Below are 69,080 nucleotides of genomic sequence, written 5' to 3'. Positions count from 1 at the left end.
GGCATATAGTCTGCTCTTAAATGCCACTGCTAAGGGGGGAAGATGGCACTCAGTGGCTCACCTGCTCAGGTATGCTCTCGCCAGTCTCCCCATCCACGGGAGCCGGCGGCTGGTCCTCCTCCAGGTTGAGACCGTTCCTCCAGCTCTCCGGGCGCTCTTCGCCACCGTCCTTTTCGTCCTCGTTGCGCTTCTCTGCCTCGCTCTCCTTCTGCCGGCTGCTGTAGTTGAACACCTCCCGCCCTGCGCCAAGGTCAATGTCCTGCCTCCACAGGATGTCGATCAGGTCAATGTCCTGTGAATGTATGCATCAATGAATCAACCTCACCCATACCTGAATCCGTTCCTGGGTTCATCTAACAGATTGCTTAGTAGGTCGTCATAACAAAGGACAGTCTGTCCTTGACTGAAAGAAACATAAGACATGCATGCATTGCTCATGTGATCAGTGACACAAACACAGCTTGCCAAAGATTCTGTCCTTTCTACATCATGCCATGATCAGCCTACCAGATTATGTTCCATGGAATTAGGAAGCACACCGAGACATGAGGGAAAATACATATCTCTCCACCTTAACATCCCACCAAGTGACAAGATAATATATCCAAAATGACATGCCGTACAGGAAAGGCATTTTAAGTGGCCATGCTTCCTGAAATCTGACCCTATGACCTTGGCACTGCTTACTCCAAACGCACGCACACACACACAAAAATAAATAAAACATTCAATCAGTGAAACATACAACTGCACAGGGTGTGGTGTGCTGTGCTGTACCTCCTTGGTAAGGTCATCGTTGTTGTTGTCCCGCTCGCCTGGTTGCTCCTGGCTGTCCTCCGGGGCCACCGCTCCCAGGCTGTTCTCTCCGCCTTGGCTGTAGGTGGACTCAGACGTTCCGCTGCCCCCCCTCATGGTGGAGGCCTCGGGGCTGTTCACATCCTCCAGGCCCCCACCATTGTCCAGGGTGATGCTGGGGCTCGACTGGCCTGCAGCCGACACCACTGTCTCCGGATCACGGTGCACCAGCCAGGCACTGACCTCGGTGCTGGGCACCTGCAGGTGATCCAGGGAGCGCACCTGGTTCAGCAGCCGGCGCGTGGCGAAGAAGTGGTCCAGGTCCACACTTTTGGGATGGATGCCATAGCCGTCCAGTGTGTTGCGGAGGTTGTGGAACTGCGTCTGGGTGTAGGCCGAGGTGGGGCCCAGGATGATCTCGCGCAGTGGGGGCAGCTGATTGTTCAGGTAGGAGTCCACGTCCACCCGCACCCCAATGAGACTCAGTAGGATGGTGAACTGAATCAGGCCCTCTGTGAAGTACTTTTTCAGGTAAAGCATTTCTTAGCAAAGCACCAAAAAAATGAAAGTAAAAATAAAACGAACAAAAAAAAACCCAAGAGTCACACCCACAGGCCTGCTATGGTTGCTCTTTCACTTCAGTCAAAATGAAAAATCAAAGATAGCATTCAAACATGAGCGACAAAAGAATGCAAACAAATCAAAGGATTTCCCTTAGGCTATTTGAACTTCTTTTAGAGAGCCAATGAGACAGTATTGTATACTCTTGACAGTATTTCTTTGTTATTTTCAGTGCACTCTTTCAAACAAAATCAAAAGAGTGGTCATATTCCAAAGCTTGTTGGTAGTCCTCTGTCCAATGACCTCTTCCAAGCCTGCACAATGAAACACAAAGGAAATATTGACTGAACTGATCAGAAACTCTTAAGACACTCAATTAACTCAGTAAAGCAACAACCTAACAATTGTGATTACTTATGGTGAATTGAGAAGATGACAAAAATAATAGCAATCAAACATTGGCAATACCTCCTTAATATCTAAACTCCATCTATTAGCCACATATACCCATTTAATTACTGCATAAAGCCTGGATTCGTTAGCTGTCAGCTGCATATACCGGTTTATGATGTAAAAGGGATTATAGAGCACTTTCTTCTTGATTTGTAGAACTAACTGGTCTGATGACGGAATATCTTATACTGTCTCGGAAAGCAAATGATCATTAAAAACTGAGGCTGATATAGCATGCTTAACCAGTCATACGATTTCTCCCACCCATCTCTGCTGAGTCCCATCCCGTCCAAAATCTGCCCGTGGTCTACGGTGGGTAATCTTCTCGCAGTTTTCAAAATAAACACTTCCCTGCAGAAAATGCTTTCATGTCTAAATTGAATATGTTACTGACACACTTTTCTGACCTATAACCACTATTTTATCTCACCATTCTAGCACCACAAAGCACGAACACTTGCCAAACAACCAGGAAGTATTGATCCCGCACACTTCCGCTATCGGCATCCAACATCCTCAATAGCAACAAGTGGTGTAACCGTGACTGACAGGCTAAGCAGCCATCCACAATACAGGGATAGAATTAATCTACCGGCTTGTTATACATTCCATCCAATAGGAAAATACGAGGGGCGGAACGTTGCGCGTTAAACATCGCCTTTGCACAGACAATAAACGAAGTTTAAATAGCAAATGCAGCTAAATGTTTCTTCGTTGTTTACGTTTCAAACCAGATTTTACTCCTAGTGAAGAAGGATGTGAGCTGAGACAACATCAATCCACAGATCTATACCACAGAATCAGCGGCCACGCTAGCTATCTACCTAGCAGACTAACCGGCCGAATGTGCTAGCTATCGCTAGCATGCTTGCTGCTTTAAAGTCTATTTTCACACTATCGTATGAATAATTACCACTGAATTAATAACCTTGGTGTATCTTATCACCTGCAAAACAAATTCTGAAATCCAACAGATGTTTCTTTTGTTGTCCACGTTATCCTCGACGTTATTTGTCGTATTTTCGCTTTGAATGGCCCAACATGACTTGCAAAATTTCCACCCAACTAGCTAGCTAGCTACTATCGCTAGTTTATTAGAGAGGAGCCCGTTGTACAGTGCGCATGCGTAGAAATTTCTAGGGCGCGAGTTGGGTGAGGTCATTGAGTGGGGGGAAATCCCTCTTGCAAACTCAACCTATGCACCACTAATAAGTAACAAATTGTCAACATTAATATGACCCACAACAAACTCAATCTTCTATGGAACAAATAACCAAGTGTGCCAGTGTGCTAGAACTGCTTCCATGATCTGTGATCATTTCACGTATAATCATAGGCTAGTCATTTCAAAACATGTTCAATTTAAAAGGAAGGCCATACAGAAGAAATTGTTTTAAAATAATATAGGCCTAGGTCTGAACATGTTCAGCCTAAAGACCTGTTGTCAGTATAATAGCAAAATAATTTCATAAAGATTTCTGAGCAACACAAATGTCATACCACAGGCCCATGCCTCTCTCCAATGATGATAACTGAGTGTCTTATAGGCTTCTCCCAAATGAACAAGGTAATGTCCCAGCTGTGGGATATCTTTTCAAATTATGTAATTTCAAGCTGCAGAAAGCAAAATATACAGGTTACATTCAAATATAAAATGTATGTCACATAATAATGCCTCAGATCACATTGACCTGTTGACATGTTGACTCATTGTGTCATTACTTTTACTTAAAAAAAAAAAATCTTTCTCTGTTTGTTTTGTTTTGTTTTGTTTTTCTTTTCTTTTATTTATTACTACTTGCATGGGCATTAAAAAGCCTTTGCTCCCTGACGTGCAGAGTGCTGTGAAGTACAAGGCCGCCACCACCACCACCACTAGATGGCAGAAGGGCATCATATTATCTGAAAGTAATGGCTTATAAAAATCTAATGGAGTGTCAGATATCTATGTACCCTACATAAATGTCATAATCAGTGTTGGTAGATGGTTTTAAGTGTTGTGATTGGCCATTGAATCTTTATGCCACTGTGTAGGTGTCTTTTGCTCTGTAGTAATTTTGCATCATTAAAATAAAGCTGACAAGTAGGCCCATATGGAGAGTTTCAATGCTTCAGTGTCATGCCTCTGAATGATACCTGTGGTGTTTTTGCCATCCTACAAGATAATAACATCACGATTATATGAGACCTACTGAGATACATACACAAACACACACACACACACAAACACACACACACACACACATATATATATATATATACATATATACAAACAACAACAAAAAACTGTGGTCAGTTTGAGAAACCCTTTACATATGTATATCAAGCATATCTTATTATCACAATAGGGAAACCCTTGGTTCTCAAAAAGAAGGGATAGTGTAGGGGAACAAGAAAATCTAATTTGTGTATAACTGCGACTTGAACAATAAAAACAAATACGAGATTCTCCTATCTGAGCTTCTGTGAGCCTGCATTTTCGGAGAATAGCTCCCTCTTCTCAGAAAAAGAAAAAATACCAGGAAATCACCCCTCACAACGTAATTGATTATCAGCTCTGGGACACATGCATGAAGAACATGGATTACTTTATGACATAAAAGTTACAGCTAATCACTTTGAATCCATTCAGTGTGATCAAGTAGGCTAATAAGAAAAGTTTCAGCTTTCAGGACACCTCACATCCTTGTGGCTGGTTTTAGAGGGAAAGTTATGATTTCCATTGGTGTTTGGCTAACCATTACTTGTAGTTGAAAGCACCCACGACCTTGGACGTGATGGGGTCATCATTCACTCAAGCTACTGCATCTCCTGGGTGAATGAGAATGCTATGATAATTATTTAAAATGTCCATCTACTGCTTGCAAAAAGGTCAACATTAAGGGCACTTCCCCCTGTGCAAACGTGCCATCCCAAGTGCATTAATTCACAACAGTATGCATAGGGTATACCAATTAAGATAAAAGGATAACATATGGAGGAAACAATCAAATGAAAATAATGCAATCCAAATTTCACTGTTAAACTTAGTTCATGGACCACCTGCCAATTCTGCATTCCGGCTTTAAAATATGTGTGGATGAGTTTGTAATGAACATTAAGTCATATGAACAGCTCGAGGTATCACGTTGCTAAATTACATCTTGTTTATAAATCAAACATGTTGGTGGTTCGTCTTAGCAGTAAATGATAAATGCAAAATAATCTTAAATACACTTTCTGTTTGGACAAAAGTAAGGAATAAATATGTGGTCATGTCAAATAATAAATCACGTTTAGGTTTGGGTGGAATTTTTTATCCTTAAATTTCAACCCGAGGCAACACACTCGCTCATCCCGTTGATTGCCTTCCTCCCAATGCATGTTACAGCTTTAAATCTGATCGACACAGACTTGTGCCACGTTACGCTACGGTGCATTTTGTTCAAAATCCGTCCGCTTTAATTTCTCGGTATGGGGACTAAAGAACTGTCTTCCCTAAGAGCGCTGAAGTACTTTTAGAGGAACAACGACCAATATACTTAGATATCTTCTACTGATCACAGTTTCCCTATAACATAAAAACCCGGTGGATTTGATGAAGAAGCATAGCTAATTCTGCAGAAACGCCGTTTCCATCCGTGCAAATAGAATAATGGGAGAGAAATGAGAAGGAAAACAAAAGCGAAGCGAATTCTTGATTACGAAAATGAAGAAGACGAGGAAGAGGACCAAAAATTGGATGCCATATGTGTAAGATAATTCAAATGACCAAGTCTTAACTGTCTGTCGTAGAAATATTTCTGTCATTCGTGTCTTATTATAGAAAGTGTGTTTGGTCACTAAACGGTAATTGATATAACACCAACTAACTGTCCAACAGAAACGAAGAAGACAAATGTATCCTGCCAAAGAGAAAGCAGAGGAAAATTCATCATCCACTGCGTGGCACAATAAGTTCAACATTGGGGTATGGGCTTTTTCTTAACCATGCAATATTTGTATCGTAATTGTTGATGTGAACCCCTGTGTAGCAGCAATTACTCCGAGATGATCACATAGCCTCCATGAGTGTTTGGTAAGCCCACCATAGCCTACTGTAAGGGGGACTCAGACAGGGACTCCAAGCGACACAATGTGCGCTTGCATTTTGGCGGATTGAGACAGGGCAGCCATGCCTCACCAGAAATGGAGAACAATGGGGCAAAGTATGATATACTTTGTATAGCATGTATAATTCAAACGCGATCAATGCTGGCCCGTTCTGCATTGAGTACGTTGAGTACTCAAGGAATGATTGCATGTCACTGGATTTGCCTGTCATTTAAAAGTTTCTTTCAAATTAGTTTTAAAGTAATCTCTTTCTTTTATAACGAGTAAATAACACTTGCATAATAACTGTCAATTTCAACCCGTGATGTTAGTAAAAATAGCAAAACACATTAGAAATGTCCTATATTTAAAAAAAAAAACCTTTTGACACTTACACTATTATGTTTTCATGGTGCATTTTCTTTATAGTGGTGTAACCATTACCATAATGAAATAATCAGTTGTTTACTGTCAATTTAGGCCTCTGACTTTGAAGGGCCCCCATCCAGTCACTTTGCGGACAGCAGTTCCTCTCCAGAGGTAAGTGGCGCTTCCTGCTGCACCTGCTGTGCAGGTGTGTCTGTAGCAATCTGCTGAATCAGGCTGTGAGTATTTTAACATGTACTCATGGATGTGCACTTCTGACATCCCAGGAAGCTGATTACTTACAGTCCTACTCAAAGATGGAGCTCATTGCCATGGTGCTGTGCATGCAGAGGGAGATGGAGAACTTGAAGGAACAAATTCGGTGCCTTACAGGTAGACCAGTTATTTCCAAGTTACATGTTCACCATTTCAGACTTGCCTAGTTGGCTCATATGTCCACTGTCATTTACCCACCCTAATTTACAAACAGCTTTCATGAATTTGAAAATGAACAATTTTTTTTCCCCCCTTTCTCTAATAAACTAAACAGCTTGTGGGAAGCTTGCCAGACATCTTGAGGCCCTGATTGAGAAGACTCAGATGTGGGCAAATAGGGACAGCAAGACCTCTGTCCCAGTAGTCCCCAGCATTGCTAGTGTCCCAGTACAGATAGATACCACTGTCCCAGCCCTGCTGACTGCCCCAGCTGTCCTGAATGGACAATGGCCGAAGCAGGAGAGCCCTCCCCAGAAACCACAGGATGCCTCACATAGGAACCGACTCTTCACAGAGGTATCATTACTCATTGCATAGTTCGTTTTCCAGTGATCAACAGTTCAATGCAGTTGAAAGAGCTCTTCATAGAAGCGTCTGTTTAGTGATTCAGTGCTCTATCCCTTAAGGTTACAATAGTATATTTTTACTAATTAACATATTAAAAAGCTTATCCTTTCTCTAATATATACAAATAACACTGGTTGGCGCTCTTAGTTTATCACCCCCGAGTTGTTGGAGAGGTGCAACACTGGCACCACGGCACAGAAGCTGACCAACGACCTGCTGCGGGGGCTTTACGAGAGGGACTGCCTGGCCTCTCACTCCATCTCCGGGGTGGTGTACAACAAGAGAGGTCAGCCCAAGCCTGCGCTGCCCACTGAGGAGGTGCAGGCCATTTTGAGTAAGTACTACACACAGTCTTCTATATATCTGTCTTTATTTCATTATTTTCAGTCAAAATCTACTTACACTGATTAAACTCATGTAAATATTTTGCATTTGAGGAAATAGTCACTACAAACAAACTTCCGAAGTACATGCAATTGTGCATGTTGTTTTTGAGTTCCGAATGCTTCAATCAGTATGTACTTTGAGAACCGTTGGAAGGAAGAAGTCAGTTTGTGGCTCTCAGAAGTTAGTGATTTCCCACGATTTTGTTTTGCTCCCTACACAGGAACTGTTCAGTATTTCTTTCCCGGGAAGACAGATGCAGAGATCAAGGGCTACATCCGGCAGAAGCTGCAAAATGAGGCTAAGCGTCTGAGGAAGAAGCCCTGTTCATCAGACCACCAGGACTCAGGGGTCAGGGGTCAGGGGTCAGGGGTCCCAGTCTGACTGCTCTTAGAGCAACTCAGGGGTCCCAGTCTGACTGCTCTTAGAGCAAGCAGTGTTAGCATGAGTGTTACTGGACAGAGGCCTAGCGTTGATTGATAAATGGTTTTAGTGTCCTGTGTTCCTAGGTGGTAGCCTGAAGAAATTTTGATGTGCCTACACTCTCCTTAATAAAGTCACAGTCACAGTCACCTTAAGCTGTCGTTTGACTGGGCACGACTGTGATGTTATTGACGTCAGAGCAGTGGTCCTGTGCAGTTAAAAAGTCTTCATTTTGCATTCACCTTGGCCTCTGGTTGGAGAAAGCCCAGCCACCAATAGACGTAGAGTTGAATGTTGTGTCTGTAAAACATTTCATTTTTGATAATACTTTCTATTTAAGAGATTAATAGACATGTAATAAATGTACTGTTGTAATAAAAATAAATAAATGTAATAACAAGACTGTTGTGTGAAAGCCACATTAGAGCTCATGACAGTCACACATACATTGTATTTTCAATGTATTCCTAATTTGGCAGTGTACTCTGATGTACTCATGATCTCAGAACTAGCTTTATGTTTGTAGTCCTTTTATAATTAAATAATGTCAAAAACTCAGACTCTGTCTCAGTCTCGACTTCATTGCTGCTGTAACACTAGCTTTCCATACAGTTAAAATAACACAAGGGGGAAATATCACGACTCGCTAAATAACTCAAGTGTTTTCCTCAGGACATGTATTTGTGTACTTGTGCGAGGGGGAATGAATGGTAGAGCTACAGCAGGGTAGAGCTTGACTGGAGGACAGAAAGGAGTGGCTTGCGGCACAGGGGGACGTGGTGGGGGAAGCAATGCAGACTGCATGCCCTAATCAATGGCTGGGCCACACAGGCGGAGTGACAGCAGCAGGGGTACACGGCCAGTTGTCTTGGCAACCCCAGCCTTCTGGGCCGTCGCAGCCTGGGTCTCACCCTGGCGAGCGCAAGCGAACATCTGCCCACTGCAGGGATGAAGGGAATTGTGGGAGATGGATTGGGGAGGGGGATAGGATGGGATGGGGTTGAATAATTACGTGTGTCGCCCAATGAGCGGGAGAGAATTTGTTTATAATCACCCGTTCCTACGGATGATTTGACAAATGTCTGGACCTCACTTGCATCATCCCGCTCTCTTTCTCTCCTTTTCTCCCTGAAATGGTTTCTGTCACAGAGAGCTGGGCCTGCCTGGTCTGATGGATGACTGGATGAATGGATGGAGATAGAAAAATGAGAAATGGTAGAGGGTGAAAAAAATAAAAGGGATGGGTGTGACAGGCAGCATAAATTAGGCCCCCCCAACTGTGCTGGGAGAGGAGCAAGACGTAATTAACAAATCTGTGCAGGTTGAATGTCACCCAGCGCATCCAAAGCTCACCCTTTCTTCTGTCAGCAAAAGATGTTTATGACGACAACATGATAGGTGGGTTTCACAGAAAGGGGCAGAGCTTTGAAAGGTTCTGTCAAACCAAGACACTGACAGTAATGAATTAAATCAGTCGTACAGGCCTATTTAAATCTTAAACCAGGTGTGGTTTTCAAAATTATGACCTGAAAAGACTCAAAATGTGGTCTTTGGGGACAGTTTTTTGAGCATACCATGAAAGCTGTCTGTCTGAGTTGCATTGTTGTCTGTGTGTTTGTATGCGAATGCAGAGTCGTGCTGCGGTAGGCTACATTAGCTCTTCAATCTTGTGAGCGTAATGTGTTTCTGACGTGTGATTATGGCGCCAGCCCCCGGGGCTAGCCAGGGAGGACACCATATGATGGAGTGGCAAGGGCTGATTGGAGATTGTTTTCTGTACCAAAGCACCAAAGGGAGATTGAAGGAGAGGAGTCTGTAGCACTGGCACAGAAACTAAGGAGAAGAAATTTCTTGGGACTTCAACGGTTCCACTTGATATGGATACAACGTAATGTAAATACCACTTGAGGTCAACTAAACTAAACTTCTTTAATGCTGTTGGGTCGTACAGTTTAATTTGTACATTTTGAAAAAAAGAGAAAGAATTAGTCACAAATCAGGGAGGAGAAATTTGTTAATTAAGCATGGGGATTTATATGGGGACTAGACAAGTAACAATGAATTTAGGGCCCAGCGTGTGTGAGTGTGTCTTATTACCCAACGAATAGGTTACACTGAAGTTTAATGCCAAAAGACATGACAAGAAAAAGTTTTAGAATTCAATAGACAGGATTAGAAAAATTGTTTTACTCACGATTATCAGTTACAGTCTGGTCATAGTGTAATGCTGTGTATTTTTGTAGAACTATACATAATCATCACCATCCATTCAGCCTACAATAGCAGATATTGACCACAAATCGCATGTCTTGCGCAAAAAGAATCCCGAGTACAACATGGGTTACATGGCATGAAGTGTTCTTGGAATATCTACTCAGTAATGACCATTCAGTGTTTGATAAGAATTACATCAGAGTATGACCTTGTGCATAATTCCAATTAATACATACAGTTAAGGCTCTGTGTGAGTGTGTCTGTGTGTGTGCGTGTGAGTGTGTCTGTGTGTGTGTCTGTCTGTGAGAGTGTGTGTGTGTGTGTGTGCGCGCGTGTAAGCAAGTGGCGAGTGCACAGCTCTGTCTGTGAGGAGTCATTGCTCAGCGTCATGACACGCCAGGAGGCATTGGTGTGCCCGGCTCCTCGTTGGCCACGGTGAGACCACGCGACGCCGGTAATGAGGCGTGTCATTCTAGTCCTGCGCCCTGATGGGGAGTCATGGTTTGGAATCGGAACACAAGCCGAGGGGCTGAGAGCAGGGCAGCACCATCCCCACAATCCAACCAGGCCGGCTAGCAGTTAGCAGTAGGTCATTTCCATTCTGATTCATCGGGGAGGGGGGGGGGGGGGGGGGGGGGTGAGATGATAAGACACCTGTGTGGTTGGCTAAAACTTGGTAATGTCTCTGCTAAATAATAATGATTTCAACAATGTTTTAAAGGAGCCATGCGTAGGTACTCTTAAGTCTTAATGAACATTCAAATGGGGTTTAATAATGTGAATCACTTAAACTTGCCAGATGTACCCAATCATAGCACTGCTTCATCCTCCAGAAATTGCTTACAATATACTTTCTGACATATTTACATATATGCTATTTTCTAAATATTTTTATATTTTCAATCATGTGTCTCAGGCTCTCTCCCTCTCTGTCTCCCTCCTCTCGTTCTTTTGGCTCGCAACTCATTTTAAAGAAGAGACCATTGCACAAGTCTTCAAATAAAATATTTATTCATATGAAATAACACCATCTCTGCTTAAATATGGACACCCATCAGGTTAACTGGTCTGTTGTTGTAGCGCTTTGAGATGTCTACTTCAATCTGCAGGGGCGCAAAAACAAACAAAACACACACATTCAGACACACATGCACACAAAAGCACACAACGTTACACCAGAAAAAGAACAGAATTATTGGCATGACACACCAGGTCACATGCCTGCCATTAACCCTCAGAGATAAAGGAGCATAATGGCATATTCAGAACTCACTATGCTTATGTTGATTCATGTTTAAAATAGAAATACAAACATGCTCCAAAAATAATAATGAAAAAGAGACTATAAATGGATGTTGTCCTGCCAACACAACTTGCACTTGTATGTTTGTTGCATGTTTGTTCAGTACCATTGTTTTTTGACAGAAATACTTAATAAAGCCCCTTCTTCAGGTAAAATCTTACATGGATCAATCAAATAATTCAATGCTATGCTGGTAGAATGGAACAGAATGTCGCTGTTGAGAGCTTTTGAGCAAAAACTTTAACCGGTTGTAGGACAACAGTACGTGTCTGGCTTTGACCCTGCACTAATTACTAAATACTGAAGCTTAAGTCACAGAGGTGGTAGGGGTTTGTCACCTGTTTGCGAAGCTCCTGGATGCGTGTTGCCAGCAGGTCGACACGGGGCTCGAGCTTGGCCTGCTCCTCCAGGGCCTCCTGCCTCTTCTCCGCCAGGTTGGTTCTCTTGAGCAGCAGAATTTCCGCCTGCTTTAGCTTCTGACGCAACATCTCAGACACACGCTCCACATACCTGAGACACACCCCAATGCCCATACATCACACACACACACACACACACACACAAGTACAAAGAGGTTTATATGAAAGATTGTCAAGAAGATCACTTGATTTGTAACAAAATAGATTAATCAATGGACATTTTACACGTTTTTGGAGAGTATGCCATATAATCTTGTGCCAACTGCACCAAGTGAGTGAGATGATTATATGATACTGTTTAATATGTCAATTATATATAAACATAAAATACTGCACACTACTGCTACTGTATGACAAGTAACTTCATGACCAGTAACTTCAATCAACTGAAAGCTTCTGTGACATGGATGTGACGTGGTCGTACCGCGGCGAAGCCTGGATCATGAAGAGGTGCTGCATGCGCAGCGACGTCAGACGCTCCAGCAGGTGGCGTACTTCCACCAGCATGGCCGTCACGCGCCCCGACGTCTGAGCCTGGATGACGGTGGGCGCCAGCTGAAACTGGCTCATGGAGACCACGTCACCCTCCACACTCATTTCACTCAGCCGCTGACACAGGAACAGCTCCACCTACGCAGGCCCCACGCAGACAGCATTACATACACGCATGTAGATCAATGCAGACGCTTGTTTAAATTGTGTAAGTGTGCAGATGTTACCAGTGCACTCAAACACACCCATGGACTCAAACACACCCAGGGAAAGCCCAAATACACAATATGTTAAAACTGTATGTGCAAGCACAAGCAACGCTACGAGGGCACGGTCTTACATACAAGTGTGCATGGAATCGGACACACACAGAGAATGTCCAAATACACACAACATACACACCCTCAGAGTACAGAGAATCTACGCACAAAATCAGTCTAAACACAGACCCATATACTATATATATATATTTATATATGTATATATATTACTATGTATGGACTATATATTACATGTACTATGTATATAAACTTCACACAATGATTCAACAGTTCCATTAACTGAGCTGTGTGACGATCTGATCACCGGGCGCGTGTTTAAAACCTTCTATTCATGAGGAAATGGAAATCGGGCACAGGACAGCAGTACGTGCGGACAGAATTAGGCGGATGCAGTGAATCTGTTTCCTGCGGCTCCTGTATGTAATGTGGTTATCCTCGGCTACATTTCATGTCAATAAGACCTTTGAAATTTGAACTCTTCAACTGAATGAAAATCAATGTGGCAAAATCAGATATCATATTGCAGCATGATTTTGAAAGCCCCTGGGTACTGCAATATGGCTCAGCTCTCCACAAACCACTGGCTCGACAAAGTTGGGCAGTCATTTTAGTTTGGTCTCAAGTTACCTTCTGGACACTTCATGGTCAGGATCAATGTGAATGCCATATGTGCACTGCAACCCCACTGTGGCCTGCACTGCACGTATGACAAATCTGCTGTGACCTGGTCATACGTGTCTTTCAGGCCCTTCGTGAAATGTTCCATATGCACTGGACGAGGACTGGAGGACTCAGTGTGTTCTGTACCTCCATCAGCTCATCGATGAACTGGCTGCGTGTGTGGGGGGTCTCCAGTACAGTCAGCGCGTCTTCACCTCTCGCCACACCCTCTGGACCTGGGAACACGACACGACACAGAGAGAGAGAGAGAGAGACACAGACAGACAGACAGACAGACAGACAGACAAGTCAAAATATGTCTTGCTGATGGCAACAATCCAGGTTCAGAAAAGAAAAAAGCCCTCCCCAGTAAGCTATGCCAACCAACTTGATCTGATCCTTTGGTCAACTCTACACACACGTTGGAATGTTCTTTTTAGCACACTTAAGCAATCTCACACTCATTTGTAATGAACCGACTCAAATGCTGCACGTAACCCTGATCTCCAGTCTAGCTCAACACGTCAAGGAAGCAGCAGGAGAAGGGAAACAATGACACCTTGTGGATGTAGATGGAACCACTAGCAGAGTTATTTCAGATGAGAGGAGACGTGTAATGAAACAAAAATTAAATAAAGTAAAGTGAAAATTAAATTAGTAGGGCTATTACTGCCCAAATCTTCATAGCTTAAGTATGTGATATATCAGCGTCAGTACTTACAGTCTGTTCCTGCGTCGACAACTTCAATTTCTAGTGGAACAGTGGCGCCTTCTCCCCAGTCAATCCCATCCGCAGCAGATTCCTATAGGGAGGATGACAAAATCAAACCTAAATTTAATTAAAACAGTTTCCACATCACCATGGATTGTCTGCCTTTTTTTTCCAAGTGACAAGCTGCCATGACTGTGGCACCTTCCCAGGCTGCATTGCTCTGGAACAGAGCTGGCATATCTAGACCAGCTCAGGGCTGGAATGAGTTACAAAGGTGTAACGTTAGCATAATCACAGTCCGTAGGGAAGGTCCCTTCATGCAAATGAAATCATGCCATTGGAGATCAAGAAGTCACATTAGATGGTGTTTATTAAATAGTTATCTTCTAATCTACTTTTACTACATTTAACTGAATCCCGAAACTGATTTTACAGTTTGACCTCTGTGACCTCTGATTTGACCTCTGAGGCTGACACAGCCAATACTGGGTGTAGTGTAAGGCACTGACCAGGAGAGGATGTACCTTCAGCGTGTTCTCTTACCTCTGCACCAGGCTCCAGACTGATGCCCCAGTCCACACCGTCCTCCACAGCGATCCCAAAGTTCACCTCTGCAGAGTCTGTCCCTGCGCCTAGGTCACCCCAGTCAATCTGAGGCAAGACGATGGAGAACATTTCACAATGTGAACCCGCACGCATGCGCACACACACACACACACACACACACACACACACACACACACACACCCCAACAAACACACACACACACACACACACACACACACACACACATATGTTCTTGACACATACAGTGGGGAAAATAAGTATTTGAACCCCTGCCGATTTCGCAAGTTTGACCACTTGCAAAGAAATGTGTGATCTATAATTGTAATAGTAGGTGTATTTTAACAGTGAGAAACAGAATATCAACAAAAAAAATCCAGAAAACTGCATTTTATAACATTTATGACTTAATTTGCATTTGATGCAGAAAATAAGTATTTGAACCCCTAGCAAAACATGACTTAGTACTTGGTGGAATAACCCTTGTTGGCAAGCACAGACGTCAGACTTTTCTTGTAGTTGGTCACCAGGTTTACACACATCTCAGGAGGGATTTTGGTCCACTCCTCTTTGCAGATCCTCTCCAAATCCTTAAGGTTGCGTTTTCAATGGGAGGGAATGAGGGAATGAGGTTCAAGCCCAATATTCCACGTTACATGGCCCCATCCATAGTCCCCTCGATGCAGTGGAGTCGTCCTGTACCCTTGGCAGAGAAACAGCCCCAAAGCATAATGTTTCCACCTCCATGCTTGACGGTGGGGATGGTGTCATATTCAGCATTCTTCCCCCTCCAAACGCGGCAAGTCGAGTTGATGCCAAAGAGCTTGATTTTGGTCTCATCTGACCACATCCTTTCTCCCAATCCTCCTTAGAATCATTTAAGTGTTCATTGGCAAACTTCAGACGGCCCTGTACATGTGCTTCCTTGAGCAGGGGGACCTTGCGAGTGCTGCAGTACTTCAAACCATTACGGCGTAGTGTGTTGCCAATGGTTTTCTTGGTGACTGTGGTCCCAGCTGCCTTGAGATCATTCACAAGCTCCCCCTGTGTAGTTCTGGGGTTATTCTGCACCTTTCGGATGATCACCGATACCGCACGAGGGGATATCTTGCATGGAGCCCCAGACCTAGATTGACAGTTGTTTGGTGTTGCTTTCATTAACGAATAATCGCACCAATAGTTGTCTGCTTCTCACCAAGCTGCTTGCTGATGGTTTTGTAACCCATTCCAGCCTTGTGCAGGTCTACAATCTTATCTCTGACGTCCTTGGTCAACTCTTTGGTCTTGCCCATGGTGGTGAGGTTGAAGGTGTGAAGTATGATTCTTTGGACAGGTTTCTTTTATACACGTCACCAGTTAAGATCAGGTGTACCTTGTTAGGCCTAATGAGGACTAATCTGTGTGCTTCTTGGGCACATAACTGGTCATTGGGAGCCAGAATTCTTGCTGTTTGCTTGGGGGTTCAAATACTTATTTTCTGCATCAAATACAAATAAAGTCATAAATGTTATAAAATGCAGTTTTCTGGATTGGTTTGTTAATATTCTATTTCTCACTGTTAAAATACACCTATCATTACAATTATAGATCACAAATTTCTTTGCAAGTGGCCAAACTTGCGAAATCGGCAGGGGTTCAAATACTTATATTTTCCCCACTGTAAGTATGTCCGTATTCCCACAATACGCAAGTATGTGCATTTTTCTGATTTTCCTAACAGGTTTTCCTCAGCCATTTTGAGAGGTCCATCCCCAAGCTCACCACTTCCTCTGTGACGGTGTCAGGTGGAGCCTCCTCCATCACGGGCCTCTCGATGACGGTCGGCTCCTTTCCGGTCCTCCACTCGTAAATCGTCGCGTTGCCCTTCTGCTGAATACACTGTAGCATGGGCAGAATTGGCTCATTCCTGTGACAGCACAGAGAGAATCAATCACACACACACACACACACACACACACACACACACACACACACACACACACACAAACAAACACACACACACACAGAGAGTTTATTCAAGATTTGCAACACAGCCTGGTGCATTTTTTCAATAACAGCTTCTTGAAAGAGGCTGTAAGCAGGGAAAGACAAATGAATGTGTCAAAGACAAACTGTCCAAATCATTACTTCACTGCTATAGATACGACTTTCCCCAGGCAGGTGACTTTCAGCTACCTTCAGAACCTGCGCTGGGAGAATGGACCGGAGTGTGCCCTTCACTCAATGCTGGGACTCACCAGTCTGAGACAAACTCTGCGAATGCCGAGTACAGCTGGATGAGCTCGCCCAGACCAGCGGCGTCTTTACCGATCTCCTCCAGCGTTGTGGGCAAATCCGACACCAGAGCCTGGAGCTCCCTTCCCACGTTATCGCCCTAAATGACATACAGACCCAGAGCCAATCTGTGAGTGTGTGGGGGAAGGATGCATGAGGAGGCATGAGTGTGTGTACTGGTGATCATTTTCATTAGGAACCATTTCAACCGCCAACAAATGCCATATGAATCAAGTCATTTGAGTTCGGACATGTCATCAGAATTTTTCTAAATCTTTAAAAGTTCATATGAATTATGACATATGACTCAAAGGAAGAACTATTGTGTAAATATATCATACCAAATAAACACGGTACGAGCATATCTACACTTGCAAACTTGCAAACCGCGGTGTGTTCTCACCATGATGCCGTACTGCTTACAGGAAGTATAGTACTGCTCCCTCATGGCGGTGGCGGAGTTCTGGCACTCCACCTCGCGGCGGCTGAGCTCTTGCTGTAGCTGTTGGGCTTTGGCCACCTGCTTCCTCAAAGCTGGGCCCTCATAGCTCACACTGCGGACCAGCACGCTAGACGCCTCCGCTAACACAGGAAAGAAAAGATGCTAGTCAAGGTCTGGGATGAAAGACATCAATTTTACAGAATCCACACACCTCCACACTACATATAATTTTACACTTGTTGCCAGACATTCCCTCCTCCATTGCCCTTTAAATATCCTTTGATTATATTAAAAAGGCAGTTTACACCACACAGGGAGATAGCTGTAGGTTAGACTTACATGAAGGCAAGAAAGCAATCTCAAGACATGAGACACTACAAATCATAATCTACAACAGACGCACAGGTAGCAAAAAAGCCTTTTAGATAAGCAGTCATGTCAGTCAGTCATCTACAGGGATATCGGTATTATTATAATTACTATTATTATTATAGTAATAATCAATGGTTTTACTCTACTATAATAATACGTTTTATGAATTTAATTGCATTCATTTTCTTATTGTTGTTTTTACTCTATTTTTAAGTTTTTTGTAAGTCGCAAAAGCGTCCGCTACATACCATAACTATACCTATATATCAATATATCTATAGAAATATTCGAACAGCTTACCGAGGTAAACATTGTCTCTCTCATACAAAGACACGATTTCTTGCCAGTCCTGGTGGAAATGACAAAGAAGATTTGAGTGACAAAAGAGCAATGCAGCACACCTCACAAGGGCACCAGGAGTCTGGCATGACTGCTCTCACCTTCATCCTCTGAGATGAATATCTGCCGAAAATGTTCTTGGAGGATGCCTCAGTTCCTCTCAAAATGTCCACTATCCTTAGGCAGTTAAAGTAGTGGATGTCTGCAATGAAATAACACATTTAAGTTCAGTAGCAGTTAAGAGGTTTACTCCATACACTTTATTTACTCCATCAGCATCCATTCCCACAAACGGAGGAGCACTCACGGGATCCTGACAGGAGCTGTTTAATCTCCTCGTTCTCGGGCATATCTTGAATGGATGCATTTATCTTCTCGCGGATCTCTAACATGGCACTTTGCCACTTCAGTGTGCAGTGTCTCCGGTCAACCACCCAGTCTGCAAAAAAACAAAGTTGGAAACAACAGTTACAAGGATGCCATATACAGCACTCAAGTAAGCCTCAATCTGAGCTAAATGTAGGCTATCACAGACATATAAAAGTCTATGGGCGTGCATTCATTATGTCAACCAATTGTAACACCCAAGCGTATAATCTTATTGATGGAGTAAATTCCTTCTCTTATTCAAATTAATAGTACAGAAATGATAGTAGAAATGGCCATACCAAGAAGTTTACTGGTTTGGATGTCGATAGGCAGAGCCTGTATATTTTTCTGGAAAATAAACCCAACAAAACAAAACACACACATAACTGATTTGTTAATACACATTGCCGACACATAAACACACTGCCGACACATAAACTCAAGCAATTTGTGCATTAATTATACAGTTCACTGCTCACATTATGCTACTTTTGTTGTACCTGACCGTGCCATTACATCATGTTCATTATGTGCATAACATGTGCATAACATGTGCAATGTAGTTCAATGTGCTTCACAATCCCAACGAACAAACAATTAAGTACTCAAAGTCTGTCATTTATTCAGACACCACTGCTGGTCGCCTTGCAGCCAGCTGTCAAATATATGGATCTCAGCTAACAGATAGCTTGCAAAGAGGAGGCTTGTACCGTTAGCTAACGTTTCCTCGTAAGCTAAATATGCAAGATAATTTAAAGTTAAAAATGAATCCTCATAGCTTTTCAGTTCACCCACCTCCATCGTGTCTCCAATGGCATACAACTATTTGAACTTCAAAACATTAACCTGACAGCATCTCAAATTATAACAACGTTAGCCTGTATGGTTACAGTGAGCTTCCATGCCAGACTGTGATGTTTACAGGAAACTGCCACGTAACATTAGATTTGGCCTATCACAGAACGAGGTTCGCGGAAGTCGAAGGAACCAATTGTAAAACGCTATATTGCAGCAAAGGATTTCCCTCTCCTTGCGTGACCGATCTTTACTCCTGCCAGCAGATGGAATCCGTGCTTCGAGAAGCTGCGGTTCAATTGCAGAGGAGCAGCAGGTGCTACACCATTATTCAGAATAAAAGTAGGCTCACTTATTTTAGGTGAACACTTGCTACTAACTAAACGGTATTTTGAAAGACGAACAATGTCTGTAAGTGCAACAAAAAAACACTCCGCTTTTCAAAGTGTTTTCATAGCTCCCTATTCATATAGGATTTATGTGTTTGCTTGAAGTGTAGCACCTCATCACTGGTGTCTGGTTGTTGATTCGTCATATGGCTCAGGTTTGAAACACCTCAATGGCATTCAGTGAAACTTTCCCACCCTGCACCTCAGGGTGGTCCTTGGTACAAACAAGAGATTACAATCAGACTTTTGCTGGATAGAACACACAGTAGGAGAAATGGTTACTTATGGAGGAGTCTCAATGAGAAGAAAAAAAAAACACCAACGCAGACAATCTACTTTAATACCACACACAGTAGAAAGGCTAATAAAGTCAGATGCTTTGTAAGATGCCTTAACATGGCTTTTTCTGTTACCAGTGAAGCACTGTGGGCACTGGACGCTCAGTCAGTGCCCAAGTATGATCATTTCCTGGATTAATTTCAGCTTTGTACGGACCTAATGAGCTTAACACGGTCAAGAATTCAACCAAATTCTTTGAAGTTTGACAACCATTGAGATGCTTTTCTCTCCCCTTCTGTGACTGTCCGTACACTGGGGTAGTCACTGATTCTCCAGTCTACACAGACTGCTTTTATTGCTCTCCTAAGAAATATCACATATCCAAATATAGTGTGTTTTCTGAATGTGTGATGTTTGCTACAGTGTGATGCTATCTCTCACAGTGTAAGCCATCTTTCTATCACTATGATTGTGAGTCATCAAAATATATAACACTCAGGACCGTACAAGTGATCCCTCTCAGGAACAGGGAGACCCTTACACATCAGGCAAGTTTGCTGGAAAGCTGTTTAAATAGAGCTTATTTATTACACTGACGGCCCTTTTCTTCCACCTTCTACAGCAATCAGAATTTTAATCTTAAAACGCTTAAGCTTTAAGACTTGGGTGGAAAAACAAAAGCTGGAACAGTTAAGGGGAGCCACAACTATGGCTCCTTTCCCATTCGTTTGAATGTATTCAAATGGACCGGTATCGGAGCCAGGGATGGAACCACAATCTCTGATTCCCCTCATAAATGCAAAATCTTGAGGTCAGTTCTTCCTGTTGACCTTTCAAAGGCATGGGGTTGGTCATGGCTGTCTTGCAAGGATCATATATTTGAAAAAAAAAAAAAAAAGATGGAAATCTACTTAATTACAGGATAGTGTTCCACAACAGTTCAACTTTGTCCTGGAAAAGTTGTTTTGTATCTTTCCAGGCAGCAATAACTTAATACTGTATTAAACCTTTATGATTCTGTCAAATGTGCATTCTGGCAAATGTGAAATATTGCATTTAATACAGTTTTGTATCATGGCATACCCATGTTGGATGAGACTGGTTGTGGAGTTTACCAATAGTACATTGTTTACATCAAATGACTTACAGCTCTGAACCTAATGCCTAAAGGAGACAGTGCCAGCTGTGTTTGTATTACAGTAGTGTGAGCTGCCATGGCATTTGTACCCCTTTGTTTGAACAAACCAACCTCCACCCCACCCCACCCCCTTCCCTTACTTTTAATTTGGCCACATCACAAGAGAGCCACAGAGAAAACCACTACAATGGAAAGCATGAGTCTTTCACTTGTGCACTTACCTCAAGCACAAAGGGTTTTGGTACAGAGCAGGACGATGTAGAACTGAATGGTCAGACAGCACACTCTCTCGGGTTAGGATTTACTCTCTTTTTATTTCATAATATTGGGAAATCCCATGTTACACAGAGAAATTCACTGCTGACATTGACCTACATAGAATGTACAATTTATGTAAACAATACAAATTTAGAACTTAACACATGTTGATTAGTCCTGAGTTATAGAGGTTATGTCTCTGCCTCACTATATAAATGTAAAGTAAACACTACACAGCTGTAGGACTGGGCCGTCTGGGAATGAAAGATCTCGCCCTCCCCTACTGATCACATGGCTCTGCCATTTACTCAGGTTGCAAGGGGCTGGCCCTCACACTCGCCTCGGACTGAAACTGTGTGCTTGTGTGACATTGTGTCTGGGTTGTGTGTGTGTGTGTGTGTGTAAGAGGAGAGAGAGGGAGAGAGCGAGAGGGAGAGAGAGAGAGAGAAAGAGAGAGAGAGAGATGCACCTGTGCCCTTGCACCTTCCCTTTCAGGAGCCATACTGAAGGAGAGGTTTAGACAGACTATCAAGAACAGTCGGAGAGAACAGAGAAAGAACTCACTGAAATTACAGAGCAACATGATTTTCATAAGAGAGCACATGTTACATTGTACCATCGCCTGACACCTGACATTGCTGGGACACTGTTGCGTCTGAAGTGACTGGCTTTCAAGAGGACAGAGGAACCACCAGCCCTTCATTATTTAGGTGAGAACTTTGCTTAAACCGTACGGTGACGCTGGCTCTAATAGCTCTGCGGGGATTCCCACTGCCTGTCAGGGTATTTGGCGTACATTGAATGGCCTACCTCATGCAGAGTTTGCATAAAAGGATGGCTGATGAAATAGCTCTGAAAGCCACGCTTAAATCTTAGCTCAAAATTCAAAAGTAGCCCATTGGTTTCTCATATGCTTTCACTAGAGAAAATGCAATGGGATGCAATCAGTCCGATAAATTCAACAGAGTGCAAAATCTTCGCATGTTTTTTCCTGACTAACTATGCTTTTTTTATTTGCTAGATTGTACTTGTATGGCATGTTCAATAATGAACTTTGCGCTATTGAAAATGCACTAAAATGTGAGCAGTGTGATATCTCAGTCTAAGGTTCCTTGTTATGGTAGGTTTCTGTATGAGGTGATCGTCTGTTATCCCTTATTGGTAGACAGAAAGACATGGTTGGCCGTCATTCCCAGGGTATGAAAGTAATGAGAGTGAGAGTTTAGGCACGCAGTACTTTTTTACTCGACAGTTCCTGGAATGATTATGACAGCTTACCTGCCCAGGGCCAAGCACCAAATACATCTACAATCACTAGATCAGGTGGCTGTGAATTACAACAATAACTTTATCACCAATCCCAGACTAGGAAGATTTGTGGAAAACCCGGTTTCAAGGGGCCCCATCCAAGACACCCCCCACCTCCATCTTTGTCAGCGGCTTACATTTTTATTGCGAGACCAGGATGCCCTTGAGGCCACCTTCCGTCGCCTTGGTCAAACATTGTATCACCAAGAGCCTTTTGAAATTGGTTAGTGATTGCTTGTTCTTTCATGTGCCTTTGCTCACCCGCACAAAACAGAACAAAGTAACTTATTAAGCACTGGCAGGAAGGGGTTTCGCCAGGCTCTTAAGTTTGCTGAGATTTTGAAATGGAAACAAACATTACAATTCTAAGATGTTAGAGGCTTTGATGTGTCACTTGCACTTGTGCAACCTGCATCTGGGTAGACATTTCAAAGGATGTGCCACGTATGCCAGTGTCTGGATTACTTTGTCAAAAAACATATTCTAATTAATCGCTATAAGGACTGTTTCTGTTCAGTGTTTCAGGATTGTATGTGATTTTATGTTCAGCCTAGTTATGAGTCAAGAGTCAACAGACAGATCAAGTCAGAAAGGGGATAGAATGATCTCTGTTAAGCCAGACGAGGACATAACCTTTTCTAGTGAGGAACACAAAACCTGATCTCTTGTAACTTCTAACACCACCAGAACTTGGTCCAATTAAGCAAAGGTGTTGCTCCAGTCTGGTCATTATGTAAGTGCAGAGTAGTGGTAGTAGGTGTCATGTGGTGGTATTACGCGATTGTATAATCTTGAAGTAGTGAACTTCAACAGCAATCTGTATATGCTAAGCCTTCTGAAAACCAAAGATGCACTTCATATCCCTCGCTTCCATAAGCAAAAAAGTGAATGATCCCCATGGATCGTTACACAGAATTCACCACAGAAGCTATAAATACACTTCAGGAAAAGGAGAATGTGTTCTAAGGGTGTGCTTCTTCCACCCTATCTCTTTGATTTGTGTGATGCCTATAAAAGATGCACGCCTTAAACAGTTTTCTCATATATCTTTTACCCCACCCTGAAAGATTAGAACAGGCAGTGGCTATTGAAGAAACAGATAGTGTGCGAACATAAGCATCCTAAATGAGCAAATGTTCTCTTGGGAGAGGTTGCCAGGTGACAGGACACACCCCGAGCCTCTGACAGTGAGGGAAGGGCAAAACAATTGCAAAAGTGTGTTTGTGTGTGTGTGTGTGTGTGTGTGTGTGTGTGTGTGTGTGTGTGTGTGTGTGTGTGTGTGTGTGTGTTAGTGTGTGTGTGCCTGTTGCCTGGTGTTTGCCAAAGCTAATGGTTCAAATGTAGATAATATGTATGCATTGGAACTATAGTGACAAAAGCTACTGCTCATCCTTTTGTCCAGCAAGGCACTGGCTCTTTCAGAGTCAATAAAGGCACTGGCTCTTTCAGAGTCAATAAAGTTGTGAAACATGAAATGATGAATTGTTCATCCACTTGTTTTATGCTATCTATAGCTCATATTGGCTCCCAGTGAACTGACAGAGGATACACTGGTGATTTTCATGAATTTTTCAGTGAAGGCTTGGGGTTAGGTGTCCTCCTCTATTTCCTTTTTCAGTTGCTTAGATCAAGAGAGTGACAGAGATAGCTCTGGTTGGACTTCTGTCTGTACATAGAGGCTGTGACTCCCACAGTAATCCCCCAAAGAAGCATGGAGGCTTCTGAGTTCAAGAAACTGGGGGAAAGTTGTGCATTGAGTCATTTTTCAGTCTTCTTGACAGTATCTGATTGAGCGTGCCGATTGTCACTTAACTCCATATCAACAATGACAGCACAGCTGTGCAAAAAAGCTTACGATAAAAGAGACCCACAAATTTGATATTTCTCTGCACGTTTTCAGTACAAGGAACACGTATTGCACATAATGTACTGTATCTGACCTCTGTAGCAGTTCAGTGACTAATTCTGACCATAACCATGTGAGTTGAGTCAGCTTACTCATATAATCTTTAATAATGTGCTGTAAGCAATGTTAGCATAACCACCAGACTACTGTGTAGTGTACGCTGATACTGTCTTTTAAAATCACTACACATATCCTACAAAATTCTGAAGAGAATTTCTCCTTAGTAAGGGATTGACACAAGCACACCTGGGCTCCAATTTATACATCTGCATTGACAACTTTATGACATGTTTTGTTTTGATCTGTACCCTCACTACCACCACAGGTCTCTGCTTTCAGTTCCTGTTCGTTGTCATGGCCGACCCATCCTGGTGGAAACTGACCTTCCTGCGCAAGAAAAAGTCTGAGGCTAAAGTCCTGTATGAGATCCCGGCCGAGTTTACCTGCAACACGGACAACAAGGATGTCCCATGTTCTGACCCCACGGACAGCCAGTTCAATGCCAGGCTGGAGAAGATCGTGGACAAGTCTGCCACCAAGGGCCGCCATGTCAAGGTCTCCCACTCCGGCAGGTTTAAGGAGAAGAAGAAGATCCGTGCCACGCTGGCCGAAAACCCCAACCTCTTCCCCGAACACAACAACATGGCCGACGAGAACCACGTGACAACCACAGACTAACTCACTCCAAAAAAAACACAGACTAATGTTGACATAAACACTCAAACATTTATGAAATTTTTGTATGCAGATGTATAAGTGTGTGCTGTTATGTGTAGATATACAGAATGATTCACAGGACTAAAGCTTTATTCACGCACTTAAATTAATGAGAAATGATATGTGACTGCTCCTCACTTATACTGGAAGACACTGGGATGTCCTTTTGTACTGTGTACAGTAAGTCTGTAACACAGGGGAGGTGTTCATTTACATACTCACTCACAAAGGCTTTTTGATTAGTATCCTATTTCTTGATAGCATGGGACCTTTCCTGATCTTTCCATCAGCTGGGGATTTCTGCAAGACAATTGCATAGTGTTGATCATGTGTATAGTTCTCCACATGTATGGTGGGTGAGTACTGTTGTCACGCATTACATGATTACGACTGTTTGTGCTCTTGCCTAGCCCAGTCAAAGAAATGAAGTACAGTTGATGGGATGCTGATTGCAGTGCTTGTTAATGCTTCAGTGAATGACATGATGATGTTGGGGCTTGTTTAGGTAGCCTCCTCTCCACTCCAGTTTTATCTAACTGAGATTACTCTTATCTCAGTTTCAGGGATAGCCGCATCATTTTACTCTGACAATCAGGGAGTGGTTGGGAGGGAACTGGCTATCGCAGGTGGATATATTTATGATCACTGGAGTGAGATTAAGAGGGTACCCCTCTTGCTGTTTGTCTGGAAGTCTAGCATCATTTGTTCGAACCTCTGAAAGAACCTTTAAAGAAGACTTTTCATAAAATCATCTACAAGTGATGTGTGTCACACACATACATTTTGGGGAACTTCTTCATTACTTATTTACAGTGAGAGTGCAACAGATCTGCCATGGTTCCAGTAAGTAGTGGTAGTGTAACTCAAGTAACCACCAGGTGAAAATGTAACTGGAGAAAAGTTCATGAGGTTCACCAGTCAGCTCTGATGCTTTTTGGCACAACACTGCCATCTCCTGGACAGAAATGAAAACAACATCTCAGTAATTCAAGCATGTCTTTATTGTAGACCTGTATACTTCTCTCGTTCTCTTTAACTATATTGCAGTAGCACGCTTGGTGCATCCTGACAGAACTAGAAGCATCCCAGATTCACAAATGCACATTTTGACATGTAAACATCACCACTGGAATCACGGCGCACAGTCAAGTTTTGTCTAAATACTGCACAAATTAAGATTTAGGGAAACTTGGCACGTCATAGCACTTAAACATGTAAGAATGTATTCATCGCTATCAGGAAAGTGAATTACACACCTATGAAACAACACAACACAATCAGAAACACAGGAAGTTTGGATAGACTTTCTTCTTCAAGCATTCTTCAGTACATACATGTGGACATGAGGTCAAAGGCTTGTAACTCTAAAAAGCCATTTCCTGTTACAGTATGAGACTCAGCCTCATACAGGTTTAAAGGCAGAGGAGCTTGTGCTTTAAGACTGGCTTCTGAGTGCTGACGGGGCTCGGAGGGAAAGTAATGACATCCGCTCGTACCAATCACATGTATATGAGGCAGAATAACTAACTCTTCAGAGCCTATCCTGACATTAGGCCAGACATGAGACCAACATTACTGAGGGAGAGGTTTGGCCTCAGTCCTCCATTTGTAAAAACCATCTGTCCTAACTGCATGCACATTTTCCATAATAACATGGAGTCATGTGAGGACAGAACATCTCGTGACCAGACAGCAACTCAGAATATAAAATGGCTTTGAGGCAGATTTGAAATGTCCATGTATTGTCCCTTTCACATAATTAATGAGAAACATTTTGATTTATGGTTAACAGTGTGACAAAAGTCAATGTTTTTCTATAGCTGGTGGGAGGCCTGTCCTGCCGATCATGGCGCCAGCCTCTGATAGACCCATCCTCCCTCAGCCAGGTGCTGCATGTCCCCCGGTCCTGTCTCTCCCTCTTTCGGCCGTGTGAAGACTATACGGTCGTGGAGCCTGTTGGTCTGGCCTTGCCAAAACTCAACAGTGTGAGGCTTTACTATGTAGCCCCCCCTAGAGGAAGAGAGGGGGAAAAGCATCAAGCACACTCTGGACTGGCGTAATAGACATGGGTACATCCTGTGAACTTTGACCCCCACACTCCAAGCACAGGATGTCGTAACTGATCTTTTCGGTGTGATTTACATGGATAAAGACAAAAAGGTCTTTCCACACAAGAAGGGTCACAACAGGAACACTCACCAGTAGTCAGGCATTGGGACATCAGTGGCCTTATACCTCTCTTCTAATTCAGCATTTTTCTGTCTCAGGTACTGCAAAGGAGAATACATCTACTTTAAAAAAAATGGCTAGAATGTTGATATATAAGTGTTGACATAAAAGAAGTGAGAATCAAGGGTATATAAGTTTGAAGGCTCATCTGATTTCTTGCCAAAGCAAGAAAAGACAAAACCTTCCAGCTCAATTGCATCTTTAGTACAATATTTAGACATTTATCTGACAAGCGATGTCTTACCTGTCTGTCTGGAATCATGGTGCTTTGCCGGCTCACCACAGCACCGATTTGGCTGCTCTTGGGACGAGAGTGGAAGTAATCACAGGAGCTCTGGTAAGGGATCCGCTCCACAGTTCCCTCAATGCGAACCTAAGGAGAAACACCACCACGCCAGTGTAGGGTGGGCAGAAAGGATCAGGATACAGCTTGGTAGCACGTGGGCATGCCTTATTTGTCATGTTACACTGGTGCAGACATTCCACAAAGTTCACTGAAGCTGTAATCAATCCAGCAACGTACTTGTACACTATATGTGCCAAGTTTTTCAAATGGCCATAAGAGAATACTTCAGAAATATACATTGTTCTTACCTGCCTGTTTAAGGGCTCCCAGTAAAACACCAGGCAAGCATGTGGGTTGCTCTCCTGAAGACACAAGCACACCACAGTGTCATTTAAGGTGTACAATACACTCACTCTCACAGGATCATTTCAGACCAAAGAGCCTGTTTAGTTCAAGTCATTACAGATGCAGGCTTTTGTGGTGGGGGCAACGTTCAGATGGCACTCACCAGCTCTTCGCCTTTGCGGCTCTCGTAATTGGTGAAGAAGCGAAAGCCCTCATGATTGAAGCCTTTCAGCAGCACCATGCGTGCAGATGGGCGTCCGTCTCTGAGGAGGCAAACAGCCACAGGTGAAACGGCTGCATGGAAAGCTTCACTTTCACTGAATGGCCCCTGTGGTAATCTTGTGTTGTGGACAAGACAAAGGTGATGGTTGCTGGACTCTCACTTGCTAGCAGTTGCAATGCACATAGCATTAGCTTCTCCAACTTCTGGGCATTTTGTGGCTTGATCAAACCAGTTCCCAAATTGTTTAATAGGGTCCAGGGAAGTCAGCTGGTCCTCTTCAAAACACTATAAGGTAGGGGTTAACAGGAAAGAAAAATCTACATATTAAATACCAAAAATACACCTTCCATGTATTACTTCAATGGAAGATCACCGGCCGCACAGTTTATTTTGGTATTTGCAGTAATAGCCAGCTACATCTGTTGTATCCTCCGAATATTTGCTTATTTGACTGCGTTAGACAGTGCATTGTTCAAGTCATCATAGCTAGGTCAAACATGCTAGATATGTAACATGATTTCTAACGCTACAGTTTGTCATAACTTCATGTGTGACACTTACAAACTGAAGGGCACATTCTACTCAGAAAAAGACAGTAATATGACAAGACAGTTAAAGGTTAAGTGAGGTGAGATTGGGCTAGTTTCACGACGTTATCATACCTGATCGTCCGCTTTATATTTCTTTCTCATATCACTCAAATCCATGGCAGTGAGCGGTGCAGTGTCTGTCGGTTTCGAGCAAAAAGATAACGAATTTAGCCTACTTTTGCAAGGTGTCAGGAAGGCATAGGGTTTACAATATCCTCCTACTATTTTTCCAATGTTCCTCAATGCAATGTCAGTCAGTACACTTATCATGATTGTACAACAGCACCAAATGTTGGAGAACGTCATCACGTTTTGTTCATTACGTCGACTGTTACGAAAATGCAATCGAATACTCCCCTTGAGTTTGGTAACATCTACCCCTAGACCTTCAAATGAGAAAATATAAATTATAACTGTATTACTTATATAAACGTATTAAATGGGAAACAACTTTTACAACTGGGTACCGTAGCAAAATTTTAAGATTTTTCTAAAAACTATTAATTTAATAACACAGACGGTTTGCTTGATTAAGTGCGTCATATCCGGTAGTTGTTTCAAAATGGCAGCGACCTTGTGCGGCAAACTGTTCTCCAGGCCGGGTAATTACAGTGTCGGCGTATTAATATGCATACGTTTTAAAGTTTTAACAGTTATATCTGTTGAAATTGTAAAATTTTGGTTGTTTGGTCAGAATATATTTTCAGTAACGACAATACAGATTTGTTTACCTGGGCAGTTGGCTACTTTCAAATTGTCTCTGCAGATGGCTAACAGCAAATCTAGCTTACGTTAGCTAACTCCAACGTTATATTTACATTTATTCGTTTTGCAGACGCTTTTCTCCAAAGCAGTGTTGCAGCACTAATAAACTATGGAAACTGTATAGGTTGATTTCTTTATACATGTGTGTATTGAATCAAACTGCTATTTAACCAGGTATGCAGTTGCGCTGGAAACGCATGCCGTATTTACATAGCTAGCATAATATGGTTGTGTTGTGGTGGTGATGTTCTTCCTCTGCGCGGATTGTATAATGGCATATTTACTTCGTAACATCATCTGCAGAGTTACTTTGTGTAATGTTCTGTATGTACAGTGGTGCTGAAGTATCCTTTACATTTGCTTGGTAAATGGAGAATATATATGCCAACCTTCCCTTCTGTCTGTTTTCAGTAGGCTTCTCTGAGAAGATTCTTTTTTTTTCTGTGTTATGTTAATAGCTGAATATTGAGGTCAGAATAGCCTTTTTTGGAATTAAATTAAAGCCCTACCTCTACCCCTCTCATTCCTCAGTATGGCTGCCCCTGACTCAGAGTGTCCGTCATGGGTCCAAGGCTGTCACTCGTCACAGGAAGCCAGTGCACATCCTCAAGCAGAAGCTGCTAGCCGTGACCCAATACATTCCCCCAAAGCCCGGGCCTCCTGTGGGCTCTGTGGCCCCCCGTCCCGAAAGGAATGTGGAGGTTAGTCGGGGGTGATTGAATGAGGAAAGTTGAAAGTTCAAATCAGAATGAAACACAAATGAGACCTTGAGACTTCATTACAACTTAACTTGCCCAAATTGAGTGCATTGAACAGAATGTATGCACAAAGTTCTATTGCTCTTTTTTTTTTTTTTAAAGCTGAGTTTACTTTGTTTTCCTTTTGTGAACAGGAGAGTGGTTTGATGAGGATTTTAAAGAGAGACCTGGAGGCTGTGTTCAAGGAGAACAAGATGATTGCTGTGGCCCAAAACAATTCCTCCAACTCAGAGGATATGCTGATCCTGAGGCACCGGCTAAACAAGCACAACATTAGTGTCAAGTTCTTTCCTAATCAGGTAAAAACAGAGTTAGCTCTTTTCCACCTCATTTGGTATATTTTCTGAATTCCTGAAAGAATACAGTCAATAATCAATATTGTAATGTTTTGACATGGGTTAAGAGGCCCATTGCATTGTATCTTATATAGTTCTTAGTGGAGGTAAGGGCCCAAACATGAGAGATCGCTTGGAAACCTTTGGCCTTGTATAAAACAGACTAGCATGATTGTGCTATATAGACAAGCCAAATAGTTTTAAACTGTTTGTCTTTGGCATGTTGTCTATGCAGGTCACAAGGGCTTTCTTATCTGGAAGTCCATACAGAAACATGGAGCCTCTGTTCACGGGACCAACTGTCATGCTTGTCAGCAAAGAGCCCAAAGCGAGACAGATGCTTGTTTCATTGCGAGGCAGCCCTCAGATAACACTCCTGGGTAAGGACATACGTTATGCGTGCTTTATGTGTAATCAAAAGGGAGAAATCATTACATTTTACATTGCTAGCTTTGGGTATTCATTTACATACCTCACAAAAAGGCATAGCTCTGATTGACTACTGATGTAATCCTGGTGAGCCTGCCAAGCTGGTCTTGGCACTGAACAAAGAACAATCAGTGAAATTCAAAGTGCTGTTTTTTGTCCTGTTTTTGGAGTGTACCAGAACAATCAACATTGGTTTTCCTTTCACTACCTTTGACCTTTATTATGATGTATTTGGCATTACGATTTCTGTTCGACTGGATGGATCTGTGATTGAGCCAAGCCACGCTTGTTCCGGAGTCAGTGTCTAACTCTACAATCTTTCAGTCTTGTCCATACCTCACCACCTTTGCTTTGGTCATTGTACAGGTAAATCAGTTGGAAAATAGTATGAATTGTGCTGTTTCTGGAAAGATCTCATCTCCATGTATCTCCTTCCTTAGGAGCCTGCATAGAGAACGCGCTGCTGTCCCGTCAGGGCATCCTGGACTACTCCAAACTGCCCACCATGATCACCACGCAGGGCGAGCTGGTCGGCAGCCTGACCCTGATGTCCTCCCAGACGGTGTCCATGCTGAGCCGGCACCCGGCCCACCTCAGCGCCCTGCTGCAGCAGTACGTCAAACAGCAGAGCCCCGAGGGCGAGGGCGGCGCTGACCAGGACCCCACTCAGACAGAAGGGGCGGCATGAGAGGTTCACATCTCTCCCCTGTCTGCCCGTGTGCAGAGACTGCCCATGTGCAGATCAGACTGAGAGTGAGTAAAAGGGGGAGAAGAGAGAGAGAGGGAAGTGGAAATGGTTTGCAGACTGTTTGGAACCATTCCATTTCACTTCCTCTAGCCACCTGGTCTGGCTCACTCAACTTGGACTGAACCATTGTACCATAAGAACTGTGTGGTGTCACCTGTTAAAGATGTAATTTAAAACAAATATCTAAGTTCATACAAATTGTTGTGTGTCTTTATTCTCGTTAGTCTTACCTACCTCCTCACAACATGCTGTTCCAAATGTAATGTTTAAGTATTGGCTAGGAATTATACCATGCTCCACTACATAATAATATTATCTCAAATAATCTGGATCTAGTAGGATGCCAATATGTAGCAAGTGATGAGGCCAACCGGAAATATTTACTGGGATGCATTGCGTCAGCAGCAGTTTTGCCAATAGAATCCCTGTGCCATATGATTTTCATCTTGTAAAAGTCAGGCATGTACCAGCACAGCCAAAATAAACACTAGTGGTCTCACGGTTCCAGATTAGCAGTAATCCGCGGATTACACCACACTAATCTGGGTCAGTTAGTCTATTACTGCGGCTATTCTGAGTCGGAGTGGTGTTCTTCATTTTCATGTTCTTCACCTTTGGGAGGAAAACAACATAAATTACCTGGTAAATTTAAGGTAGCTTAAAACCTTTTTTAGGCAGTATAATTCATTTGTCGAGGAAGTGCACTGGCTGCAGACATTCTACTTGAGATTGTCACACATCTCAAATGACGACAGCACTGTTTCTGGCCAAAAAATGGTGTTTGCTTGTTCAACTTGTGTTCATCAGAATCTTGTGAAGCCTTCTCTGTGAAACTACTGCCTGTGACCATCGTTGACCTGAGGTATATATAAGCTTACCAATGGCACCTCCTCTCTCGTCTGGCAAGAGACGTTCTGTGTGCGCCTGTAATTCCAGTAAGTCACTAATGCGGATAATGACCAAGCCGCACTGTCCAAAGCACTTGTGATGGATTTGGGGGTTGATCACTAGCTGCGAGAGGACAGCGTTTGGTTTTTCTCAGACATAGAGATATGTTTTCTATACTTCTGTACACCTTGTGAACTCAAATACAGCAAATGGGGGAAGGCTACATGGCCTTTGAGAGAGAAATTGTCTTTCAGCTCTTTTGGAGGACACAGCAGTTTGAGGTAAGGATGAATGCTAATGTTGTACAGCTAAATAGAGGTTTGACTCTTAGGTTATTCTGATTTAAATGTTTGCTTTCATATCTGTGGCATATTGCTATTGGAACAGTTTGGAGAAGTTGTTAAGTGTCAATATTTAAGTTGTTGTAATTAAGGTGTTAAGCATTCTATTCATACTACAGCAAGCTGGTGTAGGTGTGAAAAGTTGGCATGATGGAATGAAATGGTTGCTGTTCACACTGACAGATTCTTTCATGATTTGCGTATTAATCTTCTGTATTCCTAGTAATTCCTTCAGAGATTAGTTGATGGCATCTTTGACAGTATCTCTGGGAGGATATTCATGTAACATTAGATATTGCTTTTAGTTTGATGTATTGTAGTGTTTTTTGTCATTTAGCCATCGACTGGCCTTTGGTTTATGGTTCAATGAGGAATGGACAAAATAAATTAGCTTAATGAATTAATCAATTAATAAATTAAATAAGAGAGCAGCACACAAGTAAATGAATGTGGTTTTGTCTGATAACTCTCTTCTATAACTCTAAATCGTGGCTTAAAACCTAAAATTCAGGGATATCACACAGTGACAGCAGATGCAGTATCTTTAGACTTTTTTGGGTACTGTGTATGGGGACTGGGAGTGACCTCCATCTTGAGAACGTACAGATGCAGGAAGGAGCTTCCTCAGATCTCACGGTTGTGCACAGAGGGAATATCCTTAATTTAGTGTTGTTGATACGGTTCAATAAGGAGCCAAGAAAGGTCTGTTAAGGTCTGCCCGAACAGTATAACTCAGACATATTTTATCCTGTTTAATTCCTGATATGTGACTATTTACATTATTCACAAATTAAATATATATGAATTGCAGTAGCATAATCCTGGTTTGTTTTGGATCTGTGCACATCAAACCAGGACAGACCTGTACTGAACCAAACAACAAACCTTCTCAGTAAATAAAATGAAAATAGACATTTCATTTCACATTCTCCATCATTTCCATTACATTCCCTGAGAGAAGTATTAAACTGCAGTAATCCTGACTTGTGTAGGATATTCTCAAATTTTCCACATTGACTAAGTGAATGCTGTCAACTCCAAATCTTCTTATCTGGTTTCCTCCGTGCTGTTCTTTGGCTGAGGTCAATCCTACCCCCAACAACTAAGGTTTACAAGAGAACATTCGAGATCAAGCAGGGAGGAGTTTTTGGTGATAGCAAAATCATTTGCCATCAGAAGTCAAGTCTTTGAGAACCTTTAATAATTGTTCATATTTTTTCAGGGAACTCACCCCATCATGTTCATTTTCATTTAGCCTGTGATCTTGTTATTGCTTGTTTGAAAGCTGTTCAAGAGAGGTTACTAAAAAAGCCCTATTGAAAGCCAATTACAGAGATGGCTGTAATCCTGTCCGCTCCAAGACATGTGTTCCTACTCTCTTCGTCACTCCAACTCTGCATAGTTTAATTAACGTGGTCTATACCTAGCCATACAGCATGTTGATGACTTGACTGAAACTGCAGAAACAACTGTGTCATGTCCTTATGTCAAATTTTAGGTGTAGTGGATTTCAAAAGGCTTAATAACAGAATAATTAACAATCAAAATGAATCAGCATCCAAGGCCCATCATGTGAAATTCTTCCATGTTTCCTACCATTTCTGGCAAGACGATCTAAAAGGTTTTTCTCTAAAACAAATTCTCACCGAAGGTGTTCATTGAATGGCCATATATGTATAACATTACACAGATGTGTTTTATAATGTTATCCTCACAGTTATTGTGTGAATGTATATTGCCATCTGTGGTATTTCGCTACATACATTTGCCATTTGCAGCCTTTTAGTCTACTGGTCACAGACGCTAAAGCTAAGACTCAGCCTGGCCTTACGCATTCAAAAACACAGCATGAGAAATAACACATGCAATAATACACAATGCAAGATGAAACCAGCCATATGTCACTGCAAGTTATCTTATTGCGAGGAAGTGGTCTCTCATTTTGGGCATTATATTTTACTTTCCTTCCTGTGATCAATGACCATATCTTTCATGCGTTGAGAATAAATGGTAGAACCAATTTTAGTGTGAAGATCATATGGCAGACCAGTTTTAATCATCCAATGGTGGATCTGTAGTGTATAAGTACTGCTGAATTCTCTTGTTTGTCAATAAACGATACTGAATGTTTGACTCAACGTGACTCTACATAATTTTGCTGAGCAGTGGGCAGTTACTAGAGAGGAGGTAGCATTGGCTTGAACTTTAATCTCCTGTGCTTGGCCTGTGTTTATGAGGTGAAGTACAAGCACAATCCATAAGAATTTACAGGGCAGAGTGCCACTAAGGACAGGTTAGATGTGTCACTTGGCTGCGATTAGGTAACAGGGTTTAGAGGAGAGCTTGCACTGGATTCAAGGCTGCTTTTAGAGTGTAGTCTTTCCTCAATATCTGTTGCCATTCACTTGCTTTCATCACCACTAAATGTCAGAAATGACCCATAATCCTCTTAAGGGCTGATGGAAGATCAAAATATGATCATAGCAAAATTGCTACATGTTAATCCTGACTTTCAAGTGTTCAGATGTTCAAATGGTCACATGTAGGGTACAAAATGAGGCTCTGGGGATTTCTGCACTATTATTCAAATGTATTGGAATTATGAAGAAAAAAAAACAGAAGCATTTGATAAGGTTGATCATTTAGCTACCAGGTGATTTCACAGAAGTGGCTTAGCAATTTAGCTGGCCAACTTTAGCCACTGAGACTGGCTAACTTTAGCATGCCAATGAGAATCAGCTAGAACATACATTACTAAGCGATTCCTGCTTGATGTAAAGATCAATTTTACATTTCTTTTTCTTCTCCGTACTAGACAAAACAATCCCTAGTCTTTGTTGAAATGGACCCCTTTGAAGAACCAGACACTTACTAAAGCCTTGCAAGTGCACAGACAGAGGGAGGAGCAGGAGCATTCACCCTAATATGGAGCCCTATGGGCCAACGCTGGACCGCAGCCAGTCGGTGATGAGTGGCCTGGAGAAGACCAACGTCGGCTGGAACAAGCCAACTCACTCCCGGAGCAGCAGTACCGCTTCCTCCCGTCACTCACGACCGGTTAGCCCCGCCTTCATCCATTTGGCCCAATAGCCTGCCCACTATGTTGGGCTAGTTTGCTTCTAGCATGCCTTAAGTGGGTGTAATTACTTTAATAAATAAGGATTTGGTTCAGTGAATGCAAAGAACCTGTTGCTCTGCCTCATATTAACATGTTCCAACAAGTTGTTTGGTCTTCTAGTCTTGCATGGTGTTGATTGTGTCTCTTGTCATCATTTGTTCCTCAAGCACATAAAAGACTGGGAGATAATGGATGACCTTCAGATGGACCTGGCAACAGGTGGGGAGACCCTGCAGGACCTGAGCATGCCTGGCATCTGTGAAGGCTACCTGATGAAGAGGAGAAAATGGCCACTCAAGGGCTGGCACAGGGTGAGCAAAGGGTTTTGCCCTGTACCTTCAGGATAATGATCAGGACTGGTAGACTTAAAGCTTGCATTGCTGTATCATTTAGTGACTAGTTTATACATATGGTTCTGTTATTCTACAGAAATTGTAAGAATGCCTTGCAAATATACTGGCAACATCATTAAAGAATGTGTCCATAATATTGAGGTTACTGAGTTAAAAATCAGACGTGTCTGAAAGATACATTTCTGGGTTGTAATCCTCAGGCATAGTATGAATACTGCACAGGTGTGACTGGCCTGATATCAAAATGTTTTTCTTTCATTTCAGAGGTATTTTGTGTTGGACAAAGGGATCCTCAGGTATTCCAGAACACAACAAGATGTAAGTTCATAGTAACTACTAACCTTTACTTCCTTTGATGTTGATTAAAATGAGATCACCTTTGACATGATGTTTGACCTTTGACATGATGGTGGTCTATTTTCATCAGTACTCCAAGGGGAAGCTTGGCGGTTCCTTAGACGTCAGCCTTGCTGTCATATCCATCAACAAGAAATCAAAACGTATTGACCTAGATGCCGGAGACAATCTCTATCACATAAAGGTACTCAAAAAACTCAACCTCTTAGGGTTTTTTCTTTTGTGAAAACAATCATAATCCATCTTTGTCAGGACAGAAGCGCTTTACCATGTCTTCTCTCTGCACCTCTCTTCAAGGCAAAGAGTCATGACTTGTTCTACATTTGGGTGACCAAGCTGACCGCTCACCGGATGTTTAAGAAGAGTGAGGCAGCACATGTTCAGAATGGCTTCTTCCAGGCTCTCTCCCAGGGAACCAGTGGAATGCCAGCACATAGAAACGGAGCAATGCAAGACAATGTGAGTTTCAAGCTCCAGTAACTGGTGTAAAATTTAATTTGTTAAGTTCAAAGGTCCAATACAGTCTAAAAGTTAAATTCAAGGGTCCATTACAGTCTTAAAATCCAGGAAAGACACATTTCGTATTTGTACGTTTCAGTCATGTAGTTAGTATACACAGGTACTGAATTGAGCAGTTGGCACGAACACGCTATCAATTGTTTTGTAAAGCAATACCTGTCATTCTTTTCGGTATAGCACCACAGTTGCAATTGTTTAAAACTAAATCTTAAAAAATGATAAGATTATCTGAAAGTCAGTTTCTGACCACATCTCCTGCATGGTGTTTATAGACTTCTGGGTCCTATGTGGGTGAGACCTCCCCGGCATCTGACCCACCCATAGGCAACTCTGGGGTGAATGGAAAGGTGTCTGCATGGCTACAGCAAACCCAGGACAATAACAGCTGTGCCCAAGGTCTTGACATCTTCTAATAGTTATTATATGGGAGTGTGGGATGTTGCAAAGGTTTTAAATTCATCATCTAGTTTGGAAGCATCTTGACTCTGCCTTAACCCTCACATTGCTTGAATTCTCTAGAACTGAACCGGGTTCAGATGGATCTCAGTGAGATGACCCGGCTCGTTCAGAAACTGCATGCAATGGACTCAGGCCCAGCACTGAACAATGGAGAACTACAGCGGATCATCAGTGTACAGGTGAGAACACTCCGATGGACCCTCTGCACTGGAAGTTGAACAACTGCATTTATGGGTTGAAAGTAATTGTAGCAACTATGTTTAGATGGTTTGCGGATGAGTGGTGTTTTAATCCTGCCAATTTCGGAATGAATTCTGATGCGCCACTGTCTGTCTGTCTGTCTGTGTGTCCTCTGCAGAATCTTTCCCTTGAAAAACCAAAGAAGCGTTCTGAGCGATCCAAGATGTGGGGGCACTCTCGCACCCTGTCCAGAGTTGAGGCACTTGGAATGGTAAGGATAATGTGTGATAGAAATTCTATGCACTTGTCTCACAGCTTTTTTGTTGTTTTTGTGTGTGTGTGTGTGTGTGTGTGTGTGTGTGTGTGTGTGTGTGTGTGTGTGTTTCCTACCGGTCTTTCTACTGTTTCCACAATAATTTCAATAAAATGGATTTGTTAATGGTTTCATTTTGAGATGCTGGTAGATAATACCAAATGTCAGTTGTAGAAATTGAGATGTAGCACTGAATGTATCAGGGTGGAATGCCCATTCCACTAGTAACATAGTGAATTCCTTTTTCACCTGAAGCCATTGCGTGGGATTACTAAATCGGTGAGTCGGCAACCTTTGGTAGAACAATGCAATCAGCATTCATTTGAATCGATTATAAATCGATAGGGATGAAAAGTAGCGATAATGAGGAGGGAGTGCCACAGATTATTATACACTATGCAGTACAACAATTTAATATTTTCATTATTTATCTATCCCAATGTTTACTGAGTTAATTATACTGAACATAAGTCAGATGTGTGTGGCTCGACTTGCATGAACCTGTACTGAGACAAACAGGTGTGTCCACAACTTTTGAAACTCGTCGTATTTCCACACACCGAGTACTTGTAGCTACTGCATGGCTGTATAAAAACAAAGCCATGTTCACGTCTGTCAACATTCGACTGTGATTTGAACCCGGCACTTTTAAAGGCACTTAGCAGTTAAAGGTGCAGTCATCTGGTTTAAAGCTGCAGTACGTAGTTTTTGGCAGTGGACAAAAACGCCTCTGTACATATCTGAAAGAAAAAATTAAGTGCCAGTAACACTGTTCACTATTTTTTCAGAAGCGCATTGTTGTGGTTTATATGACAACAGAAACTACAAACTGTACCTTTAAATTAGGCTTTATTATGTGTAGATTCTGTGTCAGTGTTAGACAAACATGTATTTCATTTTACACTAATTGCGAATGCACAGAAAATTCTTGTTTTTCTCCTTTATCTTGACTATTCCTATACCTGACCTTTATTCTCTGTCTGTCTGTCTGTCTGTCTGTCTGTCTCTCTCTCTCTGTCTCTCTCCATCTCACTCTCTTTCTCAGCTGTCGTCCAGTCAGCTGCACAGTGCGTCCAGCCTAGGCACCTCTGTGCCGTCCATTCCAGATTACGTCTACTCCCAGCTGGCTCCTCCTGCTATCATCTCTCCCGAGGGCAAGAAACTGCACCTGGACATTTGCACCGTGTCCCACAGAGGTGAGAGTTCAGAATCAGAATCAGAATCAGGTTTTATTGGCCAAGTGAGTTTGCACAAACAAGGAATTTGACTTGGTAGAGTGGCTCTCAATGTGCTTACACAAAATATACATTACAACACAATACAAAACAAACAGTGCAACAGTGCAACGGTCTAAGAAGTTTAAAAAATATGTACAAGGCGGAATGGCTATATACAGTAGCTGTGAAATGTTACACAACAATAGTGCAAAGAAGAAGTAGAGAGTCAGGACACACAGGACACCAGGAAAAGATGTGGACCATGAACTGATAGGCAAACATGATCTCCAATAACACAAACTGATGGTTAAGCAGTTTATGTGCAGTGAGATAGACAGCAGAAGGCAACCCTAGGCTCAGAAATCGCAGTATCAAAAGCTAATAACATTTAGCAACATCCTGCTTGATTTATCAGCTGCGTTTGATACAGTCAACCACCGCATCCTTCTGTCCATACTGTCAAGTATGGGCATTTCTGGCAAGGCGCACTCCTGGTTTGAATCGTACCTCACTGGGCGCTCGTTCAATGTGTCATGGCATGGTCAGCTGTCTGTACCTCACCACCTTACCACAGGGGTGCCCCAAGGCTCGGTGATGGGACCACTTCTCTTTGCCATTTACACCACTTCGCTGGGCCCTATCATCCGCTCGCATGGTTTTTCCTATCATTGCTATGCCGATGATACTCAACTGTTTCTGTCTTTCCCTCCTGAGGACACCACTGTCTCGGTGCGGATCTCGGACTGTCTTGCTGATATATCCACATGGATGAAAAACCACCACCTTCAGCTGAACCTGGCCAAAACGGAACTGATGGTCTTTCCAGCCAAACAGGCCATCCACCACAACATCAGCATCAATATTGACTCCTTGTCTCTTGTTCCATCCAAAACAGCAAGAAACCTCGGGGTCATTATTGATGACCAACTGACTTTCACGGACCACATTGCCTCTGTCTCTAGGTCCTGCCGCTTTGCGCTATTCAACATCTGCAAAATCAGGCCGTACCTAACCCAGTATGCCACCCAGCTGCTGGTGCAAACCTTGGTGAATTCCCGCCTTGATTACTGCAACGCCCTCCTAACGGGCCTGCCGGCTTGCGTGGTGAAACCACTACAAATGATCCAGAACGCGGCGGCGCGTCTGGTGTTCAACCAACCGAAGAGGGCACACGTCACCCCGCTACTCATTGACCTCCACTGGCTGCCTGTAGCTGCTCGCATTAAGTTCAAGTCACTTATGCTTGCCTACAGAGTGCTTGATGGTTCTGCTCCCACCTACCTAAATGCTCTTGTAAGGGCAAATGTTACACCCAGGATGCTGCGCTCTTCTAGTGAGCGTCGTTTGGCACTGCCGTCTGTGCAAGCACGGCAGTCCAGACTATTCTCATTTGTAGTTCCACGTTGGTGGAATGAACTACCCAGCACTACCAGAGCAGGGGCGTCCCTCTCTACCTTTAAGAAGCTTTTGAAGACCCAACTCTTCAGAGAGCACTTCCCGTCCTAACTGGCACTTCGACTAGTGCGTAACTTGCAATTACAGCAGTTACATTTCTGCACTTCTTTCTTTCTTTTTTATTTCATTTTGTTATATTTCTTATGTAAAGTAGTATTTATTTTTTGTTACACCAGGTTCTATTGCTCGTAGGTTGAATATTCTCTCCCTTGTACGTCGCTTTGGACAAAAGCGTCTGCTAAATGACTAAATGTAAATGTAAATGTAACATGAACAGTTAGATGGGGTTGGTTGGTGAACCATTACCTTTGGTGTTTTATTGTCTTGTCTTTTTTTTGTTCTTTTTTGTTAATGTGTTCTTTTTTCTGTCCCAAGTCCATACTTCCCTGAGGTTAGTCCATGAGTCCTTGGCCCAGGAGCGCCAGAAACTCCAGGAGGCTTGGAACAGCGGGGAACTCCCAGCTAGCTCCCAGCAGCTGGCTACCCTGCTGGAGGTGAGGCCGCCATCATTACAGTCTCTTTTTAAGAAACACTAGGAAAAAACCCACAAATCCATCTCAGAAACCTTGTACAACTTACCGTGTGTTTTGTCGAGCATTCTGTTTAGTTAATGTTGTTAGTGTTGAGTGTCCATTGTATGTTGTGTTTGACTAGATTGTTTCATGTCTGTGTGTGTGTTTGTGTGTGTATTGTGTACTGTATGTGTACATGTGCAGTTAGAGATGCAGTGTCCCCAGACCCAATTCTACAGTGTGTCAGTGACGCCAGACTCCTCAGAAGATTCCTTCTGTACTGTGCGCCAGAGGAAGGTGTGTCTGTATTTACAGCTCCCTAAGAGTATTGGGTGAATCCGGAGGGACATGTCTTCTTTCTTTTTGTCTTTCTCATCGTTTCCTTTCTTCATTCTGCAGAATATATCAGTGATGTGGCTCTCTCTGACTTTTTTTTAAACTTTAGAGAACTCAAAGCTTGCCATGTTGTATGTTTCCCTCAGCTCTGCCACACCTGTTGGCTATGCCCTTCAAGTGCTTTCATTTACTTTGTTCTATTGACAAGCTGAATGTTCTTAATTAACTCTGCAATATTCCCCAGAACCAGAATAAAAGTCTGGATTTATTTCACCGTACAGTGAAATTCTGTGTGTGTGTGTGTGTGTGCGTGTGTGTGTGTGTTACGCTCTAGGTCTTTTTTCTCTTCTTCTTACACTCTTCCCCTGTCTCTCCTGTCTTTTCTCTCCAACTCCATCTTCCAGCCCGGCTCTAGCCGGCGAGCCTCTAATCGGCCTCCCTCGGCGGCGGACTCGGTGGCGGAGTACTTCGATGCGAGTGATGACCTCCTCGGTGTGAGCTCCTCTGAGGCCTCAGAAGAGGGCTCAGGCCTGAGCGACGGCACCAGCAACTCTGAGCCAGAGGAGGGCCACGGTGAGAGGGCCACATCCAGGGGTCAAAGGGCATTTGCAACTTTTATATTTATTTGAGGGGTCTCCAGTCTCCAAGGTCAATTGTCTTGAATAGAAGAGGAGTCTGAATGTGAGAGCTTGTCTATAGATACAGTGAGCAGTATAGGACTGAGCTGTTATGGGATTTGTAGTCTTTTCAAACAGGATATGACCCTGCAAGTCTAAGGACATTCAATTCATAATTTAACATTAATTTTTGAAAAATACACATCTTGTTCATATTTGTTGACTTGACTATTCTATTATTGTTACGCATATACAACGGAGGCAGTTTATCATGAACTTAGGAAGGATTATTTTATTACATTACAGGTACAAACATGAGAAATTAAAGTGAAATTAAGTCTCAGTGCTCACATACCCATTATCCCCTCACAGAGTCAGCCACAAGGAAATACCGCGCCAGCCTTTCCAAGGCCCCCGCCAAGGCCAGCGTTGAGCCACAGAGCACCGGTCGCCGCACCACCCTGCCTGCCGTCTGCCCAGACAACAGCCACATCGGTCTCATGTCCATCCTGTACAACAACATCGGCAAGGACCTGTCGCGCATCTCCATGCCGGCGGCGCTCAACGAACCCATTAACCTGCTGCAGCGGCTCTGCGAGGAGCTGGAGTACTCCGAGCTGCTGGAAACGGCCAGCAACACCGAGGACCCCTACGAGAGGATGGTGAGGAGGGCGTAGGACAATGCAGTTTTGCAGACTTTTGAGGAGCTTGAATGAAGAGTTTGTAGTCTTGGTGTCTTTTTTTGTTGCATTTGATGAGCTTAGCGTTTCACACTTGTTAAAGACACACTATTGAGATCTTCACTCAATAGAACTTTAGTTCAAATTATCCAAGGAAATGTTACATTCAAATACTGAACTACCAACATTTAAATGACATTTGGGTATACAACTACTTTGATGACTTGTTGAAAAAGGGTCTATTTATTTATTTATTTATTGAAATACATTTATTTGGAATTTATTTCTATTGAAATGTATTGAAACAGGCCCGTAGTACCTGTGAAGAAAGTGTGAATTTTATTAAATTAATATTAGCATCTTCTTTCCCCAGTTGTATATTGCTGCCTTTGCTATCTCTGGTTATTCCATTGCTACCTTCCGGAACGGATACAAACCCTTCAACCCAGTCCTTGGAGAAACCTATGAATGTGTACGGGAAGACCGGGGCTTCCGATTCATCAGTGAGCAAGTGGGTAAACATGGCTGATTTCAGATCAGTTATACTGCATATGTTATAACACATGTACTAAACATTTATAATCATCTGATATCTTTTCTCAGGTCTGTCATCACCCACCTATATCAGCTTGTCATGCAGAGTCAGGGAACTTTTGCTTCTGGCAAGGTCAGTCCCATTCTAAACTGAACAGATCTCAAGATATGGGTTAATTAATAAGTATAACAGGTTTTTGAAACACTGAATTACATTTGAAGAACACTGAACAACATTTGCAACTGTGCTGTTATGACCTCCTCAGACCAGCGATGGAAGAACAAGTTCTGGGGCAAGTCTGTGGAGATCATGCCTTCTGGAATGGTCAATGTCACTCTTCCAAAGTGAGTGTTCATGTCGTTCCACAGTTATGATAAATATGTTTCCTGTTGTGGTGTGATGAAAGCCAAGTAATTTGAAGCCTCTTCAGTACATCTGACTCGACTTTCAAATAGAGAGAACAAATGTGTAAAATCAGCAGGCGACGTTGGCCAACATCATCTGTACGGTTTCATTTTGCCTCTGTAGGCGTGGCGACCACTACGAGTGGAACAAAGTGGTCACCTGCATCCATAATGTCCTGACCCAACCGCGCTATCTGGAGCACTACGGTGAGGTCGTCATCCGCAACCTCAAGAGCTCCATCTGCACCTGCAAAATCACCTTTGTCAAGGTTAGTGAGTCAGAGAGAGGAGTGCCACTTTGACAGTATGTTCTCATAATACAATGATTGGTATTTGTTGAATGCTTATATACATAGGTAACTAAGCTTCAGTAGCTTAATTATGCCTTAATTATGAGGCACTTATTACACAGTTTCACTCTTAATGATCATAATTAGTTCATAATTAGACTAGATGTTCTTTTTATGTTCCGTTTAATGCCATTGAATGACGGGACTGGACACGCTGTTTCTCTTTGTCTCCCCATCTGCAGTCTCGGTACTGGGGCTCAGACGCCAATAGGAACGAGGTGCAGGGCCAGGTGCTGGACCAGAGTGGGAGGGTGGTGCACAGGTTTGGAGGTCTCTGGCATGAGGGCATCTTCTGTGATACCCTCCCCAACCCACAGTGCCTCTGGAAGCCAAGTAAGCACACTCCAATCGCCTGCTCTTAGAAAGGTCACCCATGATGTAAAGTGTATATATATATAGCAATTTCTCAAAAAAAGTTAGAGCTTACTGTTTGAATTTCAATAGGTTTAATTTGTATAGAGGACAAATATCTGTCACTGTATGGACAACATGTTTCCTCTTTTCTCCCAGATCCTCAGCCTAAAGACTACGTCCTCTACTTCGGCTTCTCCACCTTTGCCCTGGAGCTGAATGAACTGACTCCAGATCTGAAGCCCCTACTGCCCCCTACAGACACACGGCTGCGCCCAGACCAGAGGTGAAATGATCCTTAAGCGAAATGTATGCTACTCCGATTTCACGGAGTCGGACACAGGGAACGCCTCTCACCGATTTTAACCGCTCTCTCCGAACCCTTTCCGAGCCCCTCGGAGAGGCTGTCGTGCACCTGCTCATTTTTCTAACTTCCCGTACGAGAGCCTCTCTTACCCCTTTTCCACCAAAGCCGGGCCAGTGCTGGTTCCGGGCTGGTGCTTATGCGGTTCGGTGCTGGTTCTTTTCTAAGAACACAGCTCGATTTTCCATCGACTGAGAGCCAGAGTAGGGCTAGCTACGTCTTTAAATCACGTCATACGCCTCCGTTGTCCTAGCTGAACTTGGAATGTTGTGACTAGGTTACTCACGAGTGTTTTTTTTCCTGGGAGAAGGCAAAGAAATTTCGATAAAACTTCTATTATGTTTCATTTTTAATACCATGTAGTACCATACGAGCTTAAGTTAATGTTCTGTTTACTTGGCAACGGGTTTTCTATATTTCCCCACGTAGATCAAATGAGTGACAATGCAGTTAATGACAGGAGTTGACTATTCAATTCAATTCAAATGAAGCTTTATTGGCATGACCATAACCTTGTAGACTAGTATTGCCAAAGCATTTGGGTTGGATATATAAAAGTGATTACGTAAACAATACATATATAAGTGATTACATAAACAATACATATATCTTTACACAAGTAGACTAGCTACTACCTACTTACCAGTTGCCACAACAACTGTAGCAGTACCTCACGACAGCTAACAGCTAATGCTAGTTAGCTAGCTGCTACACGAATTTGCTTAGTCAACAGCTTATCACACAACAAAAACAAGATAGATTGAAAGAGTTACTGTATACGATGCAGACAAACTAACACATTTTGATGGATGAAAGCTTTCTTTCTTTTTTTTTATTAGTTTGTTACTTGGTCTGTTGTCCTTTTGAACCCCGCCATCTCCAACTGTCCCCCTATTTCCTCATATATTTTAGCTTTCCTTACTGCCTCCCCAAGTTTGTCTTGCATTTCTGTTGATGACCAAATCGCTATCAATGTTTTTATTTCATTGGTGATCCACTGCTGAATGGATTTTTCATTTATGTTTTCACCGTTTTCACTCATCCTCTTGGTTGACGGTGGAAAAAAAATGGCAGCGGAAATTTCTGTTTCTGGTGTAGTAGCTCCGCCCATAACCTCGGGACGAACCCGACGTCACCGGTTCTTGTTTCTGGCCCACCTAAAAGCTGGTGCTGACTTGGTACCTGTTTTTTGGAACCGGAGCCAGCTTTATTTGTGTGGAAAACAGAACCAGCACCGGCCCGGCTTTGGTGGAAAAGGGGTATCTGAGGTTTGCTCGGAGAGGGCTCGGAGTAGTATAAATTTAGCTTTACCTGCAGTAGAGCTCTGAGTGGTTTGGGTAGAGTGAGAAACCACTTAGCTCATGACTTCACCTCACATCTCTGGATGAGTTGGTTTCCTAAACTATAGTTAGATGAAATTGTGATGTTCACAGTCCCTGGCATGTTCAGTTTTTGTTGCAATTTGTGTTTGACAGTGTATAACTTATTTTTCAATGCGTTAACAGTCAATTTAAAAACAGATTTACCTACATTTGCACACATAGATAAGAGACATGATCAGTGAGATGGTACATTTATGGTCAAAGCAGAGTGGTAATCAGTGAATTGTGAACCTAACTGTCCACAGGTTCTTGGAAGAGGGCAAGATAGAGGAAACGGATAAACTCAAAGACGAGATCGAAGACATGCAACGGGAGCGAAGAAAAGCGTTGAGCAATAAGGGGGAGGACCATGTGCCTCGATTCTTCAGGTCTGTGGCTGTTTCTGTGTGTGTGTGTGTTCGTGTGTGTTTCTGTGTGTGTGTTCGTGTGTGTGTGTTCGTGTGTGTCCAGATTGACACAGTGAGAAAGGGTCACATTTACCTTGCGGTTCAAGAGGTGCTTGTTCTGACTGTATCTTCAGTCAGCTTCTGCTTTTTTTTTTCATTAATAGTACCACTTAACGTTTCTTTCTGGTATTTCATTTTAATTAGCACATAATGCAGATAAAATATGAGATGCATACGACTGAATTAGAATTAGTTGTAAACAATAAATCTATCCATCACCGCATGCCATTGAACTACAATGTGTAACTTCATGAATGTCTGTTCATAGCCACACTCATGCTTTCTGGTCAACAGAAAAACGGTGGATGCCGCTGGGCGAGAGGTGTGGATGACCAACGGAAGCTACTGGAAGCTGCGAGAAAACCCAGGATTTGCCAACATAAAAAACGTGGAATTATGGTGACAAGTGATGGTGATGTCAGGACAGAAAGCAAATTTTTTTCTTCCCTTTTTTTCTTTCTTTCTTTTGTTTTTGGAGCACGTATGAGATGCCTTGGGTTGTTTCTCCTGAGCGAGGATAGTGCTCTGTCTGACAGAGGAACACCATGTCTGGACGGCTCTTTGACAGCTTTCCTTGTCCACCATTAAAGAGAAAGCAGGATCTTTTTCTCTGGATGGAGTGTTTTATAATGCTTGAATAAACAGATTGCCAATAAGCAATCAAATAAGGACAAGACGTCATATAGAGTAACTGTAGGGGGAAATACAAACCCACAAAAACAGACTCTTTAGTCAACCAGTTCAAAGTATTTGTCGTGTGGAGAGCATTTTCCTTTGAGACTTTATTTTTTAAATCATTTTATATGTTTACTGAAATGATTTCTTTATTTTTAAATTATTTATGTAAACTGTGCTATGTGTGTCATGAATAATGGTGGGTTCAGTTATAAGAGAGAAGACCGGTGTAAAAATAGCCATTCACTTACATTTTATTTTTGTAATGCACTCAAATAGCCCTTTGGAGGTGACCATTTCTTTCAGTGGAGACTTCACCTGGTCTTTTCTTGAGAGGTGCTTCAGTTGCCACATATCCTAACATGGGCTTAAACTTCCAGAAGATGACAGTCATGTACATACGTCATTTTTTGAGTGCGTTATTCAGTTGGGGTACAAACCTTTTAAGAAAAACTTCAATTAGGTCACATTATATGTTTGGGTTTTTTTGCTGCTGGGAAAATTATTTAAATGCCATAGAATAAACAGATGCTTTGTCCGTGAACAGTACAGTAAGCATTAAGGACTGTCACAGGAACTAGACACTTAAAATCTGTTCAAAAACAGACATGATAGACTCTGAAGAAACTTAGAAAAAGTCCAAACATGTACAGATTTACAATTAATATAATTTTAATGCATGAATAAAAAAAAAACACAACAATCAGTACATTACACAATATTTCACCACTTTTAATAAATAAAAGATTTCCTCTGCTTTTTTTAGCATAATCTTTATTACACTGAAAATAAAATCAAATACATCTTTACGTTTTCAGTTCCTCTACTGCATTTCTGTCATACCTCTGATGCTGATTTTCGGGTTCCTTCAAAAAGTACAAGAACGTCTTAAGGAGCACAAGAATTTATTTTTCAAAAATTACATTTATACCTCAGAAAAGCCAAACAAACCATTGTACAGAGATCCAAAAAAGACTGCGTACTTACAAAAAAAGCCAAGTTGCCCCAAAAAACGGTTCCAGTCATAACAAGAGTTAATTGTACAATACAACACACTCATGGGTCCTCATCTAAGAAAACCATTTGACACTTTGTTTATCCTCATCCTAACTCCGAGTAACAAAGTGAACCTCCTGACGCATTTTCAGTCTGCACATCTTTTTTTCAGGTGTTTATAAGCTACTTTGGCCACTAGGGGTCAGCCAAGCTTCCATATTGAGGTTTATTTGGGGATCCTGACGCTCAATAACTGTCGGGGTTTTGCGAGTGTACAATGAGAAAGGCCAGAGAGGGGTTTCAGCGCAAACAAACAAAGACAAAACAAGTTATTGAAAAGTTATATGGCGATTTCATCATTATGAAATCACATTTTTTAATTGCACTTGAATTTCCTGAATTTGAGAAATATTTATATCTGAATTTCAAGTGTAATGAAATGGCTAGGTATTCTTGAGCTTTTGAAATCGACATCCCAAATATCCAAACAGTTCACAGAAAACTGTATCTCGCCTTTTATCGTCACTGTCGCTGTCAGTTCGTGTCAGATTGACATAGGAGTCCTGACAGTTTTTTTTTTTTTTACTATTCTGATGAGGCTAACCTTTCCGTGGTATTGGGGCATTTTTGTAACGTTGCATTGCTCCTTGAGCCAGTGTGCCCACGGAACTGGATATAAAATGGCATATTTTCCCCCTGAGCCAGGCGCGTTACAGGGCACAGCACGTGAAAGCGGTGGAGGGTTTGAAAGGTTTATATTCCGTCACAAACTTCCAACTCAAAATGCCATCTGTATGCTGTCGTGTTACGGCAGTGTCAGCCACGAAGAGCATGTTTTAGTAGTCAAGGCAAAGGGCAATTGGATCTGCCATCGGATGGCTTCTCATCGCATTAGTTTGGATTAAGGGGCCGTTAGGAATATTCCGTTTGAATAGTTTCTATAGCACCATCAGCTTTACGGAACCTGCGTTGTCAGAAGAGGGATATTTGTGAGCACGAAGGTCATGAGAACACATGATTTAGAAAAACAACATCAGAACAAGAAAAAAAGAGATCTGTGATATTTGGTTGACATCCGTCATATTGTGCTTTTGTATATCACATGTTCAGTACTGAAGAAGACTTGATGTGCAGGTTTCCCAGATAAATTGCCACAATTTTTGGTTGGTCAGTCTAATCTGTAGAGTGTGTGTCTGTGCATGTGCGTGTGTGCTGGGGTTGGATCTTAATATCGAACTAATTCAATAGTACAATACATTTGTCAAACATGTAGAAGTTGTCATAAGATATAGAATGAGTCAAGTTTTGGGTTTGGGTTAATAATTTCTAACAGTGTGTGCTTACACGAGAAGAACATGATGAAAAGCGAAAGTTTCAGTTTCATTTTATATATCATGCCAGAGCCTTCAAATGTATTATTATTATTTACCTAACTTGTCAGTTTGAATGATTCCAACCTTTAATTTTGTCACCGAGGTTAAATGGTAAACTAACAAGAGAAAGCACAACTGTCAAAACGCGAGTGCCGGCATGATGACTGGTAAAGTGGAGGGGTTTTGCAATGCTGCTGTGACCTGCTCTCAGACCATCTCGGCTCAGTAAAAACCTCTTCTAATTTACAGTGACTTACACGTCCCCTAATGTCCACATAATTTGCTTCTCAGCTAAGAATAAATATTTTGTATTTACTAATGTGACCGTAGAGTAAACCCGATGCGCCACTCAGGTAAATAGAAAGGTCAGCTGTCAGGTTCACCTACAGTCATAGTAATTTGCGTTTTATGCCTTCTCACCCGGCCATGCCATAAATAAGCGTTCATCTCTGTTTGGAAACTTGTGCACCTCATTACGTTCAGATTGTCAACAGCATCTGACAAAAGCAGTACCAGTAAAATAAAAATAAAATGAGTAAAACAAATGTAATTCCAACAGGGACTAACTGAGGGCTGTTTTGGAACAGCACTGAGGGAAAGAAGAAGAAAAAAAAACACCCGTGCCCTCCACAGACAAGGTTACTCCAAAACTATTGCTAACGATTTCCAGCTGGTGGTGTCTGAGTGATGCATGTTGTAATGTGGTTATTGATTGTGGTCTTTATCTGTGTGTGTGTGTGTGTGTGTGTGTGTGTGTGTGGACCGGGGCATTTCCAGATTGGCTGGTAATAGAAATTGAAGTCCCAATTATAATGTAGCCTATTTCTTTTGGTCAGGCTCACACATCAGTTCAACCCAGGGAAGGGTACTTGTGTATCATCACTGTGTTTGAACTATCTTTAAAAAAAGAAAACCCCCTAATAATAACAACCTTCATTCGAGTAAGAAAATGATGATAACAAGCAGGTGTTCCTGGTTAGGTGATGTCACACAGAGCTGACTGATGTTGTTAGGTTAGGGGCAAGAGGCTGGACTCTGGGGGACCAGGTCACCAAGTGTAAAAAATGGACTGTGACACCTTGGTGCCAGCATTGCACGGTCTGTGCCCTTTGCTTCTCGCTACCCACTGCACCGGGCATCTATGCGTTTTCACCTCTCACTGGTGTGGTCTGCATGGACTTAAAACTAAACCTTAATTATGGTGCTTTCCGTAACAAACAGACTTGGAAGAATGTGGGAAATACTGCCTATGTGAGTGTGTATGTTCATGTTTGTGTGTGTGTGTGTGTGCGCCCAAGCGTGTTTTCTTAGTCAGTGATGAGGGAGACTGGACAGTTCCTTTAGGGGAGTGTCAGCAGGTGTGCAGACATTTTTTTTTCTTTCCTTCTCCCTCTCTTCCCCCTCTCCCGCTTTCCCTTCCATTAAAACTCCACGGTTATATAAAACACTGGGCTAGCAAAGGACTGTACATGGCCTTGTCTCCAGGCCAGTGTCTGTCCATAGTCACATCGGCTTTGCACCGAGAACCTCTCTAACTGTGACAGCCACCTTCAGAACTCTTCTGATTGACTTTCATCCCTGCAACCCCTCCACCCCACTCTCTCTTTCTCTCTTTCACATATACACTCTTTTCTTCCGCATATACATCCAACACAGAGACACTTTAACCACAAAAGAGAAACACAGACTACTTTACAAATAGACATAATGTCGCTGTCTCACTGTCCCATAGACAAGGTGGTATCAGTGTCACACTTCCCCGAAATTCAAACCAGTCTGTTCTGTGAAAGAGTGTTAAGCCTTGACAGCCTTAACACCGCAGAGCTCTTCTTTCCTGCTTGGTCTTTCTCTCAGCCACAGAGTCTCACAGGTGGAGACCAGTGCAACGGTACAGTTGGAGATCTCTGGGTATGAGCGCAGGGCTTGGAGGTCCGTTGTGGGCGACAGCAGGGGGCAGGAGCTGGGGTCTTTTGGGTGGGTGCGAATCAGTGACCGAAGAAGCTATAGTAGCCGGCGTCGCTCCCGCTGTCCTTCTCACAGAGCTCCGCGCCCCGGTTGGGCGGGGAGTTCTCCGTGCTGGAGGCGTAGGGCGACACCCTGCGCTTCTTGCTCTCACCACCCTCGTAGAGTCCCGAGTCGGCCGAGTCCACCGACTTCACTGAAGGGGCCTCCAGCCAGCCATCCTCTCGTGTGCCGTTGCTGCTGCCGCACCCTTCCTTGGGCTTGTCCTGCGGCAGGGCCAGTCGGAGGGCATCCAGCGCGGGCACCGGTAGGACCGATGGCGTCGGTGGGGGTGGGGGTGGACGTGCGTTGGTCCCCGCCGGTGAGGTGGACGAGGAAGCCCCCGGCACGGAGCGAAACCAGCCCAGCGCCGGCCCCGGCTTGCTGGGCCGCGGATGGCTGAGGTACGGCGGCGAGGGCCTCCCGCTGGTGCTCCAAGCTCCAGTGGCCGGCACCGACATGCCCCCGGGGGAGAAGGGGTTCTCGGGGTAGTAGCCCAGCGCGTGGTTCCCGGGCGTCTGCAGGTGGTGGTAGGGCTTGTAAAGCCCATTGCCGGAGTAGTCCCCGTCGTAGGAGTTGAAGTCCAGGCAGTTGGAGGGGGGCATGGGGTGGGGGCTGGGCAGGTACCAGCGGCCGTGAGGGCTGACGGAGGACGGGTCCTTGGGTCCCTGCTGCCCCCCCATGGCCATGTGCTCTCGGCTGTAAAAGCGGCCCTGGGGCAGGGGGCTCATGTACTGGTCGGACAGGTAGGGCTGGTAGCAGCCGCCTGGCAGGAGCTGCTGACCCTCGGTGGGGGACGGGGTGAGGCGATCTGAGTCCGGCTGGACGTAGAGCCTAATTAGGAGGAGCAGGATCGGGGTGGAGGGTGGAGGGGAGGGGGGTAAGGTGGAGGAGAGCAGCAAAAAGAAGCATCAGGTCAAAGGTTAAGTGGTGTTGACAAAACTCCAGCAGAGGTGTGAATTACTAACAGTTCACCCCAGCTAGTGAGGCCACTTCCCAAGTGAACGCTGCAGGATTTACTAGGCCTCTTCCCGCTAAATAATTCACACTGTGTTTTTGATTACCTCTGTTGTGCCTCTGCGAAAATTGATTTATACATGAACATCTACGGCACAAAAGGGCAAATCTGACTACTGAGAGTTTAGAAGCTTAGCAAACCGTGCTTGCGCCTGTGCAGTGCTAAGGCACAAGAGTTTTTTTTTGTGCTCTGACTTTCATAACATTTTTGTCTTTGCTCAGAAAAGTCTTTATGCGTACGTACGTGTCATAATTGTCCCGAAAGCCTTTAGCGAAAGGGTTGTGGTCTATTTTCAGTTGAGTGATCTGTGGAAGAAATGGCAGGAGACAGGGTCAGGTGGAGGACAAGGGTAGCACCATCGGTGGGGTTTGTGTGTGAGAGAGAAGGGGGGAGGGGTGTGTGGAGAAAAGGAGAGCACAAGTGTGTGTTAATGTGAGAGGGGAACAGAAATGAGGCAGAGAGAAAGATAGCGAGGAGGACAGCGGAAGAGAGGATAGAGAGAGAGAGAGAGAGAGAGAGAGAGGTGGAAGAAAAGAAGATCACAGACAAGCACAAATTATTCATGAGGCCTCTGTCATCATTTACTTGAGAAGCCACTAAAAATGAACCTCCCATAAAAATCCTCAACAACTCCTCCTGTCTTCTCTCTTTTCTTCACCTTGCATTCTCCTATAGTGCACTTCAACATCTCATTCTCAATATATTCTCATCAGAATATTTAGTTGGTTTGTTCTTGGAAGGGGTGGGGGGAAGGGGGTTTGTAACCAAGGCAACTCACGTCTGCGTTCTGATAGGCTGTCACGGCGATGAATTGTGTCTCTGGGAAGACGAAGATTTGGGCCTTGGAGGAAAGGAAGGGGTCATCGGAGCCGTCCTCCTTCACTTCTACTACGTGCAGACGGGGCTGGTACTTGTGCAGGGACTGCAGCACAATCATCTGACGAGCAGAAGCAGAAGCAGAGCAGAAGAGTCACGTGACGCACAGAGAACAGGAGGAACAGGTGCCAGCTCCTACTGTTGAGTAGATTATAATGACTCTGGCCATGACTAATCGGGCCTCAACCAGACCATGATTATTATTCAGTTATGTTTTAATTCAGAGAGTCTATACCTAAATGAATCATGAACAAATTTGTAAATGACTACTCACACGCTAAATACAACCTTTATAACCTTTGTGAGGACGTTTCTGATAAGGATTGTCTCATGAGATCATGTTATCTATCTATTCTGGGACTCCAGTCACTGTCTACAGTCCCTGTTATAGATTCTACAGTAACAGTTCTTAAGTGACAGTTGAGCCACTGTTTGCAGTACCTGGGCCGTGTTGCCTGAGCTGCCTTTGTTGTTGGTGAGCTTGAGTTTACCAAAGGAAACCTCCTGCCTCATCCAGTGAGCTCCGGTGTTGGGTGAGTCGGGGTGCATGTACGTCCTGTTTCCTGTCAATATACACACAACTCAGTTAAAGCACCACCAGTAGCAAGGATTGTTATAAAGTAAGATGTCTATAAAACATAGACAGGAGGGAAATCCAGTGGTGCAATCTATTGGCACATTCATAAATAATATTTTTTGAAGATATTCCTCTTCCTTTTAATAGTATAGAATCAATTATACATTTGGAAAATTTGTTAAACATATGACTGATGAAAGTAGAATTTTTTATATGAAGAACTCAGTCTAAACCAACTCAGTTAATACTTAATCACGGATCTATATTTTTAATGACAGAAAGCCATTGCCCTAAAAACACTTATGCGACTCCGTGTGCAAAGTAAAACGGCAAGAGTGTGAACACGGGCGAGCTGTAGTACCTGGCATGTTGCCCTCCGCCTTGCCACACTGCACCCACTTGCCGCCCTGGTACCTCCAGTGGTGCTGGTCAGCAAGCACCACGTCCACGTAGACGTTGTAATGCGCCGTGGGGTCCAGTGCACTTATGTTAAAGCTGAGGAAGGGGAACATCCTCCTGCGAAAAACACACACACACACACACACACACAGCTCCGTTATGTTTAGCAGATGGCATTTAAGGACACAGAGATATTTTTACAGTGTGTATGTTACCTGAGAATTGAGCCTTATGACCTTGGACTAAAAGCCTATACGTTGGACATTTGTGTTGCATTGCTACTGCTGAGGTGGGGTGATGGAGAATCCTCCCTTGTGTCCAGCCATGCGACAGAAACAGGAGTGAGTCCATAAAGAGAGTGAGAACAGTAGCGATGGTGTGAGTGTGAGTGTGCGTGCGCAAGTGTGTGTGTAGTGTGAGTATTATGGATGGGTGACTGTGTGAGACTGTGTATGAGTGCACAGTATGTGGATGTGTGTGTGTGTAAGTATACACAAGCTGTAAGTGTGCGTTGGTTGAAGCATGCGGGACAGGGAGCGGAGGGCAGGCTAGATGTGAATATTTAATGCATCAGTTAATAAAAGATGCGCACTGTAGCCACTGCTGATTGCTGGAGTTTTACTTGCTGAAGTGATTCTGATCATGGAGGCTGTGACAGAGAGGAGGTAACAGAGAGGTCAGTGTGTCCCAGGGCAACGTGGCCAGGGAACGCCGGGTAAAGTTAGCCTAACAGGAAAACACACACACACACACACACACACACACACACACACACACACACACACACAGAGGCACACACTTTCTCCAAAACATTGCAATGTTTTCTTTTGGAGCAAAATAATCTGAACCTGATTAAATTCTATCAGGTTGGACTGTCTTCATCCTTATGCTAACTTTATGAGCCCTTAACCTCCATTGCCCTGGAACACACCAGCCATCAATGCTGTTGTTGCTGCTGTGGTGTGTGTGTGTGTTTGAGTGAGTGTGTGTGTGTTTGTGTGTATAGGTTTTGTTCATCAGTGCGTGCCACAGCTCGGCATGCTATGTTACACGTTCGGGCTGACTGATACAAACATGGAGTAATTGGTGGAACAACATAGCAGCGGTGCCGTTGACATTTGGCATACTGCTTTACGCCCAACTCCACCTGAGGCTATAACACTTCTAGTGGAAGACACGAAGACTAGCGAGTGTCATTCCTGGCGTCTTTGGGAGCTCAGTAGCATATCAGCGGCAAAGGGCACAAGCACCAAGCTCTTGCCAAGGACTGTCAGGTTACACACACACACACACACACACACACACACACCGAAAGAAAAGTCATTATTTAATGTCACACAAAAAGCTTCTAGGCTATTGAGTTGAAAATCGAAGGCAAACAGCTAACATTAATTTCCATTATTTTACAATAGTTCTACGCTCTATTAAAATTGCAATCACTGTAATGAGGCACTAATGAAAAATTGAGAGATTTTAACACAATGTGTTTGATAAACTTGTGATAAACACAGTGTCGTGCTGGGGGCCTCCAGTGACCGCTCTCAGTGGCCATGTTTTTTGGAGGGAAAATCCATTACCTTTTCCACTTGATGTGAGCACTGAAATTCAGTTCATTTGAATTTATTTTGCCTTTATCTCCCCAAGTGCTTCCGGCATTTAGCAGACTCAAGCTAGTGAAGTGTGTAATGGGAGATGCTTGTTTGGGCCAAATGTGTGTGTGTGTGTTTGTGTGTGCATGTGTATTTGTGTGTGTGCTGTTTTCCCTGTCTAAGGGCATGCTGCTCTCACATTTTATGTGCATGCATGCATGTTTTTCTCAGACAGAAATGTGAGTTTTTGTGCTTTACAGGATCCATAGAGTTTCCTTGACCCAGTCCCATTCTATGCAATGCTCAACAAGGCAGCCTAATAGGCAACTCTATTGGCAGTGCTTTTGCTAGGCTTCCTCTGCTGCTGTGCCAACGGTTAACAGCAATCCTGAGATCTTCCCCCGGGGCAGCTTCAGGGCCTGCCTCTCCACGTTACCCCTGGCAACCCTACACACCCACAGACAGAGGCCTCAGATATCATCACGCTTGTTTTATTTTTTTTATTTATCTCTTTTTTTTTGTGGATATCTGTAGGATTGAAGAAATAATAATAATTTTGATAGTGTATTTTAGCATGTCTCATATATGTGAATGGCTGTTTTAGATTTATACATTATTTAATACTGAGATATATTTAGTGGTGTTTTGTATTATTTAACCCGTCATCAAGGGGTGTTCTCTCAGCAATCATATTACCATCAGAGTTGTACGCCACAAATACCGCAGAATGGCCCACACTAACGTTCCAATTTATCAATGACCTCTTTAACATATTTCTTCTCATTTCAGTCACTGTATTATTTCTCCAAAACAGATACCAGTTTTGAAGATGTCTTGAGGACACCCACACGAGTAAACCTCTGGTGGACAGCAGGCAAAACAAGGCAACCAAGGCAACTCACACCTACCAGAGATTACAGAGATTACAGAGATTAAATCTCAGATTAATAGCAGGTATTGTTGCATATCTGCAATAAGAGCAAGCCATAGGGAGAAAGCCTTTCACACTTATTTCTACCCTGGTTATCAATATGAGAGAGAACTAAACCAATCAAGCCTAAAACATGCCACAGAAAGGTCATTTATATCTGTCTCTTTTGTACAATTTTCCCCCTTTTTTCAGACGAGGCTGCATAGATTTTTTCGAGGTTTCTTCAAATCAGACGTTTTATAAGAAATCGCAACCTAGTGAGGGGGAAACCGATGGGTTTACCACAGATGAGCTGTACCATGCACGTGGGTGGATTGGGGTTGGGATTGAAACCCTGAGTTGACAGATGGAAACTCGCTTGGTTTTAACTGACTGGGTGTAAAAAAAAAAAAAAACCTGCCTGCGCCCTCGTTGGCTGTAGGGTAGGCAGGGTGCCGTAGGCGGCCGCTGATACAGAACCGTCCTCCTCTGCTATCTAGGACTTCCTATATCATGCGTATGTGGAGGCGAGAAGCAAAACAACAGTGTGAGGAACACACCCAAGGCTGTTAATGAGCGAGTAGCGTTGCGTTTCCTCATGACCACGAGTGGGTAATTCTACCCTATTTCCATGTGATGAATGAAATTAAATGCTTCTGTTTAGGGAGCCCTGAGTTGGGGCCCCTGCATGCTGAGAGGTGGAAGAATCAAACTGAAAATGAAATTGATGAATCAAATTGAAATCAAATTGAAAAGAAAAAAAACCCTGAGTGAGGGAAGAGGGATACATGTTGAAAGCAGAGAGGAAGAGAAGAGAGAGAATGCACAGAGGGAGGGAGAAAGAAAGAGAGATGTAGAGAGGGGAGACGGAGGATGAGTGTGTGTGTGTGTGTGTGTGTGTGTGTGTGAGGATGCGAAGCAGAAGCTCGGTGAGTGGCTGGACGTCCACCGGGGAGACGCCTCTTCTCCTTGACTGCACCCACTGATTCAGAGAGACAGGAGTTCAGGTCCAGTTTTTGTCAGCCAACACGCGGCCGATCATCTAGGATGAAAACATGCCAGTCTGGGGCTAACCGTGGATGGAGGGGCCTTTCTCTGGCTTTTTTGGCAAAGAAAATAAAAACATCAAAAACAACAAACACACACACACACAGTCCCACTCTCACACACAAACACACTCACACATACTTCCCACACACACACTCAAACCTACACACGCACTTTGACTTCCTTTCTCCCCTTGTGCCACCCCACCCCCACTTATAAACACACACACACACACACACACACGCACGCACGCACGCACACGCACACGCACACGCACACGCACATACACTCAGCTCCCACCCACCCACATACACACTCACTAACACACACATAAACTTTGACTTCCTCTCTCTCTCCATTTCTGTGCATCAAGTGTCATAAAAAAAAATGCCATCCCTGGGGGGTACAGCTGTGGTGTGTGGTGCAGACGATACGCTTTCAGCAAGGTGCAAAGGTTATACTTATGCGTTCACCTCAAAAACCCAAAGTACACATGCAGACGTGGGGGGGAGGGGGGAGTGTGTAGTGTGTGTGTGCCAGGAGGCTGGTGCAGAGGCCCTGTGGTGTTTCTCCTCAGACCATGCCAGAGCACCTGTCTACTGCAGCACTGGCCACAGCCAGAAAAAAAAGAAAGACGAGAAAAGAAAGAAATAAGAAAGAAATAAGAAAGGAAGGAAGGAGAAAAGAAGAAAAACTAATTTGCAAAAGTATTGACTGCAGCACTGGCCCCAGCCATGTAAAACTTTCCACAGGCGCTCGGTAGAACCCTGATTGTTAGAAGATCGCCCGTGTTAGCAGAGAGAACACTCTGTATCCTTCATGCAAATGTGAACAGCTGTACAGGAAGTCTATGAAGTTGTTTTAAAAGCATCAGTGCAATTCATACCGGTATGTCTGCATGCGTATGGACGGATGGATAGATAGAAAAGGGGAAAGACAGAGAAGACAGAGAAGATATTTTCTGCATGGTGGCTATTACAATAATAGAATAATCATAGGGACTTCAAAAGGAGCAACTGAAATTGATACTGATGTTGACGTGGTCTCTCTCTCTCGCAGTACTTGGATGGTATTTTGACGAGTGCATGACACCTGTGCACCATGCATGCCATGCAACGGAGGAGTGGCAGGGTGGCCGCAATAAATGAAACATGCGAAACATCCAGCGGTGATGCACTCATGCAAACGGACAGTTACGGCCTGCGAGATGCTGGGTTTACAAGTGCGTCGTTGCACTGCTGTCATATTAATATTTCATAGTTTAGGCTCGTATCTCGTGTGTTTGTTTAGCGAGTCAGACAAGAAAGAACAACAACGACGCTGGCTTACATGACAGATCTTTGTCAATTTTTGCATTTTTTTTTTTTTCAGATCATTTGTGCTCTCTGAAAAAAGACCACATCTACCACAGCAACATACAACCACTGAACTGAAAGAGAGAGAGAGAGAGAGTGAGTGAGAGGGAAAGAGAGAAAGAGAGCGTGAGAGAGAGAGTTTCCAGACTTTGATTGAATAGAGTAGCCTGCTGGAGTTGCTCTGATTCTAAGGTTGCCAGAAGCTGACTTGTAAAATCTGCAGTACAAAGAGCCTCCTGAGCCCCATCCTGTGCAGGAGAGCCCGGGTCCACAGAGCCTCTGAGTTCAGAGGAGCAGGGCTGGAGATCTTTCAGTAAGGTCACTGCATGCAAAATGCAGGATACCACAATCACCCATTCACACGTCACAGACTTGAGCAATACAGGATTTACAGACAGCACTGGATTTGTTTTTTCATGAAAGTATAGCCTACTTGTTTTTTTCAAAGCCACTGTGAAAGTGACCCATTGTATATGAAGTGTCTTTATCACAGTATACTTAATGAGGTAGTGCACACTAAAATGTGTTTTTTGAGCTGCAAACTAAATGATATGACTTTGATGAAACACATCAATGCTGGTGTTAATACTGACAAAATAACCAATGTTATTTAATTTTTTTTACATGTTTCCCAAACCATCTCTTATCAGTTCACCCTGAGGAACCTTCCAACCTGAATCCATGTTTCTGGCATCGATTATTGTCATTCACGTAAGTTTGATCATGCGTGAGATGAGTATGAAGGGTGTGCTGTCAATGTGGTTAATATGTTTATCGATGATGTCATCAACACCATATCTACAGTACAGGAAGTGTAGGTGACAGCTTTCCCAAAAAATTCAAACAAGTACTGTACTCCACTAACACTCTGGAGAATGGCAGGCAGTCGTACGCTACTGTCTCAGCTGAGCTATCAGTATGAGGGGGTGTCTCTCAATGATGCACTTCTGACTGGTCCTGACCTCAACAACAGGCGACCTGGCGCGCTCATGCACTTCACTAAAGAAGCAGTGGTTATTACTGTAGACATACAGCAGATGTTTCAATGCTTTGTCAGACCACAAGACAGAGAGAGAGAGATCTCTATGTTGACGAAGGCTTAAAATCATTACCTACTGCTGCAGCTGCCATCGAAAAGAGCACAGGAGATTCTGGCTTTTTCCAACCTGAGGCACCACAAGATCACCTCGATCTGTGCAAAAGTCATGAGTGCTCTCCCTACAGAAGATCATGCCAGTGACCTGTGAGACTAAGACTGTGGTCAGATAGTCTTCTTAACTGAGGTTCCTAACTAAGTGAAATGACCCGGAAGTATCTAAGTTGCAGCCGTGATAACAGCTGGTCGAATTATGTAAATGGTTAGGAAAGGTGCTTCAGTGCATCCTTTATTATCTCCTTTAGCATAGGGTACACTGGACCCTGCTTTAAGAAAGGAAATAATACTGTCCCACAATTAATTGTGACATCAACACTTAAAGACCTATGTCAATAACATCCACTGTGACAAAATGATGAAGGCTAGCGTGTGAAGTTGGAATCTCTTATCACCGTGGTTGTCTTTTTTTGTCATATGTCCTTATGAAAAATCTCCTTCACATCTTTCCCTGACCTCATGACGTTCTCAATTGAGGTCAAGAATAAGTGTTTAGGACATAGGACATTGGTTTGACCATCCAACTTTAGGCTTAAACTTGGGCAGTGACACATTGCCAGCTCAATGCACACTTGGAGTTGCCTGCAACCTTAAGAGCGACACACATTCCAGGTGTCAAGTGACAGGAAGCCATTCACCCGCCGTAGAGTCCTGTCTACCGCAAATGGCTTATACGATCCTCTTGGGCTCGCTGCCCCAGTCATCATTCAAGGCCATGCTTTGCTTAGAGACCTTAGCACAGAATCTTAAGACTGGAATATGCCTTTAGCCCTTGACAAGCCGGAACCGTGGGAACATTGGAGAAACTCCCTGCAAGACCTCCAAGATCTTCTCATCCTCCCTTTCTGCTGCTCTGAACAAATATTTATCCTGCCCCATGCCTCACACATGGGGGGGGGGGGGGGGGGAGTGGATGATTGGCATTACCGTGAAATTGATTCTTCAAAAGGGACGCTCAAGAATTACTCACAAGGTTCTAACCACATTAGTTGCCGAGGTGATCGCCATCATGAACGTCCACGTCCACAACTCTACTAACGCTGAAGTCTGGTCTTGGTCCTGTTCCTCCAGGCGATTTTTATGGCACTGACCTCTACAGAAGCCAATGGTACAAAGCTTGGCAAGCACCTTTTGGGACAGGTGGCAGGAACCATATCTGTCTACACTTCAGCCAAGAAGAAAGGGGCAGGCTGACAAGCAGAACATCACAGAAGAGACTGTAGTACTTATGAAAGACTGCCAGTCCAAACTGAATGACTGGCCACTGGGGCAAATCACTAAAGTATTTCTGAGTGAAGATCAAGGCTGTGGATAAGGAAGGGATGAAGTTGTTTCTAAGACTTATAAGCCAAGTAACACTGAGTAACCACTGAGTAATGATAGGACAGTTTTTCTTTTCTTTATGTTGATGAAGGCAAAGGTGGTGGTATCCTTGTATACCAGATAGGGAGTGTGCTGTGAGTGTAGTTAATGTGTACTGTCTCTTTAAAGGTCCCGTGTTTATCGACATATCTACAGTACAGGAAGTGTATTAATGGAAAAATAACAAAAAGCCTCATGAAGTTCTATTCATGATATTGTAATTCATCTGTTAGATTTCATGACTTTGGATGCACTGCCAGTATGTTAGTTTTATTAACACAAATCTTTAGTTACATTTGTTGGTCATATTAGTTGGGTTTGATGCAAGATTTCACATTTGAATGTAGGAGTGTGGTCAATGATAAAGTCTTCTCATGGTCATTTTTATTGATATAATGAAATTCATATACTTCATACACTTTTTTTGTTTTGTTTTACCCGACTTGCAGTCAACCATTATATGGAGTTTAATTAAGCACCCTCGTCGCCATGGTGATTAGAGGAGGAGTTTTCTATCTGCCAACTTATGCAGTGGGTATAGGGGTGGCAGAGTAATGGGCAAGACTCAGATTGTAGTGCAGGTGATCATTATTAGAAAGAGCATCAACAAGAAAATAGTATGCAAGTCAAAATAAAATATTTCCCAAATCAGAACAGCTGTAGGCTAAATGTTACTCATAGATTTGTATCTGCAAGGGGTTAAAAATGAACGGCCAATTGATTTATAGTGATGTTCATTTTATACAATGAAGCAAAAAATGTAATGCAACACATATCTTGGTCTTGCATCACAATCAGTGCATATGTCTGAACACTAACACAACATTTTTAGGGTCTAAACTGTTTTGTTTTACCTGAAAAATGTGTTTAAGTATAGCTAAGAGAGGTCCGGACCAACTTCACGGAAGTATGTCTTACAGCAGGTATACTGAGCTAAGGAAAATCTGGGAAACACCTCAAAATGTTAAGGTACACTTTAAGGTATAATGACATAGTGTCAGGAAGACTTACCCATACCCTTTCTTAAATCTAAGTGTAGTCTTCTAACATTAATATGTAAGGTGTAATATATATATGGTACTTATAAAGTCATAGAGTTATAAAGTTATTAGGTTAAAAAATAAACCTAAACCTTTTAACCCTATAACTCATCCGATGGCAGTATGAATTAGACCCAAGCGGCCCATAATATCATGAGCTGTGCTTTTCTCCACTGGATGACTGAATTACTAACTTAGCTGCTTCATGTTTGTGAGTCGATCATCACAAGAGCCACGCTCTCAACAAGCAGTGGTTACAGTACTCAAGCGAAGAGTGGAACACAATAACACCCACCTTTATGATTAACACATCTTTATATTGTTCACCTCTTTCCATCACAAAACATCTTCATCGCCCACAGAACCCCACATCATTTATTACGATTAATTTCTGCTGGTTTTGAAAATAAATTGTGTTTGTTGAACTGTTAAAATAATTCTAGAAAATATTCTGAGAAGTATTTTATTATCTTTTACATCCTCTGCTTGGTGAGATTGGGTAGTAGATGTGGTGCAATAAAGGCATTGATAGCATCTGTTTGAAGAAAATAACTTGTAGCCGCTAATAACAGCATGGTAGATATTGCCCTGCACTCGTGTCAAGGTCATAGTGAAACCTGTTAGTGGCAGGCAGAGCACTGGCAGAGAAACTGTTGCTTAGACTTGTTAGACTTTGGGGGGGAGAAACTTGAAAAGGCCCAGGGACCGCGTGGAGCCGAAGCAGCACTGCATATTTCAAAGCCGCGGGCCCCGCTCCGAGCCCGGCCAGAAAAACTTCTGAGGGAACAGGCTCCACTACACCCTCTGGCCGTATGAAGTGAGGCGAGAAGAGACTGTGTAGCGTAAAAAAGGGTAGGGGAGAGTAAGAGATGGAGGATGTCGAAAGAGAGACACGGTGGAGAAAAAGAAGAAGAAGAAGAAGAAGCAGAACCAGGAGAAGACAAAAAAAACACCTTCCTGCACTTCAAAGGTCCTTCACTGCTCTATGTAGCCATTAGAGTCAGCTACCCCCCCCCCCCCCCCCAACATACACCTCGAGTCCCTCACTTCTTTCTCGTTTCCTCTTCCTGGCCAGAGCAGGGTGAGGAGATCCAGAGGTGTAATGTGAGAGGAGTTGAGTTCTCACGGCATCACTCAAATGCTTATCTGTGGTGGCCCTTGGTTGCGACGGCGCATCGGTTGATGCACAATGCTACACCGTCTCTGCTTCCTCAAGGCTGATGCTCAGTGGCGGTGAAGCAACCACATCAGGTTTTTAGCATCCTATCTGAAAGGTGTTCGTGACATTGATGAAACATAAAGGTTCAAACTATTTTTTGCAAGAAAGTATGCACAATCAGAGGGAGAGCCCACATCCATTCCTAGTGTGAATACCACGCATCATGAAATTTCTTTATTTTGACGGTTCCATTTGACGCTGTGAAACACACGACGGAGTAATCAACCACCAAAGCTGCCCTTACAGTCCTACACAAATTGTGCACACTGTGCAGGCTAAATATGTAAGTTGCAGTGCCTTTTAAAAGGGTGGTTGAGGGATGGGGTAAAAACTGCAGTGGTAAGAGAGAAATAAACTGTCTGAACAAAATGACGCCAAACTTGGGTTAAGAAAGCAGCTTTAAATAAAAATAAAAAATTTGACCAAAAATGCCATCTGTTCGCATCTTGTGATATACTTTTTTTGACAGGCTTTGCTTCAAAATATGACAATGCAAACACATGTTTTCAATATTTTCTATCACACTACCCCTAATTCCAATTTAATTTTTTTGTTATCACAAAGGAAAAAGAGTGAACAGATTGTATTCGGAAAGCTTTCTGTGACAGAGAAGATAATTAACAAACAACACCTAGACTGCTACTTTCAGTGCAGTTTTTGACTACTACAGCAACTGCGGTTTGAATATCAAACATACAGAAGCAGTGAAAATATTTAATCAATTGTCGGTTAATCAATTATCAGATAAAATATAAAAAATAATGTAATATATGTGTCATTTGGCAATAATTCAGTGACTACAACTGATATTTTCCCTCATAGCAAAGTGGCCTGCAGTGAGTATTAAGGGGAAAAGAACACAAAGTATTTGAGGTTAAGTGATTTAATTATGGATGACTCATATCTCTTTATCGCTCCAATCATAAGTTTGGTGCCTTGCAGACTAGTAGGTATTTTTTATATAGGGTTCAACACCAGAATCTTACGAATGCTCACAGTTCACCACTGATGGATGGTAGGACATGTCACCCAAGCTGATAACAAAATACACTAAAGACTAGGCCGAGTGTGTACTGACAAAAGCCACTTTGATATCTGCTCATCTCTTGGCCAGGAACTGTAGTGCTGTATAAAAACCATTGTGAGAGGATTATTCTTTATAAGAGACACAGGAATTAAATGGTGAAAGGCGAAAGCCTGTATGAGAGCTTTGATTACCAAGTGTCATTAGTTGTATCGCAGTGTCACAGATATCATACCAAGTATCAAATCACAGCATGACAGCGACCTCCAATTTAAATATGTTTCTATCTGTCCTATTCGTTACATCTTGGTCTAGTGTCACGAGTTTAAATATAGTTCAACTTTTTCCACCTACAACCAGCAACTTTGACCTACATCTCAGATATTCCTTTTCATCTGATGCAGCATACAGTTCAAACAGAGTTCAGAATAATTCAGACATCTGGCAAAAAAAAAAGAAAGTTGATCCAATTTCAATCCAGTTCAAATGTATAATCGTAATCCTACCAGTGGTTTCATGCAGTCGCCATTCTTATCTCTTTTCAATACAATATTGATATAAGTCAAAATGTTTAAGGCTAATTATTAAACGATAATCTGGGTGACCAAGGCAAGTAACACATACTGGTGAATTTTTCCGTTCACTCCAAGTGTTTTCGTGAAGAAGAGGCTTTGGCCTTTGTCCGTGTTGCGTATCAGTAGATTAATCATAATTGACGTGACTAGATCTAAATGCTCGGTGACCTATCACACGTACCCGAGAGCGCTATCTTCCCCTCGTGAATTTTGCGCGGGTTCTAGAGAGTGGCGTGACTTTTTACCCGATGTGTTACCCTTATTTTACACTGTTAAGTGTAGAGTGAGGCCAAAGGTGTTGTAAACAAATGTAAACATTCAATACTAGTAATTCCTGTATGAAATCAAGTTAAAAAAGTATGCGCACAGATCTCTAATCTCACAAATTACCAGACACATATAATGTATAGACTACTCCATCTGACATAGATATCCTTCTTTCTGCAACACAACATTTGCATATGTAGCCTAATTAAACGAAAAAGGGAAGCGAATATGACCTTTGTATCCGTTTTGAAGGTGGGTGCTTGGTGGTTGTTTTCATATTTACCTGTAGCCTAAACCAAAATGAGCATGTAAATAATTTTACCCTAGAATTAGACTGAAAGAGGTTTGTGGTCAATTTAACCTAAATATGTTCCACCCAAAGATCCCGTTTCGTTTCACTCACACACATTCGTTTCTCCCTTAATTAAGCGTCCCAATTTAAGAGGCTTCGCAGCAGCTCGATTTCAGATACTCATGCCCGGGCTGACGCGCGCCTCTGCCACGGTATAGTCATTGGTCAGTACGCGCGAATGAATTTCCCCCACGCATCACTGAAATTATATTTGACATGAATACGCAGCACTAAGTATATCGCTGACATCGTGGGACAAGCAGAAGCTCCATTGAATAGAAAAACACATTGCAGCTCCCGTTTCCCCCGTGCAAAATTCTCAGCTTCGTCTTGTCACTTTACTGATTCTTCTAAGCAGCTTTTGACAAACATTAGTTATGGGTTGAGTTGCCTGGATGCTTAAAGCACTTTCCACTGAAAGAGTACCCTAAGCTTTTCCCTCTTATTACGACATTGCTAAAGAGAGCTTCTACTCACCGTCCTTGTTTTGTGATGATCATTTCGGTTTGGTATTTGTGGAACTTGGCCCAAAGAGGGTAGTTGTTGAGGACAGCCTGTGTTTTGCCACACACCTGTAAGCCAGGTATAGGGTACAGCGGCGCGCGGGGATAGCCGTGCTGAAAAGGCGCCGAGTAACTCTCTGCACCGGACGGGTAAACTTCTTTGCCCTGCGGCGAAAATCCATCTCCTCCTGCCGGCACATAAGTCTGTCCCATGCCACCTCTCGTCGGCGACCGAATGTTGTTGAAGTGACAACTGCTAAGTGAAGTTGGTGAGTAGAACCTCCCGGGTTGCGCACCGAATCCGGCGACAGTTTGCTCATTATGATACGGCAGAGGCAGATTGTCCTGGCCGTTCTGGATTGGTTCCTGATAGTAAAACCTGGTGTCGTGAATGCCCATTTTTAAGTCCGCCAAGTCTTTGTTGCGATGAAGGTGATTGCTAATGTCGGCTTCTTTTGCGAAATGTTGCGTCTCAGTTCCATTCAACATATTGAGGTACAAATTGCCACCTATGCCGCCCATTTGCAGCACCAATCTGAGCGGACGTGCAGTGTCATAGGTTGATCGTGATCCTTGTTTTTACTTCCAGTTAAAATAAACTAGGTCATGCAAACGCAAAGTTTTAAATTAACAACTTGAAAGTAGCTTTCCAAAGCATATCCTCACTCAGATTGCATCGCTTACCTCTGACATAAAAGTTCTCAGGGCAGCTTTCCAAGGTGCTGTGAGAAGAAACTACGAGCAAGCTGTTAACGGTAAATCCGTAGCGTGTGATTTGTCCTTTGCTGTAGCTGTCACGACTTGGCCCGATCTTTCCGCAAATTAAGTGAAAATTCTGTTGTCTTTTTGGGATCACACTCGCAAAGCGACCCCTAAAACACATGTTCAGCTTCTCAGCCTATGATATATACATTTCGCGAGTGGTAATTGGCTCTGGAGGTGGGTCTCAACCGTAGCCCAGACGTGATAGGCTTGAAATGAATTCCTCGTGTTTCTTGACGGCCGGGGGCTGATTTCGTTGGCATCACAGCGTCTCGGCTCTTATGTGTGCAAGGCCTAAATATTTTGATCACTTTGCTTGATGTAGATACAGTTAAAACAACCTAATACCTTTTCAACCAAACCACTGGTAAACAAGGACTTTTCAGATGCCGTTGTGAAACATATCCAAAAGCCTACTCCATGAGTCTTACATCAATAACTCAAACTAATACAAAATTAACACAGTGGCTTATATACTATTGTTTTAAAAGGGATACAATGTCTTGAAATGTTGGTAACGAAACTAGTGTTAACGAATCATTGGACGCAATACCATTAATCTGATGAATTTAATCAATACATTAAAGTTCTGGCGTTACGTTCTTATATTCATTTATGGTGATAATAGTATGCAGTATAATATTAATGTTTTTTCGGGTCATTTCACAAACACTTCGTCATGGGTCAAATGTATTCTATGTTAATTTGGGTGAACATATTTATGAGTTACATTTCATGAATATACTACTGTTACTGCTTCTGGGTAAAAGGCACAGAGTAGTGGTCATGCACTTTAAAAAAATTACTACTCGTAGCCTACAACCCCATATCCATTCTAAGTAGGCTAGGATATTGTTGGTCATGTGCCACTTAACTTGTATGATCTGGCCAACGTGTAAAATATGGATGCCCAAAAATGTATACTTTTTAGACTTCATGTAGGTCTACAGTAACATTTTCGTGATATTCAAAATGAGCTGTTGCTCTCCAGATGA

At 43.0% G+C, this 69,080-nt stretch overlaps 8 protein-coding genes across 15 annotated transcripts in view; 4 read left to right on the top strand and 4 right to left on the bottom strand.

Moving 5' to 3' along the window:
- Positions 1-2,908, bottom strand: part of nfe2l1b (nuclear factor, erythroid 2-like 1b) — a 7,971-nt gene extending 5,063 nt beyond the window's left edge. Inside the window, exons 1-3 of one of the 4 annotated variants that reach the window (XM_031560968.2) lie at positions 2,756-2,908; positions 778-1,670; positions 62-292 (exon numbers count right to left, since the gene is read on the bottom strand). In XM_031560968.2, coding sequence (XP_031416828.1) covers positions 62-292; positions 778-1,335 — 789 coding nt within the window. In that variant the 5' untranslated portion in view covers positions 1,336-1,670; positions 2,756-2,908. The other 3 variants (XM_031560971.2, XM_031560969.2, XM_031560970.2) reach the window with 3 other exon arrangements.
- A 2,174-nt stretch (positions 2,909-5,082) lies between these two features.
- On the top strand, positions 5,083-8,456 carry si:ch211-194k22.8. Its single transcript, XM_031561084.2, has 7 exons — positions 5,083-5,541; positions 5,672-5,758; positions 6,361-6,420; positions 6,534-6,639; positions 6,797-7,038; positions 7,237-7,423; positions 7,697-8,456. The coding sequence occupies exons 1-7, from the start codon at positions 5,455-5,457 to the stop codon at positions 7,855-7,857; spliced, it is 930 nt and encodes a 309-aa protein (XP_031416944.1). The 5' UTR covers positions 5,083-5,454; the 3' UTR covers positions 7,858-8,456.
- Positions 8,457-11,104: 2,648 nt separating this feature from the next.
- Positions 11,105-19,279, bottom strand: cdk5rap3 (CDK5 regulatory subunit associated protein 3). The gene is made up of 14 exons (XM_031561691.2): positions 19,133-19,279; positions 18,637-18,685; positions 18,276-18,407; positions 18,070-18,170; positions 17,930-17,978; positions 17,219-17,397; positions 16,779-16,915; positions 16,303-16,447; positions 14,521-14,628; positions 13,987-14,068; positions 13,413-13,501; positions 12,257-12,462; positions 11,752-11,923; positions 11,105-11,213 (listed from the first exon to the last, which is right to left on the bottom strand). The coding sequence occupies exons 1-14, from the start codon at positions 19,136-19,138 to the stop codon at positions 11,148-11,150; spliced, it is 1,521 nt and encodes a 506-aa protein (XP_031417551.1). The 5' UTR covers positions 19,139-19,279; the 3' UTR covers positions 11,105-11,147.
- A 105-nt stretch (positions 19,280-19,384) lies between these two features.
- prr15lb (proline rich 15 like b) lies at positions 19,385-25,906 on the top strand. Of its 2 annotated transcripts, none has more exons than XM_031561694.2 (2): positions 19,385-19,448; positions 24,736-25,906. In XM_031561694.2, exon 2 carries the CDS (start codon positions 24,765-24,767, stop codon positions 25,086-25,088), a length of 324 nt encoding a protein of 107 aa, XP_031417554.1. In that variant the 5' UTR covers positions 19,385-19,448; positions 24,736-24,764; the 3' UTR covers positions 25,089-25,906. The 2 variants fall into 2 exon arrangements, with proteins under 2 accessions (XP_031417554.1, XP_031417552.1); XM_031561692.2 differs by lacking the exon at positions 19,385-19,448 and adding an exon at positions 21,307-21,906.
- Positions 25,907-26,109: 203 nt separating this feature from the next.
- pnpo (pyridoxamine 5'-phosphate oxidase) lies at positions 26,110-29,104 on the bottom strand. The gene is made up of 7 exons (XM_012814668.3): positions 28,873-29,104; positions 28,371-28,495; positions 28,151-28,250; positions 27,951-28,004; positions 27,601-27,729; positions 27,327-27,397; positions 26,110-27,137 (listed from the first exon to the last, which is right to left on the bottom strand). The coding sequence occupies exons 1-7, from the start codon at positions 29,068-29,070 to the stop codon at positions 26,972-26,974; spliced, it is 843 nt and encodes a 280-aa protein (XP_012670122.3). The 5' UTR covers positions 29,071-29,104; the 3' UTR covers positions 26,110-26,971.
- Positions 29,105-29,294: 190 nt separating this feature from the next.
- On the top strand, positions 29,295-32,027 carry mrpl10 (mitochondrial ribosomal protein L10). The gene is made up of 5 exons (XM_012814667.2): positions 29,295-29,402; positions 30,097-30,266; positions 30,458-30,622; positions 30,894-31,038; positions 31,528-32,027. Exons 1-5 carry the CDS (start codon positions 29,363-29,365, stop codon positions 31,773-31,775), a joined length of 768 nt encoding a protein of 255 aa, XP_012670121.1. The 5' UTR covers positions 29,295-29,362; the 3' UTR covers positions 31,776-32,027.
- Positions 32,028-32,109: 82 nt separating this feature from the next.
- Positions 32,110-48,443, top strand: osbpl7 (oxysterol binding protein-like 7). 4 transcript variants are annotated; one of them, XM_031561688.2, is made up of 23 exons: positions 32,110-33,004; positions 35,880-36,121; positions 36,350-36,493; positions 36,800-36,853; positions 36,963-37,076; positions 37,190-37,351; positions 37,684-37,807; positions 37,931-38,049; positions 38,229-38,321; positions 38,619-38,642; positions 39,409-39,559; positions 41,411-41,529; positions 41,752-41,844; positions 42,288-42,456; positions 42,873-43,162; positions 43,554-43,691; positions 43,784-43,847; positions 43,981-44,059; positions 44,244-44,388; positions 44,652-44,802; positions 44,980-45,106; positions 46,812-46,934; positions 47,307-48,443. In XM_031561688.2, exons 2-23 carry the CDS (start codon positions 35,990-35,992, stop codon positions 47,413-47,415), a joined length of 2,724 nt encoding a protein of 907 aa, XP_031417548.1. In that variant the 5' UTR covers positions 32,110-33,004; positions 35,880-35,989; the 3' UTR covers positions 47,416-48,443. The 4 variants fall into 4 exon arrangements, with proteins under 4 accessions (XP_031417548.1, XP_012670024.2, XP_031417549.1 ...); XM_012814570.3 differs by lacking the exon at positions 38,619-38,642 and having other exon boundaries at positions 32,111-33,004; XM_031561689.1 differs by lacking the exon at positions 41,752-41,844 and having other exon boundaries at positions 32,356-33,004.
- On the bottom strand, positions 47,534-68,287 carry tbx21 (T-box transcription factor 21). The gene is made up of 6 exons (XM_012814665.3): positions 67,298-68,287; positions 54,890-55,044; positions 54,393-54,514; positions 53,854-54,012; positions 53,319-53,380; positions 47,534-52,891 (listed from the first exon to the last, which is right to left on the bottom strand). The coding sequence occupies exons 1-6, from the start codon at positions 67,843-67,845 to the stop codon at positions 52,042-52,044; spliced, it is 1,896 nt and encodes a 631-aa protein (XP_012670119.1). The 5' UTR covers positions 67,846-68,287; the 3' UTR covers positions 47,534-52,041.
- Positions 68,288-69,080: the final 793 nt, after the last annotated feature.

This window comes from Clupea harengus, chromosome 23 (assembly GCF_900700415.2).
Source record: "Clupea harengus chromosome 23, Ch_v2.0.2, whole genome shotgun sequence".
Classification (NCBI taxonomy): domain Eukaryota; kingdom Metazoa; phylum Chordata; class Actinopteri; order Clupeiformes; family Clupeidae; genus Clupea; species Clupea harengus.
The sequence above is the reverse complement of the archived record's forward strand: the minus strand, read 5'-3'. Positions and strand labels throughout refer to the sequence as shown.

Coding starts and splice junctions, on each gene's coding strand:
- si:ch211-194k22.8 (XM_031561084.2), top strand. CDS start 5,455: ATGAGAAGGAAAACAAAAGCGAAGCGAATTCTTGATTACGAAAATGAA. Junction 5,542..5,671: donor AAAAATTGGATGCCATATGT/GTAAGATAATTC, acceptor ACTGTCCAACAG/AAACGAAGAAGACAAATGTA. Junction 7,424..7,696: donor GGAGGTGCAGGCCATTTTGA/GTAAGTACTACA, acceptor CTCCCTACACAG/GAACTGTTCAGTATTTCTTT.
- cdk5rap3 (XM_031561691.2), bottom strand. Junction 12,463..13,412: donor TCATCGATGAGCTGATGGAG/GTACAGAACACA, acceptor GGGCCTGCGTAG/GTGGAGCTGTTCCTGTGTCA. Junction 11,924..12,256: donor ATGATCCAGGCTTCGCCGCG/GTACGACCACGT, acceptor GGTGTGTCTCAG/GTATGTGGAGCGTGTGTCTG.
- prr15lb (XM_031561694.2), top strand. CDS start 24,765: ATGGCCGACCCATCCTGGTGGAAACTGACCTTCCTGCGCAAGAAAAAG.
- pnpo (XM_012814668.3), bottom strand. CDS start 29,070: ATGATAAGTGTACTGACTGACATTGCATTGAGGAACATTGGAAAAATA. Junction 28,251..28,370: donor TGCATTGCAACTGCTAGCAA/GTGAGAGTCCAG, acceptor TTGCCTCCTCAG/AGACGGACGCCCATCTGCAC. Junction 27,730..27,950: donor GGGAGCCCTTAAACAGGCAG/GTAAGAACAATG, acceptor GTTTCTCCTTAG/GTTCGCATTGAGGGAACTGT.
- mrpl10 (XM_012814667.2), top strand. CDS start 29,363: ATGGCAGCGACCTTGTGCGGCAAACTGTTCTCCAGGCCGG. Junction 30,623..30,893: donor TCAAGTTCTTTCCTAATCAG/GTAAAAACAGAG, acceptor TTGTCTATGCAG/GTCACAAGGGCTTTCTTATC. Junction 31,039..31,527: donor CCCTCAGATAACACTCCTGG/GTAAGGACATAC, acceptor CTCCTTCCTTAG/GAGCCTGCATAGAGAACGCG.
- osbpl7 (XM_031561688.2), top strand. CDS start 35,990: ATGGAGCCCTATGGGCCAACGCTGGACCGCAGCCAGTCGGTGATGAGT. Junction 36,122..36,349: donor CCTCCCGTCACTCACGACCG/GTTAGCCCCGCC, acceptor TTGTTCCTCAAG/CACATAAAAGACTGGGAGAT. Junction 44,803..44,979: donor ACAGTGCCTCTGGAAGCCAA/GTAAGCACACTC, acceptor CTTTTCTCCCAG/ATCCTCAGCCTAAAGACTAC.
- tbx21 (XM_012814665.3), bottom strand. CDS start 67,845: ATGGGCGGCATAGGTGGCAATTTGTACCTCAATATGTTGAATGGAACT. Junction 55,045..67,297: donor ATCATCACAAAACAAGGACG/GTGAGTAGAAGC, acceptor TGTTTTTCGCAG/GAGGATGTTCCCCTTCCTCA. Junction 53,381..53,853: donor CAGCCTATCAGAACGCAGAC/GTGAGTTGCCTT, acceptor TTTCTTCCACAG/ATCACTCAACTGAAAATAGA.